At 38.6% G+C, this 72,089-nt stretch overlaps 1 non-coding gene across 1 annotated transcript; it reads left to right on the top strand.

Annotated features, from left to right (window-relative positions):
* The first annotated feature begins 41,251 nt into the window (after positions 1-41,251).
* On the top strand, positions 41,252-41,322 carry Trnag-gcc. The gene has a single exon. It is a non-coding gene; the product is annotated as a tRNA-Gly (tRNA).
* Positions 41,323-72,089: the final 30,767 nt, after the last annotated feature.

Below are 72,089 nucleotides of genomic sequence, written 5' to 3'. Positions count from 1 at the left end.
GCCGATCAACAGGATTCACGGTAGTCTCACTATTGATAGAGGAAAAGAGGATCAGAAAATAGAAAAAAATCAGACGACTACGCTTACGCGAATTTTTTAAAGTCGTAGAACAAATGTTGTTCAGAATGACCCCGTGAGTCACCCCCTTTCGGGTTAGTATACAGCCTTTGCAACACCATGTATAATCATTCAAAAAGTTTGGCGTTTTAAGCATGCATTTTGCCTATGGTTAATCCTGGTTTGCTGCGTTCTGCTGATGGCCGTTCAAAGGACACTCATAAAGGAATTCCTGGCCCTCCTTAGTCAAGTAATGGCCCTCTGATGTGTGCCCTACATATTTATAAATAAGTGGGCCGGCCTCAAACTACTTAGTAAATATGATAAAAGTCGCGTTGTGCCAGTGACTGTGACCTTTGTTTTATTTTGGACACAAGTGATGTCGACATGAGACATGCGACATGAGAGAGGAGGGTCAGCACATTCAGTAGGTTAGGTATGTATGTACATCGCAGTAAATAATTATGTAGCATACACCTGCGTAGTAAAACGTAGAGAAGTTCGTGTATACGATTAATATGGCCTATTTGTAAAAAAAATGCCTTAATTTTTTTATCTGGCTACGGTAACACTTAAAACAAAGTCATCTAAGAATGGAATCTAATCTAATATACCTATATTAATGGATGATGGACTTAATCATTGTAAATATTAGGTGTATTATATGCCTCAAATAGTGAAATGTCATCAAATAAGTAGGTTCATATAACACCGCACACTGTGGAAACACCCAATAACACAACTTCTGTTCGTGTTTGAGTACTCTCATGTAAGAACCCTTTTCCAATAATGTTAAACAAATGTATGCGGAAATTCGTATCAAAGTTTCTTGCGTCGTCACGAATAGGCAGCCGAAACCATTTTATAAAGATCCCTCCCAGTACTGATATTACTGAAAGTTCGCAGCAATTGGCGGCAACGGGTGGGTCCACATGTATTGGTTGCGAGTGTTTTTGGCTGTCTCGGCGTGACGCTAAATGTTCCATCATGAAACAAGTTCGCTTCTCGAAACTTCTTATGTGTAAGTACAAAGTACATACTTCACTGTTTACATTTATTGTTACACGAAGTTGTAATTGAAATGTATTTAACTCTGGGTTGTTTAACATAGCTTCATAGCTAGCGGTACACACTACACATATTTGAAACTTCCTGAAAGCCCTTGTATGAATGAATGAGTATTATATCCAGCATTATTATAATTTTGTTAATAACATTGACACTGAGATAAGACAACACGCTAAAGGCCCTTTTAGATTGTGACGTTGGAGTCATTATGTAGTTATTCAAACAGTCTCCGGTTACCGGCCGCGCTCCGGCGAGACGAAATAAGAATTAATTAATTACAAACGCAATACTGACGACGACGACGAGATGCAGATAATGAACCCCTATTAGTTTCTTCGCCTCCACGACACTAATATCTTCACTAATTAATAAGGTTTGTTAGAATATTTAATGTTGACTAATTTTGTTCATCGGGCTTACCACACGTGGAATCACTTCAATATAACTATATTGTTGGTTAGCTACCTAATAAGTTTCTTATCAGTTATACTATAATCTAATATTTATAAGAAAATATTGATATCATAATACCTAAACAATTTCATATCAATAGTTTTCTATTCCGAACACATCTCTGGCAATCCCATTTCCACATACAGTCGCGTCGAGACGTAACATTGGAAACGAGTGTTTAAGCGCGGTAACTGCCTGTCCGGGGCACGTCCGGGGCGCGGGCGGGGTGCGTCCGGGGCGCGGGCGGGGCCGGGGCACGCGTGCCAATGTCTTTATTATCTGTCGCGAGGTTTAGCGGCCACCTGTAGGGAATCAAATACCAGTCAAGGGGTTCAGGTAGAAAATGGATTCCGGTAAGCTGTAAGCCGGGACAGGCCTAGGAAAGGCAACAAAGTGTTCACGACTATAGATACCCTTTCTGTGTGAGGACAACCAGCGATAAGTACGGTTGGGTTTGTGTAAATAATTGAAACTTTTTCAGGTGAATTTCTGTTTCACTTAGACAAATTTGAAATGCATTTGAATTTTAAACACGCCATTGGGAGTTTCTCGTATTCCACGCTACCGTGCACCTACTGTTAAAAAATGCACACAGAAATTTACTGAATTTCCTTCAGTGATTGATATGTTATATGCAGAATGTAGAAAGCGATGAAGAGCGGTTATTGATTTTATCTTTGTGGCTGTCTACGACACGTGAGATATGTAACATTCGCATTTAAAAAGTACCTACTGTCTTATTTATATAGGTACAGTAATACAATAAAATAAGCATATTTTTCGATCGAAAATGGCTGTGAATAAATAGGAAGATTTACAACTTTATTAGAAAGCTCTTGTACCAGAAGTTAACACTCAACAGAAGCTCCATCACTCAAATGCCAATGCGGTAACGAGTTCTTGCCTACCCCTTCTCGTCAGATCACCGTATCCGACACAGTTCCGCCACTCGGCGAGTATCGACCGCCGCCGTGCTTCAGCCAAGCACCCACTACTAGCAACATTCCGAATGAAAGTTTAACCGTTCTCATGGGGGTCACTCTACATAAAACTAAGTTTCGGAGCGCCGCGTGCCGGTGATAAAGTGCAGGTGCGGGGGAGAGGAATGTCCAGCTAGATAGTTCTTATGTTTTGACTGCCCAGGTTGCACATGACGTATTAAGGAACATAAATCCGTAAAACCGGCAACTTTACGTCGAAAGCTTGTAAAGCTAGAGGGCCCTCCAGGTGTATGGGCTACAGGTGGGCAGCGCCGGGTGCTCCGGTCCGGGGGCACGCGGCGTCTCCGGAGCACCACTAGAGGGCAGAGAGGATACACGGGGCTGCGGGAAAATGTCGGCTTACAGAGGTCAAACTCGATAGGAGTGGTGGGTGCTTATACTAATGTTAAGTAATGTAGAGCCACAAAATGTTTTACTTTAAACAATTTGGCTATAAATGTAACAAGTAAGTACTCTGATTTACAGTAGATAAGAACACTATCGCATAACAAACTCATGAAACCCATTCTACTCTTTTACTCATATTTTGTTCTCATATCTGTATTTAACCAGGCAGAAGAGAATTTACCCGCAATAAATCTATGAATTATGACTATAATACGGTTCAAGAATTTCCACATAATAGTAAACAAAGGTTTTCAGGTCGTACGCAGTTTCCGGTGTGTTTCCCGCGGAAATTGTGCCGCCATTGTTGATGCCACAGTCACCGGCGGCGCCTTATTTGTATAGAAAGCGCAAAAAAGCGTACAATCTTATGTATGTAATGCCTGTTTAACTAAGTCTGTTTCCAATAATAACTTTTACCAAAAAATGCCAAGACCTAAGACTTACGAGCGCACAGACATACTAAACTCGTATAAAAGCATTAGTTCCATTATAACCCTCTACATGTACATTTGTGATCCTGAATAGGTATACAGTCTGCAGTCAGCGCCGACATGACCCTTGTTTGTCTCCAGACCACCGCCCGGCGCTACTCTGTGACCTGCTACCTATTCAGGCCCACTCAGCATTCAGTTACCATAGACGACAGAATCCTACCAGCATGCTCTACAGTCTACAGAATCGCTTTTGCTTTGTAATCGCTGGATGCTTCAGAATAGGGATCGATCGTCCGGGTCAGGTGACCCGCTACTATATTCACCGCATGTGGATATTCAGGAGATTCAGGATCACTTTGTTTTGCTTTAACATTGGACGCTAAAGCTTAGTGCCGGGCCTGAATTCTGTTAGGAGTGCAGCTGGCCGAATACAACACATTCTTTACTATGTAAAGATATTCGTTTCCTAATCAAAAACCGGATCAATATGTCATTGGTATGTCATGTAAAGGATACAAAAGCTAGGGCTTCTTAGTGTGAACTAATTCTGGAATATGATATTATTTACCTTTATAAATAAGCTATAATAACATAGCAAGGTTCGTTTGCCTAACACCCAAGAGACTTGTTTTGTAAATTACGCTCCAATACCTCAATAAACATAAAAGTCATCTTAAAATGTGCAAACGCCAGCACCTCTGTGTCGCTAGTCCCCGCGCCCCGGGGTGGGATCAAGGGCTCAGTCCCGGGTTCGAGGCTCGGCCGGGACACCTGAAGCCCGAGCATAAATCAGGCTCGCAACCCTTCCGTCCTTGTTTACTTGCAGTTGCGAATGCGGACGGAGGCTCAGTCTCTGTGTTGTTGTAGCCACTCTATTACTCTGATACTCAAAACAAACACTCGTTTGGATGCTTTCATAGACTAACTTCGTATCAATTATTGAACTTAGTATGTTATAGCTGTTTGTACATAATATTATGCTTTAAGATTAGAAATAGTAACTTTCTAAATACAGCTTTCAATTAAATACATGGTATTGTAACGAACCTTTCAAATTACAATTCCTGCTTGGTACCTATGTATCGTATCAAGTATGATTGACATTCGTATCTATGTTTTTGCTGTTGATATGTCCAAAACACATGAATAAATATAAAAGTTGTAGGTATACATATATTGTAACGCGCCACGTGCACTCGCAACAGACGGCCGGCGATTTTTCTATCCCAATGCGGACACAGTATTTCACCTGAGTACCTTAGATATTTCAGGAGTTCGAATTACATAACTCAGGCTGGGGGTCACTCTACAGGGTGTTACAAGATTGCTTATAAGAAGAAAACCGAAGTTTCGGATCGCTGCTGCGCGAGCCACGACTCTTATCTCGTTATAAACGTGCCGATTGCACGTCAGCTCTGGTTTGTTCGTTTTTCGTCAGCATAGAGTAACCCTCCAGGTCCGGCAGTGGGGCACGAGGGTGCCGGACAAATCCGTCAGCAGCTGACAAATAGGGGCCCGCGGGGGCGGCGTTACTCACGGGTCCGCAGGTATTTTTACGTGAAGTTACGGATTACAGCGTGATGCATGGCGGGTGGTGGAGAAATACTGAATCGGGTCACCAGAGGGTCGAGTGGTTTTTACAACGTTCCAGCAGAGCCAAGATACGCAATCGTACTGTAATAAATTTGTTCCGAGTTGGTTCCGATGGTCAAGTCAGAGTCTATTTTCGATCAAAACTTGTTTCACTTTGCTTTGCACTTGCCAATGTTATTCTTTTTATGATTGATAAATTGAACAGCAAAAGGGTCCAACCACAAAAACGAATTATAAAATTTCCTACGTATATTTTATTGTGTCATAGTTTAAACTTTTTTGTGGTTATGTAGCAAGACTATGCTGACTCGTAATATATTATTACATTATTAGGTATTACGAAATCAATGCCGACGTGGAATGGTGTCCCAATTACCATTTACAACATTCTTTCTGGTTACTCAATACAATAAAATAATTTATCTCAATTTATTTCCATCTTAAGACAATATAGCGTCGCGCGCTGACTTAAAATAATGGCCAAAAGGTCGTAAAGTACATTCTAAAACTATAAAGTTTTATTGACAAGTTTCGAAAATGTTACAATATTTATATTGTCTTACGTTAATGTTATTTGCGGTTTTTTAGTGTTCGATGTCTTTACAATGTTTATGTTACTTATAAATGGTATATCCAGGTCCAGTTAAATTTAAAGGTTACCATTTTTAACTAATACATTTTATCCGATTTAACGTGTTGATCGCAGCTATACTCGTATGTATATAATTACGTTTACCCATGTTTTATTACATTCTCATTTAAAAAATCATACATCTTTCAAAAAATACATATTTAAACTGCCACACGAGATGAGTCGGTGTCGATGTTTAAAGCGAGTCCGGAACTGACCGGATATAAGGTGAGCACATCCGGTGGCCGCCACTTCCGGTGGGCAGCCGCTTCCGGTGGCGGTCAGCTTCGCTTGTGAATAATCACTTCTTACCTGAAACCTGAATACTGTGGTGCTCGAGCTCTCTCGGCGCTGGCAGGTATTTCAGTGGGAACCCAGTGGATTATTAAATTATAACTTGACTTCACAAACTAAATAAGTTTATAGAATAACACGTTTTTAGATAACTGACGATAAAGATTTAGATTTAGGTAATTTATTTTAAAGTTTAACGAAATGTTGTACAGTTGTACACCTAAGTATGTTCATGTAGTGATTTTAAGATAGGTAGTAATCAATACATCGTTTTGGTCAGCAGTAGACAAATATTGCCTGGTGGTGATGATGAATAATTTTTGTATCTTCACCAATGGAAGAGTCTGACTTATCTCTTATTGAAGCAACTTTGAGCAGGAGACTCATAAAGCGGCTGAGAAATAATACCAATACTGGTCGCAGCACCTTCTTACTAATTACAAACAGAATATATTTTATAAAAAACAAGTTTTAAAATGCAAAGTGAACGCGTCAATAAAGCGATGATAAAATATCAAATTACGCCGTAAATTATTGAAACGGCGTCGGGAACGACCACGTCGGTTATATTGGGTTTAATTTATAATCGTGATTCGTGTCGCGATATGCAAAAAACTCTTGACGAATATTTAAGAACATTCACTGTGGATTTTATGAACAACTATCATGAGTGCATTAATGGTAAGTTTTATTTGATAATAACTTTATTAGTCAAGATTTTCAGTGGTTATACCCCTAGGTTAATGTTTAGGTATTACCTATGCTGATAGAGGCTAGACTATGTATCTAGTATTATTATGTACATGTTATTTTCACTATGCAGGAGTTTCTAGGTGAAGAAAGTAAAATTGAGGTAGTTCTCAGAAATAGATCTAGAACATTGATTTAGCGTAAAATAAAAGACCAGTGAAAAGAAATAAAATGACAAACTCATTTAGGCAGGACAATCATTCAAAATGAGTTCTGTGAAGTGAAGAGCGAGAGACAAATAAAATAAGGGACCGAGCGGCGACACAAGTGGACGAGTATTCTCTTTACTGTGCATTGTGTGTTTCCATTGTCTCTTACGGTGCCGTGCAGGCAACATGGTCGTCTTTTTATCAATTGTAATGTGTAGTAGTTACCCTATCTGCTTTGCCGAAGGACCCGGGATCGATCCCCGGCCCCGGCAGATAATTGTTTAAAGACAGATATTTGTACTTAGGTCTTGGGTGTTAAATCTGAATTATGTTCATAATAATGTATCTGTCTTGTGTACATATATCAGCTGCCCGATACCAATATCGCATGCTCTGCCTAGCTTGGCGTCGGATGGCCGTGTGTGAGATGTCCCCACATATTATTATTGTTTCTTATTTACCATCGTTCCTTCCCGTGATTGCAGGCCAGTGGGAACGAGCCGCGGCCAAGAAGCACTTAAGGCGCTACTCGATTTGATTGATTGTTAATTTTCCCGGGGTGCGTCATTAAGGCTACGCAAAAAAACCCGAAGTAGGCCGAAGAGACCCGACGTCCCCCGAACCTGGCCGAAGCACTTCAAACACTAAGGGCTCCCATTACTGCCGTTAAGGGCGGCTAAGGTCTTGTTTATATTAAAGGAACTCAATTCCAGAGGATTTCCTCTGATTTATATCTACGCTAGTTGAGTTAATGTACGGATTGCGCCTTCTCGTTTTGTTTTCTTTCATTTAGAAGCTAAAGTTTCCTGCCCAAGGGAGCTTTTTATATGTAGAACTGATTTGTTGGCGAATTAAAGGTCGTGTAGTCAGAGATGACTGTTAAAAGTAGCTCTGGAAAAAAAGAAGAATGCAACTCTATTTTGTATTTTATCTTTATTTTACTGATAAAAAATGTAAAACCATGCTCCACAAATATCTGAGCCAGAAAAAAACGGCAACAAATCACCTTGGCACTTGAGTATTTAAAAGCAAATGTTCGTCTAATTTTTTGTCCTCGACAAACTGCTGATAAAGGTCCATATTTTTTACCTTTTCCAGTTTTCAAGTGTCGTCACGTAGATGTATGTAGGTACGAATTGTGCCTATGTATGTTATTTATTTTAAAATTACATATTGCTGGTATACATGCACTGATAGTTGAAGGTATGTAACGTAACCAGTAACAAGTGGATAGCATCCTCAACTTGAACTCCTCACAAAGCGCCACAAGACGTGTCCTCGGCCTGTCTCACCACTATTCGATCCACGCTAGGTTTGCTTGATCTTGCATTTTTGACCAAGTTACAACTTACGAGAATCTTACCTTATTATAATCGAGAGAAGATTGAAACGGCCACACGCCAAGTAGAATAATTCAACTCGTTATATTATTATTTTATAAGTAAACAATTTCCACATATACTTCATTGGCCTTCGTCGAGAACAGACGTACATGGCAAATAAATAAATTAAATAATCGCTTGCAAAGTCGTGAACTAGATTTGTTAAATGTGTTAAAAAATAATGTCTCTTGACATAAGTGCACTATAGACAATAAAATGAGTGCGTCGACGCCTCGCAGCCCGCCGGCTGCGCCTGCAGCCGCGCCCTCCGCTCCGCAGCCAGTGACGAGTCCACGCAGGGAATGTGCCCAGATACTGTCCACTCCAGAGATCCAGGACTACATGAACAGGATTGACTGTTGTTTAAACGCTATCTGTGCTATTGCTACCGAGGGAAAACTAAATACTGACCAAAAAATCAGAATCCACAATTTATGCAGGAAAGTAGGAAGTGAGACCTCACATATAGCGGTTCTGTACCAGGCTTTGGGGCAGAACACTAGACAAGCCTATACCGCACTGGACGCAGTTCAAGATAAAAATAACTTGTCCCAAAAACTCGAAGACCTTAAGTGCATTATAAGTGAAGCCCCAAAAACTCATCCCGGAACCTCCACTTTCGCCGATATCCTGAAAAAAGGCTCATTGCCCCATATCCAGCCCAACCACTCAAGTTCCATAGCTATCTACCCTAGTGACAGAAATAAATCAAGTGAAGACACTAAATCTCTAGTCCAGACAATTATTAGCCCCAACGACATGAAGCTGCATGTCACGGGGTTACGAAAGACGAGAAATGGAGGTGTCATCATCAGCACTGACACGAAGGAGGATATCGAGAAGTTAAAACAGTCGAAGCAGTTGGAGACCTCTGGTCTTACCATCGATGAGCCCCATAAACGCAAACCCAGAGTTGCTATCATAGGAGTTCCTGTGAAGATGCAGGATTCAGACGTCTTCAACTACCTCTACCACCAAAACCTCGCCGACAAACTCCAGGATACTACACAAGAGTCCTTTATGAACAGCATTAAATTAAGCCATAAATCTGGTAAGAGAGATGCTAAGACCTGCAATTTTATCATCGAAGTTCCAGCACTGATACGCAACGCCCTCATATCCCAAGGAAGAGTATTTCTTAACTGGTCATCCTGCCCTGTAAAAGATTTCACAATTGTGACCAGGTGCTACAAGTGCCAGCAGTATGGCCACGCGGCCAAGTCGTGCCGGGAGACGGTCGCTACGTGCGGCCACTGCGGGGAGAGAGGCCACGTGCAGAGTGAATGCACCAAAAAAGCTGAGCCGCCAAAATGTGCTACCTGCCTCCACTTCAACAAGCCCTGCAATCACAAGACGGGGGATGCCGAATGCCCAGCTAAGGTTATAGCCCAAAAACGATACATTGCGTCAATTAATTATGAAGACGTCTGAAGGCGCCTCTTATTAAGTAGTCAAAATTTTAACTTATTCATGTGTAATATTATATACTGTCTTATATCTTAATTTAATGAACTAGATTATTTCTACATAGGTATTAGAACTCACGGAACTGTCCTACTAACGATAATTATTAACCCGTACCTAAGCTAATTTACTCATAAACAATTATTAAACTAAATCTAGACAGACTTGAGGAAGAATTTTATAATGTACCTACTTAATACCTATCGATCTTGACCCACTTTACTAATAAATGATGATACGGTCACCTCTGCACGTTGTACATATTATACAATTATTCAGCAAACAATTTTATTTCTACTTTGCACATTCTTTTTTTACATAACTTTGCCTTGTTTAAACTTATTTATAAGATGTTTAGTAACTTAGATTATTTAATTAGATGCTTAAGTTCTTCTATGTAAGATCTATTTAATCTGAAACACAGGAAAAACTCTGTTATTTCCTAGTTCAGAGCAGTATTTCACCTACCTTTAGCATTAAGATTTGACCTATTTTTAAAATACTACCTATAGTTTTCTGAATAAATATTATTCTTCTTCTTCTTCTATTCCCACAATAGCAGCATTATCTGTGTAGAGGTGTTATAGCGGAGCGCAATAAGCCGCACGTCGGGTTCAGTTTAATATGAACAGAGAGGAGTTTAACTTGCGGCTTTGTACCTCCATTGTAGAGGTAGGAGAGCGTGTGTCGGCCGCACTCACTCTTGCAGGCTTGGAGAATGTTTCATTGAGTCTACGTAATTTCTCAAGTGTTCATAAGTTTCATTCTGTGTTGTTGTTGACTGGGCTACATATTTTCTATGACATTATTAAACAATGCACAAAAATATGAATCAATGATGGTACGCAAATGATGTATGTGGCGCAAGCTAAAGCGATTGTTACCTAATTATATTTTTTCATATTAAGTATACTAGTTACTTATTACAAGAACTAGGCATAGGCAATCGTTATATTATGTTCAATGTTTAATATCTAGGTACATAGAAGCGTCCGGTCGTAAACTATAATACCTCAATAAAAGTCTACGCACGTAGCAGCAATCTAGACTTAGACCTGATAGAGTCTAGTCTACCTGCACTAAGTCTGTGGTCTAGAACACTGACACAGAGCCCGGGCACGAGTCCGCTATAGAAAATCTAACTTGCTTCCTCAAGTATTTAATTATTTCCTTATCCTTATTAAGTTCGACTATAATAAAATTGATGACGACATAACAATCAACATTGTTGGATTGTTAAATTGCCATACAATCATAGCAATCAGATTAAAAATATCAAGTTATGGTCATAGATGTAGCGGCAGAAATTTATTTACCTTAACCTCCCACAGAGAATCATTAGTATAGAATAGGCCACATCACAGGCCAAGCAATAGATCGAAACAAGTGGCGTGCGTTGGGTGAGGCCTATGTCCAGCAGTGGACTGCTATAGGCTGAAGAAGAAGATACGCTACTAGCAGCATCAAAAAATCCACCTTGCATTTATCTGCAATGCATTAGTAGAATCGATCAAGCGGCCACCCACCTCGCATGAAGACATCGCTGATAGGCGTAAGCCGGCGCCGGCGCAGCCTGCACGCATGCGCTATAGTGCACAAGTGCGCAGATTATGCGACAACCGCGCCAGATGCATGCAGATGAGGGGAAATTGGTTGTAGTAGTTTATAGCGGAGTAGTAGCGTGACTGGCGCAAACGCGGAAACTAGATAAAGTGATGATTGGTTATGGTTAAAAGCAGCTACTTAAGTACCTTAGTCTAGTTAGTTAGGTAGTTATTTTGTAACTGGACACTTAACTAAGTAACATTTGGAAAGATTAAATTTAGTATAAATATAAGTATTTGACTGAGATTTTTATGGTGGAGGTGCATGGATAGCTGAAATAACACAGAGTTCTGTTTCGTGACCTAGAATCTATAAATAAAATATTTTAACGCGAAGTCCCGCCGGCGAAAGCTAGTCAATTATAATGCTACAATTAAGCTCACTAAAATCATTATAAAAACTCTTTGAAAATAGATTAAAGGCCTATTTATATTTAAAGATTGTACAGACTTTAAAAAAACATCCCTGTGCTGCGCGCGCGCGCGACGACAGCTAAAAGCTCCCGAAGATCGATTTATGCCCGCGACGGCAGCGCCGCGGCGGCACTCGCGGGAACTACGCGCCGCGCCCGCTTCCGCTTCCTGCGCACACTGTTTGCTTTCCTTTCCGTAATCATGACGTAGATATGAACTGACTATGTCGGAATGGTTTTAATGATGTGTTCATTGGTTTTTAAATTTAACTATTGAATAAATATCGATGTGGTAATCCTGGATTTATCCATGGAAAACAGCCCAAAATAATTGTTATAAAGCCATAAAAAAAACTTTCTACCTTTATGATACTTAGATAAGGTCATGTAAAGTATAAAATTTCAACACGAAAAAGTAAAATTTAGCCAGGCAGCGACGCATTTACGGCGGACATAATTTAGTCAATCTAGCACTCTCCACAATCTAGAATGACAATAATTAAATTTGAGTGACCGTCACGACGGCGGCGCGCCCTGTCCCGGCCTCTCTGATTTACACATAAATTGAACTTTGGGCCTTTTGTGAGACTTCTCTTGTTTCTAGCAACTGGGAGCGGAGCGGCGTGGTTGCTGCACTACTTTTACTTTATGGACTTGCGAATCTTGTGTTCGAGTGCCGAAATAGTTAAAGAGAATTATGTTATCCATGTTGAATTCAAAAATATATTGGCTACTTATGATTATTTAGTTTCCTCTGTGAATTACATTCAATAAGATAACTTCCATTATGTGTATGCTAGCATTGTTAATTTGTTAAATAAACACGCATTTGTCCGATCAATGTTGGCATGTTAGTTCATTACACGGTAATTAAAATTAATACTCTACTCAGCATTGCATTGATTTCATAGTCAAAAACCTATAATTCAAATCTGATTTGCGCATCTCTGTGCCGTATCATAGCATTATCAGTCGCAGTAATTTGCCTGCTTCATAACAGCATTATTGGAAGCTGATACGGAATATTCACTTAGTTGTTTATCAATTCCGTTTTAATGACAAAATATGATAACTGAAATAACTAATGATGACACAAAACGAGAACATATACATATAGTCCTCATTTAGGTAATGAATTACATAGGTTCATTAATTTGACAAAATATTTATGTATTACTTCCCAAAAGCATAAGTAAAGTAAATAAGTATTTACGACCAACCGACCGTTTGTTGCAGGAAGAACAACATTGCGTATTCCCCGGGTGATAATTAACCCGTTTAAAACAAACTGGATGATAAATTTAATATAAGGCTTTGTTGTGAGCACAATAAATTGCGATTGTGTCAGTTGATAGCGACTATGTGTGAGGCATCATTAGAATTAAATCATATATTTAATAGGTACTTTTGGAAATAGCTTAGTTTATATTTTTCACTTACAATTAATACGTTGCAAGATTGTTAAGCAACGAAAAAGCTTACATTTTTAAATGCATGGCGAATTGCATTTGTGCAATCGCAGCACAAACTGTTCTAATACAAACTATACAAAGATTGAAAATTAAACATTCACACCAAAAAGATTACACTGCAGTTCTAGCCACAGCGCTACAGCTAAAGTTCCCGACACAACAAACTGAAATGAACTCCCACACTTACAATATCATTGTTTAGAATTAGGAAAGCTTTATCAATATAGTATGAGCCGGTCACTTCCCCCACGCCCGTAAATTCATAATGTTCCAATTTACAAAATGTCCGTGCATTTCTGAACACACTCAAAAACTTACCCTAATTTCCCTGTTTTAAAATCCTACTATATTGCCGAAGCAGAAGGTGCATCATTTTGTGTAGTAGATATTTTGTCCTAACTAATGATATGTGTCACGAAATAGTACAATCAGGCACAAACGCGGGCTCGATGGGAACGATACAGTCGTCAATAAAAGTGCTATCGACCGATAAATTGGCGGCGACATTATAGTACAAGCAAGGGGAAGCTTTATGGCTTGTTGTGAACGAATAAGAATTATGTTATTTTAATGTGATGTGCTGTTTATAGCTGCGACTGTGACGAGTAAACAACGGGGTGGACGGTAAGCACTAAAGTACCATTTTAGTGCAGTTGAAATACGCCGAGAAAGGCCTTTGCTTAACAGCAACCGATTGCTGATTGATTTTGAGATTCAAGTTATCTTCAATATTCCTGTACCAGTACCATAATCTAACGGTATAGATTCCAAAAGCTAAGAGCGGTGGTCACCACGGATCCTAGAACGGTGATTGCTCGTCCGTAAATAGCATTAGGACAATAATTGTACAGGGTGTTGTAGTGCCGCGCCGCCGCCGGGGCAGGCGGGCGGCCGGGGCAGGCGGGCGGCCGGGGCGGGGGCATATGCCGCACGACACCGGGTAGGGATGGGAAAATGGCGATAGGCAAGACTTCAAGTACAATTTTGTGCCTTCATAATCGCTGTATAGAAACCACATATTTTCAATTTGTAGTTGTCTGAAGTTATTCATGATGGAAAATTCAGAAATAGTTATTTTTTAATTAAGAATTTTAGATTTTGACACCTTTTAATAAATTTAATTATTTATTACAGAATCCGATAAGTATGTACACACACATGATAGTCCCATAATATGTTCACGCAAAGGCATACACGATAGTATAGTTACATAAGTACATAATTATTATATTTATATGCAGGGAAACATTTGATCAGTTTGATCTGTAGTTTCATGAAATTTGAATGTCTGCTGTTCATCGATAAAGCATTGTCCCCGTGCCTATAGTTCCCCCTTCAAGCGCGTCATTAAGGGTGATCCATCAAAATGTCGTGCGGGATTTGGGGTTCGCGGCGCCTGCGCGTCCCGGCATCGAACCCGCGACCGCCGCGCGGGCCACTGATTGATTGTCTTACACTCTCGGGGTAAGAAATTGTGCTCCACGTCGAGGCACGGCTCAGACGGATTACCCACTGATAGAATATGCAGCGAGGGCTCATTGCACGCGGGACCAAACGCTTCGCTAAGATTAAAAAGTGTTTTAAAACAGGAAAACAACTCGCCTTTAATAAAACTAAAAGAATTGCAGACAGGAAATTGCGAGCACAAGTTAGAGGCTTCTTAAAGCCTTTCCATGTTGGAATAAACATGGAGTTTGGCTTCTATTTCACTTAAGCTCAGTCGGAGCTCACTCGATCTCATTTGGTTCTTAGCAAAATAAACTACAACTCGGCGCTCGCCCAGTGTCGGTGCCAAACTCCGCAGCCAGAGACTACTGACAACTGCAACTCTAACGCAACGCAATAAGCGCTGCTTTCCCAACTACTTATTACTTGCAAAAACTGATTGGTGCAGCGAAGTAGAGCCGGAACAAAAGAGCATCAACACAAAACTGCTTCATTCGGTATCGAGACAAAGCACAAACGAACTACTTAAATGTTGAAACATCGGCCGCCATTTTCCAATTTTCCTGTGACAATGCGATTCGCTTTCGAATGCGACGGGGAACAAAAAGACAGTCATTAGTGACTTATTAAATTGATGGAACGAGCCTGCTGCATCGTCTGGGCTGCAGCGAGCAGGTTGTTACTATTCTTTCAAGTCTTTACAGTTTACGGCAAACAAGCGAAAAATGTTTCAGGACTTTTTTTTTGGAAACAGACATTGTTTTTCAACGACGAGCCACTGACGCATATATAATAATATAATTTAAAGAATTAAATAAATAATATAGGTAATAAAATGTTCTGTCAATTCGGAGGGCCTACTTCAGCTGCGTCGATATCTCTGGGTACCTCGCCACTGGCAGTAGGTGAGGATTTCCGATACCTCGGCTCCCTTCTACAGAGTGATGGAAGTATTGACAGGGATGTGACGAGACGAATGAATGCAGGATGGATGAAATGGAAACAACTCACCGGCACGACGTGTGATCGCAAGATGCCAATTAAGATCAAAGGCAAAATATATAAAAGCGTCATAAGGCCGGTGATGTTGTATGGGGCTGAGTGCTGGGCAACCAAAGTATGCGATGAGAAAAGGATGCATGTGACAGAGATGCGAATGTTGAGATGGATGTGTGGTGTTACAAGAAAAGATAGAATACGAAATGAGTATGTAAGGGGAAGTATGAAAGTGGCTCCTATAGTGGAAAAGATGAAAAGCCATCGTCTTTCTTGGTTTGGGCATGTAATGAGAAGAGAAGATGATTATGTGACAAAGAAAGTGTTGGAAATGAGACCCGAAGGAAGGCGCAAGAGAGGAAGACCAAGAAAGACGTGGCTTGATTGCGTGAAAGAAAATATGAGAGAGTGTGGAGTGAATGAGGAAATGACAGAGGATAGGGTAAAATGGCGTGACATGACCAACAAAGCCGACCCTAAATAAGGATAAGGCAAGGAAGAAGAAGAAGAAGAAGAATAAAATGTTCTGTACAGAACCTCTGAGTTTAACTGCAACCACTGTAAATGAACTGTGGAAGTGAAACTAAAACTCATATAAAATTTAATAACAAAACAAAATAGACAATAGAAATTCTAATTCAACTTCAAAGCAAAGGTTTATGTCATGGTTATTTTAATATCAAACACCTCTAATCAGGGAGTGAGCTATAATGAAGCGCTTATCACTTTCCTTTATGGAAAAATAATTGTATGGCCGGAACTTAATTGAAGAAAACACGCAGGTTTACCCCTATTCCTCCCACTCTCCCACTGTATGCCACATTCAGGAATAACGTTCTGCCATACCAAGATATTATGTGCACGAAACTTGTCTAGCTGGGGTCGACTCTGCTAGTGAACGATTATTGTGTGCCTCCGTACATTCTAAGCACTGGAGTTTTATAAGTTAATCCACATATTACAATACAATCATCTTTATTTGAACCAAAAACAGAAAAAAATACAAAAAAAGCATAAAAACAGTACAAAAAGGCGGCCTTATTGCTTATAGCAATCTCTACCAGACAATATTATGTAATATTAATATCAATTTGCAAAGTAACCTGCTGCAATAAACTTCTTATTCGATGTTTCACTTCTAATCCAGCGCCAGTGAGCTGACTTTAGAAACATACTGAGATGGAATAGATTATTTATTACTGGAATGGTGTCCCAGGCAGCGTGGGGCACATACAGGAGGCCTGCGTTGTTATTACGATAATAGTTCTAACTAACGGTGCTCTGTCATTTGGCGGGGAACCATGTCCAATTAAGTATTTACTTTGAACTATTCATGTCAAATGCCTAGTTTCGAACAGGGTAATGGAGGCCTTTGTGTAGGTTTGTGTGACATGGCGGCGCTAGGTTAAACTTATGAAATTGTTTTATTATCGATTGTATAGATCTGTATAATGCGCTACGGTCACTTCCGCTACGGCTTTGTGCTACGGGGCTACGAGCTACGCCGTTATTGCTACGAGCTACGCTGCTACGAGTTGCGTAGCACAGACAATACGTAAAATAAACATAAAATAAGTATAATAAAACCACAAGACAAAAATACTTCAGACCAAAAGTTCTATTTTTGTATTCATAATATTCGTGTGATTTTTCACTCGCGCCGGCGGAGACGCAAATGTAACCGCGTCAGACGTTTTATTATCGACTCACACACGCATTTTATTCGTGAGTGAATCGCTGAGACGCCGTCTTGTAATGTACGGAATGCGGGAGTTGAGTGAAACACACGAGTGACGTTTATAGACTGACTATATTCATAAGAGTACACACGTTAATAGGGATAACATACATTAATACGTAAGTATATGTAGGTATACATAGGTAATAGCTACAGGGGCACTACATCTCCCCTTTTAAAGAAAAAAAAAATGACAGTATACATTTTTTTTTCTTACAAGCTACCTAACAGATTACATAATTGTTATTAAGTATTAGAAACAAATCTCTTAGTACGATTTTTATGAACTATATCTTCTTTATTATTCTTTAAAATTTTAACATTGCAATCAAGGTCTTCTATGACAGTATATGGTCCAAGATATATTGGTTCTGTTTTATCTGTAGAGCTATTTCTAATTAGATTATCTGACCAAATGAAAGGTGTGTTTTTGCAACATAATTTATTTAGAGGTGAAGCAATGCTTGCAAATTGGGGAATAAATTTTCTATAGTAGTTAGTGAAAGCCACGAACCTTTTTGTTTCGTCAGCATTCTGTGGTCTGGGATAGTTAGCTAAAACTTTTGTTTTTTCAGGGTCTGGTTCTATGCCTTTTTCGGAAACTATATGCCCTAAGTATAGAATTTCTTTTTGAAGGAAGTTGCATTTTATTGGGTTTAATTTTAAGTTCACTTGTCGTAATCTACCAAAAATATCCAAAAGATTTCTATTATGGGAATGTAAATTTTGACCAAATACTACTAAATCATCTTGGTATACTAGACATTTATCAAAATTAAGGCCAGACATAGCTATTGTCATCATACGGCTGAAAGAATTCGGGCTAGACTTCAAACCCATAGGTATTCTAGTCATCTGATATTGATTTTTGTCGGTTGTGAATGCAGTGTACGGTCTACTGGATGGTTTTAAATCGCCTTGATAGAAACCCTGGTATAAATCTAGATGTGAAAAATATACTGCACCAGAAAGGGAATCTAAAATATCACTAATATGGGGGAGAGGGAATTTATCATCCTGTATATGATTATTTAGTTTTCGGTAATCAATAACAACACGCCATTTCTTTAGTCCCGTAACGGCATCTTGTTTTTTCGGTACCAATAATAGTGGACTATTCCAAGGACTTTTCGCCTCTTCTATAATACCATCCTTCAACATTGACTCTACTTGTTTGTTAATTTCTTCTTTCTGACTATGGGGTAATCGATAAGGCCTGGTATATACTGGACTAGTATCTGGTTTTATCTCAATTGAATGTTGATATACTGGGGTTGTACATAACTTGTCACCGGGTAAATGGAAAATGTCGGGAAAGGAGGATGGGCAAAAATATATGGGAGCTGGGACCACCCTCCAATAGCAATAAGACTAACATCGTTGGATAGGTCTTGTCAATAGGAATAACTTTTGCTTTGACAGCTTTGTTGTCACAGTTGTCCGTTCAGAGATATTTGACTTATAAGTTCCGATACTCGTCAGTTCATCTTACTGCTATTGGAGGCTGGACCACCCTCCAATAACAGTAAGACGTATGTCGTTGGATAGGTCTCGTCAATAAGAATAACTTTTGCTTTGACAGCTTTGTTGTCACAGTTGGTTACTGCTATTGGAGAGTGATCCAGCCTCCAATAGCAGTAAGATGAACTGACGAGTATCGGAACTTATAAGTCAAATATCTCTGAACGGACAACTGTGACAACAAAGCTGTCAAAGCAAAAGTTATTCTTATTGACGAGACCTATCCAACGACATACGTCTTACTGCTATTGGAGGGTGGTCCAGCCTCCAATAGCAGTAAGATGAACTGACGAGTATCGGAACTTATAAGTCAAATATCTCTGAACGGACAACTGTGACAACAAAGCTGTCAAAGCAAAAGTTATTCCTATTGACAAGACCTATCCAACGACATACGTTTTACTGCTATTGGAGGGTGGTCCAGCCTCCAATAGCAGTAAGATGAACTGACGAGTATCGGAACTTATAAGTCAAATATCTCTGAACGGACAACTGTGACAACAAAGCTGTCAAAGCAAAAGTTATTCCTATTGACGAGACCTATCCAACGACATACGTCTTACTGCTATTGGAGGGTGGTCCAGCCTCCAATAGCAGTAAGATGAACTGACGAGTATCGGAACTTATAAGTCAAATATCTCTGAACGGACAACTGTGACAACAAAGCTGTCAAAGCAAAAGTTATTCTTATTGACAAGACCTATCCAACGACATACGTCTTACTGCTATTGGAGGGTGGTCCAGCCTCCAATAGCAGTAAGATGAACTGACGAGTATCGGAACTTATAAGTCAAATATCTCTGAACGGACAACTGTGACAACAAAGCTGTCAAAGCAAAAGTTATTCTTATTGACGAGACCTATCCAACGACATACGTTTTACTGCTATTGGAGGGTGGTCCAGCCTCCAATAGCAGTAAGATGAACTGACGAGTATCGGAACTTATAAGTCAAATATCTCTGAACGGACAACTGTGACAACAAAGCTGTCAAAGCAAAAGTTATTCCTATTGACAAGACCTATCCAACGACATACGTCTTACTGCTATTGGAGGGTGGTCCAGCCTCCAATAGCAGTAAGATGAACTGACGAGTATCGGAACTTATAAGTCAAATATCTCTGAACGGACAACTGTGACAACAAAGCTGTCAAAGCAAAAGTTATTCTTATTGACGAGACCTATCCAACGACATACGTTTTACTGCTATTGGAGGGTGGTCCAGCCTCCAATAGCAGTAAGATGAACTGACGAGTATCGGAACTTATAAGTCAAATATCTCTGAACGGACAACTGTGACAACAAAGCTGTCAAAGCAAAAGTTATTCCTATTGACAAGACCTATCCAACGACATACGTCTTACTGCTATTGGAGGGTGGTCCAGCCTCCAATAGCAGTAAGATGAACTGACGAGTATCGGAACTTATAAGTCAAATATCTCTGAACGGACAACTGTGACAACAAAGCTGTCAAAGCAAAAGTTATTCCTATTGACAAGACCTATCCAACGACATACGTCTTACTGCTATTGGAGGGTGGTACAGCCTCCAATAGCAGTAAGATGAACTGACGAGTATCGGAACTTATAAGTCAAATATCTCTGAACGGACAACTGTGACAACAAAGCTGCCATAGCAAAAGTTATTCCTATTGACAAGACCTATCCAACGATGTTAGTCTTAATGCTATTGGAGGGTGGTCCCAATCTGCCCATTGTCCTTTAGCGCAAATATTTTCTATTGATTTTTGTTCCTCAATACCTAATCCTTTGAGATTTAGCATTGAAAATAACAATTTCACCCTATCCGAGTTAATGTTTGGTTTTGTAAAATGGCATATGTGATAATCATTTAATTTATTTAATTGTACCTGAATGTTACTCAATTTAACTTCTGTTTCTCTTGTATTTAATAAGCGAATTGGAATTTTATTATTTTCCGGAGTTACTAACGAATTTGCAATGTAAACACCATCGCATAACTCCTGAGATATAACAACACTTGGTTCATTCTTAATAGTGTCAATATAAAGAACATATTCGCACCGCGCCGGTATTGTAATATAAGAATTTGAATCTTCGTCCGAGTAATAAAATGGCATGTAAATAGGTTTTCCGCTGGCAAGTGTAAGTTTTAATGTATTTGTTTCGAAATTGAGAATGGCGTTGTATTTTCTTAAAAAATCCTGTCCTAGTATGCCATTATTTCCTCCTGGTATTTTATTCAACACATAAAATGTATGCCTAAACTTATTGTTCAAATTATTTAATTCGATATCCACTTGACCATCCGATTCGACTTTGCCCCCTATGCCGTTCACTGTAAGCTTCTCTTTAAGGAATGGAATGTGTAAACTACGAACGCAATCATACCTAATCGCCGATATGGATGCGCCTGTATCTATCAGCCATTCATATTTTATGTCACCGATATAGAAAATAATTTTATTTAGACCATTACACGAATTTATATATTTAGGGTCGAAAAAAATGATTTAACGTTTCGCTGACGTCACTTACTTCATTTTCACCATCATTTTCTTGTTCTACGCAGTTTATCTGTCTGCCGGTGTTCCTGTTAAAATTGGAAGAATGTCCATACATACCTCTATTACCGCGATACTGGTTCCCGCGACTTGGCTTAGAATCATGGAATGTTACCTGTGAACGCGGATATGCTTGATATCCTCGGTTGCGTCCTCCATACGCCTGAAAACGTCTATTCATCGAACGGCCACGTCCTCTGAACGGTCTGCGCTGTGGGCCGTTGTACCCCTGGTTCATGAATGTACGACTTCTACCCATACTTGAAATTTCAGCGGCGCCTGAAAAACCTGAAACATTTTCTTCTTGAGCCGCCTGTATCGCATCTGAAAGAGAATCAAAGTTACGGGCAGCTATTATAGTGCTCAGTCGCCCATTTCTTAAGCCGTCGGCAAATCTTTTGATCGCAGTTTTTTCATTTAGTGGTCGTAAAATATTGTAACTTTCTGTATTGCCTTGGGCCTGAGATATCGTCAACTCCACAAACAGTTCGGTTAGTTCTTTGCCATAGTCCTCGACAGACTTATCATTTTGCTGACACTGGTGGAGTCTGGATTGAAGTGCAGTATGACTCTGTCTCTCTGTCACTCTGAAGAGTAGTAACAGTGTCTAAACATGCATTAAATCTACAATAAATTTCATCTGCTTCTAATCTCTTTTTCGTAACAATAGGCTCTATCCTACGGCTAGGACCAATTTTAATAAGATATTTTCTCACTTCTTGTAACTCATTTAAAATAGTAGATAAAGTTGTTGCCATTACCCAAGCTTTACATAATTAATAATTATTTATTTTTCGTTATATATGCATTTAATTAACGATTAAGCATATTATAGGAAAATTATTATTCGATTAAACATTGAATAAAAATTGAATAAACATTGATTAATGAATTGATTACATGTACTAAAATAATACTTGAATTTATACTTATATGCTTCTACAAAATTGATTAAATGATTTAAAATGGCTAACACATTAATAATACATACGCATAAATACCTTATACCGTAAATCGTAAAAACCTTTTCCGATATTAACACTTTCTCGTATTTTATTTCACTTTTCACATTCCGTATTCACTGAAATTTTCACCATTATTTTTTTTTTACCATTAGGTATTATAACACTTTCTCACTTATACCATCGACGTATCGCCTGGTGGACTCTTCTTTGGTCCCCGGGCGTACTCCCGTAGAGCGAACTCGTTGAGCCTCCGGCCAATCAATCGGTTATGGAATTTTATGTGGGTTCCGCTCATCTGGCATAATCTTTATTGACCAAAACTCATTTCGCATAACTCGTATGGTCTAAACTTTTTTGGCCGAACCATCACTTTGCCAAGACTTATGTGGCATAAGGCTCGTTTCGTCTAAAACTCTTTAGGCACAATCTTTAAACACCTAAGTTTCGTTTGCTCAAATTTATGTTCGTCTATACCTATGTATAATCTTGTTTCTCCTAATGTTATCTTAATAAATAATATATTAAGTATGTAGTAAATGTACAAATTGTGGTATTTTTCTCCTACCTATATCCCGAAAATCACGATATTGTATGATCAAAAAATCGAAAGTTAACGACCAATATAATTATTACAAACCCCATGAGATCGAAACCTAAAAATAGGTGCGACGACGAGCAAAGCGAAGAGGAGCGTGTTAGGTGCACATGTTCATCAAAACCAAAGCGGAGCGCAGCGAAGCGAAGCGGAGCGTTTTCCAAACAGCGGAAACAATACTAGGCACCAGTTTGCGCTATGTAGGGAGACGCTCCGTCAAAGTTAAAGCCAAACGAATATTATTACTTTGTATAAACCTATGCCATAGCATTATTAGGCTATTCAAGATTTGGCCATACCATTATTAGGCTAAACAATGTTATGCGAAATAACTTTTTATTAAACGAGATTTATGCTATACGATTTTCGGCGTAACGAGACTTTGACCAAACGTTACTATGCAATACGAGATTAGGCAAAAAAAACTTATGCCAAAAAAGGTAGAACCACATACGGTACATAAATATCGCTACAGCCAACGATATCAGGATACACAGCACCAATAAAATAGTTTGTAAAAAACTGAAATTATACATCAGTTGATCCACACGCGCATTATTACTTCCAGCCGCTGCGTTTTGGGCAATTATAACTTCTTCTTCTTTAGTTTGCTTTCCACCCATTTTTGAGATTTTTCTGGACCGTTAATATAATAAAAATAGAGGCAATCTGCCTTGCAGTGCTCTGGAATGATCTCGATGTAATACATGATGATTAATTTCTCCGTGATTCGATTGCCATATACGAAATCTGGAATGCGGCCGATTAGTCACAGCAGCGCCGGGCGCACGCAGCCTTTTTTGGTCACAATTATGCAGCCGAACAATACACTCATTTAAATTATTTATAATTTCAACAGTTCTGGAGAATTCCTAATTAAAGTTCACACATCTTCACTTTTCAAACAGTTCGTCAATTTCGCCTACATTTTTTCTTCACGCGCGCTGGCAAGGTCGCCATGTAATGTACGGAATGCGGGAGTTGAGTGAAACACACGAGTGACGTTTATAGACTGACTATATTCATAAGAGTACACACGTTAATAGGGATAACATACATTAATACGTAAGTATATGTAGGTATACATAGGTAATAGCTACAGGGGCACTACAGTCTACCTACCGTAATACAGAAAGCAAGAATATTTATACTCGCTGGGTATTTGCGTATTTTCTTTGAAAATATGTATTATTTGTACTGAGCACGAAACAAAAAAGCTACAGCACAACACAGACAACAGGTATATTTACCACTAATAAATAGACTTTGTAAACATAAAACGATGTTATTTTTTAACTGTTGTATAACCAAGGACTATTTTTCCGTCATCAAAGAATCCAACATCAGCCTCAGCATCTGCTGAAATTTGAGTCTTGTATAAGTATACAATAACATATTTTATGTATATTCAGGCGGCACCAATACACCATTCATAATTCCTAGCTGGACATAGGGCTCCCCTGAAGCTAACCTCATCATTGTAATAATGGCACGTTAGAAATCTCTCTGTTAAAGATCTTAGAATCATTTACATAACTTAGGGAAAGTTTTGCTTTTACTACATGATCCTCATCCACCTAAGGGTCTATAGATCTTGTAAGAGCTTCTATAGATCTTGTACAAACACCCCTACGTACCACGTCTCTAGTATCCCGCAACATAACTAAAAATACCGAGTTACCGACTTCGCTACAAGAAGTCCCGTAAACAACGCCTCGTATAATTACTTATCCGAAACCACGACCCCCCCGCCCCCTCCCCCTCCCGCTACCCGCGGGGTAGTGATTTACGAACGGGAAGGGAAATTATTCACACCTCTGATTTACTACTGCTGCCCTGGTACTTTTACCTGCGTCGTGAGGGTGGAACGGTTACGCACTCACGTAACAGAGCAAAATGAAAGAAAATATGTGGGTATGTGATTCTTATAGATTACTAATAACAATATTAGTATTTGCAGCATGAGCTGACTAGATATTTTTTTATGAACAAAACGATATATTAAATAAAGCCTTAAATGAACACACGTGTCGTAGTCTCTATCGGATACATCTCTCCGCGCGCGTTCAGAATAAATCTTGCGCTATCAGCGAAGCCACGCCTTGCCTCGACTCCTTTACTTCTTTTATCTTCTGGAAACTCGCGTAATTATGCTAATTCTCGTAAACGATTACCGTTTAAGAGTCATGGAAAAGATTATAAAATAAGATTTTCCGTCTTTCAGACTTTCGGAACTGTGGCCTCAAAATAAATATACTGAGCTCGCTAAACTTACCTTTTACTCTACCAAAATGTTGTCGTATTATATTATAGTATATGCTAGGTACATACCTGAAACAAAGATAAAACACATTAGTAAAAACCCGATCCCCTTCTATTCACTATTCGTAAAACTGCCGAATTCGCCTTCTCGCATAGCTCTTATTTGCAGGAAAGAAATCGGCATTTACATAAACAGCCCTTTAGAGGACACTCGTGGTGATGCTAATGTGGAGATATGTGGAGATATGCGCAAGTTCTGCAGAATAAGGGCTCATATTTACGATATGTGAAGAATAGCGGGCGCTGTGTTGGCAATGGATTTATTCTCGGCGACTTCTGGCTGACTTGAGGATACATGATGTTAATGCCCGTTTTCACCAAGACATCCTAAATTTTAGGAAACTTTTAACTCATTTTAAAGATCTCCTAAGCGTAAAATGGTTTTCACCACTGACAAACTGTCACTTAAATCCGTTAGGGACTTCTTAAATTTAGGAGGTGGAATTTCGGCCTCTTAAAGTTAAGTGACAGTTTTTTTGTTTGCAAATATACTTCTAGCTACTCAAAATTAGATATATTGATGCTATTGAGGCTATAAAATTATTCACAGATGATTAACACAGTGTATTTGACCACGTAATTACGTGAAAGATGTTGAGAGACAGCATTTTACCAAAAGAATATATGAAGTAACTACTTGGATACTTGGACGTTTTACGAAGGTTCAAATTAACTAAAGAAAGTGTTCTATTCCTGCTTACTACTTAAATATTGAGTTCCGATTAATAATACCATTGTGATTTGAGTGAAAATATCTATTTGATCTAAATAAAAACATATTTTATTACACTAATCAACACTCTGTTCCACCAATGAATACTGATTCATGATATTGCTGATGCTAACGATATTGCACTATGCCACTTCTTCTTCTTCAAGTTCCGTCTCCTAACGGACCAGAGAAAAGCAAAGGTGGATTTCTTCAAAATAGTTTCATGAAAATAATTGTCCGCGTTTTCTCTTTTCCGCCATTGCTTCCTGCACTTTATTAAATTATACTTCTTCTCTTTTGGAAGGATAAAATACAATTTTTGTTTACTTATTTACAAACAAAACGTAATAAATAAGGTGATGTCAACAAATATTATACTTTTAAAAGCATAGACAATTGACAAACAGCCAATGTTGACAGAAAAATGAATGAATGAAATTGAATCGGTAAAAAACATCACTAGTATTTAGGTGACGGATTACTAGGAAGTTTCTAGCTTGGTGAAAATGAATTTACGTAGGGATTGGATTTAAGATGTCTCTTAGCTTAAGAAACTTTTAGTAATATGACTGTTTAGGATGTCTTGGTGAAAACGGGCATAAGTATGTTATAGGGAAATAAACCTAAACCATTTTGATTTGTAGAATCGTATCAAGTTTTTCAGGCCAGCTTTTACTCAAGTGAAAGTATCGTTATATAAAATTATAAGTAATCAATTAAATGTATCTGCATCATGTGTGGTTACAGCATCAAAATAACAGAGGTACTAATGCGACCATATAGATTTGATTAAATTGTTCACACCATTCAGACACACTAAAATCTAGGCTTTCAGATAGCCTTAACGTACGGCTTAACTCCTACTTAAAATTGTTCATGGATAAGCTTAAGCTCACATCTTTGGAAACTCTGAGTCGTTCTGAATAAGGGTCCCACGACCACGACGTCAAACGTTTTACAACATGTCGAGACGAGCAGCACAAGTACGCACTCATCGAGCAAACATCGCGGTCGCCGCCAATAAACATGAATATTATTTATACGACACGTTTTATTACCAGCCACAAGATTCGGAACAATACAGCCCTTTTTATACGATGTCATGTGAATATCTACAGTGGTTGTCGTGGTTAAACATGGAAAAAATTAGTCATTGACTTTTGTCTGTATATTATCTTAAATAAGTAGGCACTCGTTTTATATTATTAGTATTTGCAAATTTAAGTCTTTTTAGACCGGTAGGTACAATACCGGTTTCATAAGATATAGGTACTCAGCGAAGAATTTCATTGAACGATAGATGTGAAGTTCTAACAAAGCTACAAAGGCTTATTTTTATTTGTAGAATATCACAATATTCTATCCCTAGTTTATTTATTTATTAAAGCTTATATAGTTTTATAGCATCACACAGAAAATCATGCTACAAAGTAGTGCCAGCATTGGAACCATAAAATGTGTAGTATCACACCTCCTCACCGCAACAACAACGAGATTAGATAGCGGGATCGATGCGTCTGCCCCGAGGGACAGCGGCTCCCCGGCACATAAGGGGCCTTGCACACTTGCCATACCCATCAGAACAGGAGCTAGGAATGCCGCAAATATTGCCTCTGGTTGGCGGCCCCCAAACGGAAGGCGATCCCATGGATGCCCTGACCAAACATGGCGCCGAAATGTTTAAGGCGAGCTGGAGAGCGCCCATAAATACAGCCGAAGATCAGAATACGCGGAAGTGGCGGCCTTAGAGGAGGACCCTATGAATGTATATTTATATCTATCCTAGAGCGTGATATAGGTACGTATGCTTGCCAGTTTACCGTCCGGGTGAGTGAGCATGATCCTTTATACCCCAGACGCCAACACAAGTAGGAACATCGGATTCTGCATTGTGGCGGCGGCGGCGGCGGCGGCGGCGGCGGTGTCCAATTTAATTATAATAGGTGTCTTACCTGCAGCCCTCCAGAGACTAAAAACGAGGCTGCACTAAACGAAATTGATACGGTGCCATTTACAGTCTGTTTTTACAATTTATAACTTCACTTCTCATAAAGATTAATCTCAAGCCGGCTTAATGGTTGGAGTCGTCCAAACTACAATTAATAAAGTAGGTATGTACTAATTTTTAGTACGCCGTTTTTTGGGCCTATCAGGCGTTAATGCCAAGTGATTGATTGATTGATTATTTATTTATTCAGAACAAAATATATACAATTTGACTTAAAACTAAACACCGCCAAACTACAAGGTAGTTTATTTGCAGTACATGCTCTCTTTAACTAATTATTTTACTTACATGTGACTTATAACTAACATGCAACAGATAAATTTAATCAAACAATAAAAAATAAAAAATAAAGAACTATGGTAGGCGGGTATGGTGCCTGCATTCAGCACAATAGGTAGTATAGGTAGGTACATACATACACCACGCCCGTCCACTTTTACTCAGACCAATAGGTTACGCATTTAAGTGGGTATCTACAAGTTAGGTAGGTAACTATAATACATTATTCTGGTTTGCAAGTAAATAGTTATTGATCTTCAACTTAAAGACATTCTTAGAGAAAGATCCGTTTCTAATTTCATTTGGTAGGTTATTGAGAATTTTCGGTACAAGATATTTTCTAGTTCGTGAGCCATAGTAGTTACAAACTTTAGGTACAATCAGTTTCTTATTACGGACATTCCTAGTTTCTATGACATGCGTTAGTGGGTTTTTAAATTCTTCACTACTAAATTCTTCTAAAACAATGAGTGCCTTAACTTTGTCTTGTACAGGTAACATTTTACACAAACTATATAGCTTATTGTATTCTCCATGACATGCTTTCTTCGTTTTTTTATCCACTAATAGTTTCATACAACGTATCTGTAGGGAGTTAATCTGATCTAAATATGTTTGAAAAGTACATCCATAGCTACTTAACCCATAGGACAGTATTGAGTCTGCGAGTGCGTAGTAAACAGAGTACAATGTGGCTCTGTTTACTACACCTCGTAAGTGGTACATCTTACCAAGTGCTGACCTTAGTTTAGCGCAAACATTATTTATGTGTGTTTTCCACGACATGTTTTGGTCAATAGTTAGCCCGAGGTACTTAAACTTTTCTACAAATTCTATATCTGCGCAGTTACAGGCCGTTATAGATGTATCCATATGTATACTATCTGAGCACTTGCTATGTAAACAATCATAGCTGTGACCGACAACTCTTAGACTATTTAATTTAGGCTTATTGTATGGGGAGCATATATGCATACACTTTGTTTTAGTCATGTTTATGATAATGCCATTGTCGTGTGACCATTTTATGATATTTTCTAGGTCCTTTTGAATACATTTCTGTATAATTTGAAGGTCTTTATGCGCATATAGCAAACATGTATCGTCGGCATACATAAACATCTTACAGTTTTCGATTACATTGCTTAAGCTGTTAACGTGCATGATGTACCCAACGGGACCGTACACGGACCCGGTCGGTACACCATACCTAATGTTAGCCTCTGACCCCCTGGTGCCACTGATCACTGTTTGCATCCTTCTATTAGATAGATACGATTTTAGCCAGTTGTTTAATGGTCCTCTTATACCACATTCTTCCATTGCTTGTAACAGCTGATCGTGCCCCAGGGTGTCAAAGGCTTTTTTGAAGTCGACAAAGAGGGCAACGACCTGTTTACGCTCGTCCAAGCAATTGTTTACATAATCTGTGAACTGCTTAAGTGCTGGTGATGTGCTGCGACCCTGCCTAAAACCATGTTGACAATCCGGAATGATATTATGTTTATCTAAAAAGTTACTTATTTGTCTAATTATTATCATTTCCGTTATTTTATTAACAATAGACAGGATGGCGATGGGTCTATAGTTACCGTAGTCTAGGTGACTCCCTTGCTTATAGATAGGCCTTATAAGGGCACATTTATCTTATCTTATCAGTGCTCCTTTACCTAAAGCGGTAGGTAAGTACCTTACTTGGGCCAAGAAGATTACAATGGAAATGAATTATCCAAACGTTTAGGATTCGAGCGGTATTCATTCCTCAGCGTAACGCCTACTAGCGGGAATTTACCGGAAAACCTGAAATCGCTGAAATTCAGCATGACTAGCGACTTTCCGGTCATTAATAACGCGATAAGTACCTTTGTCGGTGGAGCAGACGCCATTTTTTCGCTTCGTGAAGAAATGAGGGTAAGCTCGTACATCATACGTTGAAATGTATGGACTTACACTCACTTTACATTTTCAAGAAATTCTGTCAGTACGATTAAAGCTTTACTATATCGCTATACTACTTATTTTTCTGTGGCTTTTTTTTATTGCAATAGCTTGCACCTACTTCTTTGCTCTTTCTATTTTGTAATTTCGTGCCTTATACTAATTTATAATTATGTTAAATAAATAAAACCTACACCTAGAATAGATAAGACACAATATTGTATACATAGTTGTTAAAGAGCTACAATGCTGCATGGAGCAACATGCCAGCGGAACCTGCGGGACCCTGCTGGGAGGAATCGGGAAGTTTGGTTTCCGTTCCACTATTCGACATTGAGAGCTCTCTACACGGAGCTACGTTGGTATTGGTTTTACAAGTTTGGTTCGGATCCGAATTCCGACTTCTTTTTACATTGTATTATTTTCATTTTACTAAGTAGGTACCACAAGGTATACATTGATTTTGTTCTTCATGCGAACGTTAGCGCATCAATAGAATTTACTTAAGTAACTTTTTACAAAGTGTAGGCCTAGTGCTTACAAACTTATCGTTATGTAAGTAACATAATATTTGCTGGCGCTGCTTCACCAATAGGTATAATCAACTGAAAATGACACCGGCGGCTGCAAGGGTTCCGTCTGTCGTTATGCTTTTCACGATTTGCTGTATGTACATTTATGTGACCAAAAAATACAGTAAGAAGTAGCAAAAAAATCAAAGAAAATAAATATGAATATTTGGAACTGGCACAAAGAGCGGCTCCATTTCCGCCGCTGAAAGAGACGAGCCTCGTGACGCCATGTTTATATTCTCTCTTTGTGCCTTCATTGTTACAAGGAGTTATTTTTTTAATATATCCATCGGGATTTTCGACAAAATTAAACGGGATGGTTCAGCGGAGAGGCATCAGTAAGTAAGAGAATTTTGCTTCAGAGATATTAAAATGTTCTTAACAGCGTGTCTACGGATATTAAAAGTTTTCCACTTCAGGAGCTCCTGAAAAAACAAAACACGATAAGCGCGAACCTTCCTATTGAAACAATAAATCAAAACAAAACCGACAAGATAAAGTCGCTGTAGCTGTAACGTTTTATAAATAATTACCAACATAAAGTGGGCCATTAAATATTAATTCCCTTTGAAGAAAAAAGTGACAAGTACATGATCTTAGTAGGTCAGAATACTGTATTTTTAGGAAATACCTATTTTTATTTATTCACAAAAAGGTATGATAATGATTATAACTTACAGATAATATAAACAAACTTTTTTATACATAAGACTTAAGAATATATAATTATTTATTCATGCAAGACCAAATTAAAATTAACAATTCCATATAAAAAAATCCACCACAGGTTTCGTCATTAAAATTACATAATTTCATCCGCGACATGCTTCGTCAAGATTTTTAGGTATTTGTTAAGAAAATAATAGTTTAGTGTTATATAGTAACAGCAATAACAATAACCATTTAATGAAAACCAGATCTTTCAAGCACAACTTAATTGACTTTTACACTTCCCAAGTGGTTAGAAAAGTAAGTGAGAGTTTCTCCTCTTAAGAAAACCTTTCTATTTCAAAGGCTCTGCTACTTATCCTCCACTCTAACTGATATTCATGGTCTCACAAAAAGTATTTATGATTTACTAGCTGTTCCCGCGCGCTTCGCTTCGCCTTAAAAAGTTTTCCCGTGGGAATTCCGAGATAAAAAGTAGCCTATGTTCTTTCCCAGGGTCTAGACCGTATGTATACCAAATTTCATTCAAATCCGTTCGGTAGTTTTGGCGTGAAAGAGTAACAGACAGACAGACAGACAGACAGACAGACAGACAGACAGACACAGTTACTTTCGCATTTATAATATTAGTTAGGATTACCGAACGCTTTTGTGAATTTTTTTTTTTTATCCCTTTTAGGATTTCTCGACGGGAAACAGTTTGGGGCAAGTTGAGGCGAAGTCGCCCATTTGATAACTTCAGTTGTAGCAACTAGCGAACAAGTTACAAATATGTTTTTGATGTTATTGAGGCTAGTTGTATGGACTGCTCAACTTTCACCATATTTTATATAGAGTTACAAAGTTCGTATTATTGACCCGACTACAAATCAACTGTTACTACTCAAACCGCTTCAGGATATTCCAATGAGTTCAATATTCCCAAAGTACTTCTTTTTTAATGATGCATTTCTTAACACAACTGGGTAAGGAAAACAGTATTGTTATTTATACTTATAAGTAAATATTGGGTAAAGTATAAGGTAGGTACTACATCGATAGAATTTGTAATTCTAATTCACGCTATTCACGCAGTAGGTACCTACCTAGTTAAATAAGAACAATAAAAAACTCTTCGAGTAAGATAATACAGATTTGATTTTCATCATTGACATATTATGCCTTAACTACTGATAAAATTCCAGCCAGTATTTGGTGATTGATGCGAGTTTCAAAATTGTGCACAAAAGATATTTCGCGCTCCAATCGCTTATTCGGTGAAACATCTGCGCTAATTCGCCGCCGCTCATTTTTCACGAAACTGTCAAAATTATAATCCAACCGCACAAATTTACCTCTACACTCTACATCACCCTTATTGTTGCAGTGTAAAGGTTGATTTTAATAAAAGTATGATAATATTATTCTGGTAGTGATGTGTATACTGTTGTATCGATTAATAAAAGTTCGTTAATCATCTGACAGATGGCGCGACGTCACGATCATTTGTGTCAACATGACGCACGACGCATGACGCGTCATCGGCTCGTGATCACTTGCGTTGCGTCAGCTCTGTGTCGGAACAACTATCAAAAACACAATGCCTGAATCCCGGACGTTAATTGTGACAAATATTACGAGTGCTCAAATATTTGCCGACGTTATGCCTCCCACAATATGGGCTGATTGTGCAAGCTTTCGAATCATTCATTTTCATATTTTTGCGTTTTATACGAGTTGTGCATATTCGTGCACTGCCTACCATTAGTACCATACTAAACGTTCTCAGGAATTTAGTTAATTAAGTTATAATTTTTATCTCACCAAACAGATTTAGGTAGGTACCAATCCCTTCGTTACGTGTGATGTAATGATACTGATGATCGACAATCAAGTCTTATAATTTATTGGCACTGTAATAAGTTTCCGTTACGGTCATATCAGCGGAATTTTCATCAGGGAATTTCCCGTGCCGACCCTACCTCAACGCCTGTCAAACTTTCCAGCTAAAGCCGAGAAAATTGCATCGCATTGCATATCAAAGGCAGCCCCCGCCCCCCGCGCCCCGCACCCCGCCCGCCCCCGGTCGTCACGACAAGAAACCCATAGTGAATCACACTTATTATAATATAAATCGAAATGTCCGTTCGTGAGTGACAGCGTACGTTCATGCCGGCAATTAAAAGGGGTGGATCAGTCCGATTCTGTATTATGCAGCGATCGGAAAACGATGCAAAAAAATTCGCAAACATATGAAACTATGTAAGTCAGCGTTAGGCTATTCAAATGTCTGTAATTACCACTTAAATTCATGATATAAAACATAGGTAAGTCGTCAAAACCCAGCCTATACTTAGGGTGCTTAGTGCTTACATAGAGAGACTGGGTTCCCTGTAGATACAGGGATATATACTGAAAGATAATCAGCAGGTTACCGGTACGGGTAGATACCCGTACCGGTAACCTGCTGATTATCTTTCAGCGAGTGCGCTAGAGCATTTTTCGGTTTTAAATAACTCAGTGACGCATGCCTAATCAAGTTACCGGTATGGGTAGATACGGGGAACCCGATTCTTTATGTAAGCAGCCTTAGAATGCATAACATTTTTATAAAATGAGTTTTACATAATTTTGGGCCCCGGATTTGGACGGAATAGAACTAACATCGCAGCGGCTCCCAGAATAGTCCCGCGGGGGTCGTCCATCACGCCGGATTAAAGGACGCCATTATTATTAGCAGCCGCCGCCGGTAACCGGTTTAAGCCGCTCCCAGCTCCATTGCATTTCGCCATTTACAGTGATTTTTGACTATTATTTTTATTAGTAACCTAAAAAGCTAGGACCCCAAGATTAATCTGACTAGAAAATTCTCTCATCACGGTGGTAAATCTTTGTCTAGCTCTAGTGTTTGTGACCGTCACGCTATGAAGAATATTAATCTTCGGCTTAGGCTTTCTCTTGGAGCTTTCCGTACTTCAAAGCCAATATAGGGTAACTACGTAATAAGCAGGCGGAAAGCTTAATAACAAATTATTTTCTCAAAAATCCTTCTTTTCGCAATATTCGGGGTAAATAATGCGATTTAGTTAAAGAAAGGACGCACAATCGTAGCAAATGTCCTGTGGATTTTGTTGAACCGCCCCGAGCGTGGGGCGCCCCAATCTTACTGTTTATCAAATTACTGGCGAGACGTGGCCCGAACAACCTACAGACGAGGCTGTGGTACAAATGTACACCTATTCATTGTAGGGGAAAACATATAAATAACTCATTTCTAATGTGCTAGATTGCCAATACAAATAGCATAATCTCATCTGTGGTAGATCATTATTTCCATGTCTTCGTGGATGCTGATGCAATGATGCTCAATGCAAAAGAAAATTTACTAATTTCCACATTCAAGTCAATACAACATTGAAACCAGCGACCCGCAGGCGGCAGCTAGTCGACGGAAGCATCGATAAAAGCGTTCGAAAAACGCGCAGAAAGATTCGCAAAGTTTGACCGAATTAGGATTCCACCCGCGGGCCAATCACGCGGCATTGTGCGGTGGAACCCTGTCCAATTAAATTACCCGCGGGTTCCGTACACGCAGTGAATGTAAATACGCGGCTCTCGGACACAGGATTTGTGGGACGTTTCATTAGGTGTCCTGTTGTCTCCTAATGGCTGCTTGAGTGCTCCGTAATGGAATAATATGGATTGTTACATGACGATCGTGACCGTATTACTACTAAGAAGGTGAACTTTTATTTTGCGCCTGCTCTACGTGGCTTCGTATTTATTGATGACAATAATACGTAGCCCCTAATTCAAAGGAGAGCGGGTGAGATCGATGTTCGTATTAATCATGTTTATTAATTATATTATCTAAAGCTAATTGAAATGCCGGTAGTAAAGCCGAGCGAAGTCTGTGGTTCCCACAATGGCATTGTTCTACTCGACAGCGTAAAGCGCTTAATTCGTGATTAACCGCTGCTTGTGCAGCGCTGTCGAATGGAGCTTATTACTATTATTGCTGTACATTCATCAGGTATGTATATCAGGTAATATCATAGTTCCAGGCTTACCTGTCCGGTAGGTTTATGATGATGGACCAGTAGGGTATGTATAATTATATGCTTCCTTTTAGTCTGGACAAATTAAAAAATTTGCGTGTTCACTGACACGAAAGGAGAAGAAGAATTATATATTATGCATGTATCCCAATGTATCTGTCGCAGTCAACTGGTTTAATCTCCTGTTTGATTGAACCACTAGCCCGTTCATTGGATGGCGCTGTTCAGTTGTATGACTAGGCCGAACGTTGATTGTACAAGCGTCACAAAACGTCCAACTAGTTAGCTGACTTAAAATCAGTCAGGTGATGAATAAAACAAATATGGCGTCTAACAGCTAACAGCTGACACAAAAAGCACCTATATTGTTAGTTTTTTGCAAATAAATTGGCTTTAAAGTGCGTTATTTGTGTTAAAATTGTGTGACAACATGGATTTACCTATTATTACGTCGCGGGCGGATAGTTTCAAAGAAAAAAAGTGGCGAAACTGGATAATTATGAACAACAATATGAAGGTACGTTTATTGTTATTGTTTAGTTAATTTGTGAGATAAGAGCTTTGTAACATAGTCTTTTTGTTGACTCTTGTCTGGTGATGTTCACCCTAACCAGACATTACAAAGTTGCTATACTATATCCCATTCAACGACTTCGCTGAATGATATTCAGTCAAGACGTCGAACGTTACAATCAACGACTTGACGAGTTGTCCTTTAGTCATACAACTGAATAGCGCCATCCAATGAACGGGCTAGTGGTTCAATCAAACAGGAGATTAAACCAGTTGCCTGCGACATATCCAATCCAAACAAAATAAATAAATGTCACAATAAAAATTAACATAACATTACGGAAAATCCGTTAAATAGGACAATAAATGGCGAACTTAACTTCTCATGCATCTTTTGAACAAAAAAGTGTCAAGTACAAGACTAAAATTAATACTGAAAAATTAAATCAAAGAGACACTCTTTGAGGATATAATGTGTAGAAGCTTTATAATATTGTAAAAGTTTTTTTTTAAATCAATGCCATATACTTCAGCTATTTTACCAACGTGCTATCTTCACCATGTAAGCTCTGCAACCTTATTATAAAACCTCAAAAGACGATTGGTGTAATCCGCGGGTTAATCGCCGAATGTCCTGCCCCTAGGTCAGCACATCCCGCCATCAGACCCCGCTAACGGTGCACTTTGACCTTAATAAGGGCGAGATGAGCACGTAAAACCTTTCGGCTCCACAAAATGCTCTATTTAATACTCTACGAGGCTTTGTCCCCGTCGGTACCGCGCGTCTCGGCCTCCACATCCATCTTGATAATCCAAGAGATTATTTTAACGGGCAAGCCTCACTTTGGGTCTTAACTCAGCGTTCTAATGTGGAACTTAGCCCGGACTTAAGTGTTTGCCGCTATTTGCTAAATGACCCTAAACCAGGATTTCGTCTAGATCCAGATTGTTAGGGTTCGAGTTAGTGCGCTAAACTGACCTAGTTGTAAAGCCTAGCGTTTGTAACAGATGCTACGTCTAGCAGGCTAGATCTTAGTAAGTAATTGAAATGTTAAAGTGGAGTAAGTCACATCACATTAGTAGGAATCTAATATGCATGACTTTCAGGCACATTTTAAATGGTTATGTAATTTCAGCTGCCTACTTGGAGTTAAGCCAAAGTTAAGTTTTGAAGGCTCTGTTCTAGAATGTAGAACACGTTTATTTCTCCTCTTTATACTTCATGTTCATGCTCTGAGTATACTTTACAGGAATTTGGGGTTCTTATGTACATACGTAGACCCTATATCTATGTGCATTGTGAATAACACTAATTCCAAAGCGATACTTGTGTAATAAAAATGACTCAACATACATATGACAGCTTGTTCAAAGATTACTACAGGAACAAGGGGCTTAATAGGTTATTATAACTGACCGAGCAGTATGCCTTCGAACGTACCCGACAGTCTGAACTATACTTACCTACGTGCAACGTGTAGTCTTGCATATCTTAAAATTAATCAATAACTTAATTAGGTATGATTTAAATGAGGTGTCTCACTGATAAACTGTCACCCCTATGACATGCGGCGGCGGTGGTGGTCCCAGCAGCGCGGAGGCTAATGAGCCGGCCGCGCGGAATGACAATGCGTGGTGGAACGTACGAGACATTGCGGACACGCACGTGCTGCGTACAACCACGGACGGTGCCGTGCCGTAGACAATGTTTGACCGGTCATAGATGAATAGTCTACGTAGATTATTTTAGCGTTACTTAATGATTAATTTATTCTGAAAGTACATTGACTTATAGTATAATATCTGTTCCCACGAGCTTCACTTTGCCTTAAAAAGTTTTCTCATGGTAATTCCGGGATTAAAAGTGGCCTATGTTCTTTCTCAGGGTCTAGATCATATACAAATCCGTCCAGTAGTTTTGTCGTGAAAGAGTAACACACAGACAGACAGACACATAATAAACTTAGGAAGTTAGAATCAGGATTAGGATTACCTACTCTTGTACAAGATAAACTGTAGGTACACCTACATACCTAATAATATTCTTATCATTATGAGGAAGCATATTGAGAAATAATACCTAATAAACTACAAAAATTGCTTTGAATATTAGTTAGAAGAAAGCTCTCTAGATAAACAAAGCTCTACCTGTAATTAAATTTTAATCGGCTCTGAATTTAATAAAATTTATTATTTTCAGAGGAACGATGTTTTCAACATTTAGTGGTACTACCTACTCATTTGTTTATTTAAAAAAACCGGCCAAGTGCGAGTCGGGCTCGCGCACAAAGGGTTCCGTAGCAGCAATTAAATCAACCTATCTCAAAAACTATAAGAGATACTTTGATCAAACCAAAAATCGTTGAAAGAGTTAATTAGCATGCATCACCTCAATTTTTTTTAGAATTTTATACCCCGTAGTTATAAAAATAGAGGGGGGGGGACATACTTTTTACGACTTTGAGAGCTGATATCTCAAAAACCGTTCACTTTAAGAAAAATGTTTTTTAGAAAACTTTATATCATTTTAAAAGACCTTTCCATTGATACCCCACACGGGTATGTACATCGAAAAAAAAAATTTCATCCCTCAGTTACATGTATGGGGGGCCCCACCCCCAATTTTTTTTTTTACTATTTAGTGTCATATTTTTGTAGCGGTTCATACAACACATATTCCCATCAAATTTCATCACTGTAGTACTTATAGTTTCCGAGTAAATCGGCTGTGACAGACGGACAGACGGACAGACGGACAGACGGACATGACGAAACTATAAGGGTTCCGTTTTTGCCATTTTGGCTACGGAACCCTAAAAAGGCAGCGAGACTTAGGTTGAATTTAAGTAATATTAAAATTGCATCCTTTACAATATACTTACATGCTGAAACTTGAAACTAAAATAATTAAAATTCCTGATTGCCAATACATAAAAAAACATTCTAAATAGGTACATATTAGTTTGTGTCTTTTCCAAAAGAGCATTCAAATAATGTACAGTTAGAGTAAAAAAGCGCTTACTCACCTGACGAGCACTTGTGTGCGCGCTAGTCCGGCAGCAGCAACGTTCCATAAATATTTAGACGCGCACCATCACCGCGCGAATGTACTAACAACCCATCAACAAACAATATTAAACCATATCAACTGCTCGAGAGAGTCCGTTTCCGTCCAGCGAGCGGCTGTTAGTCCATCGACAACTTTATGTAGTTTTTAAACTGTTCCACGTTCAGAACTACCGTTTAAAAAGTTTTATATTTACACCGTTACATTGAGTTTTATTGCTATTTTAAAACTATTTTTAACCGACTTCAAAAAAAGGAGGAGGTTCTCAATTCGTCGGGATCTTTTTTTTTTTTTTTTTTTTTTTATATTTTTTTTTATGTATGTTCACCGATTACTCCGCCGTTTATGAACCGATTTTGAAAATTCTTTTTTTGTTGTATTGGGTTGAGCTTCCAGGTGGTCCCATTTTTTTTTTCAGAATTTTATCTCACCCCCAAGGGTGGGTAAAGGGGTAAAAACAGGGTATGAATTTCAATTTTGGGCACATATTAACCGATTCTAATGAAATTAAGAACGTAAATATAGTTCTTATAACAAAATAAAATAATAATTAAAAAAATTAAAAAACCGACTTCAAAAAACCACTAAAATGTAAGAAATAATTTAAGGTTTACACAAATTCTACTCGTATGAGACAGTACAAATATACCTAAGCAGGAACTGTTCTTTTTTGATGTTGGTGCGGTGACAAAGTAATCTGAAGAAATATGGCACCAACTTCAAAAAAGAACAGTTCCTGCTTAGGTATATTTGTACTGTCTCATACGAGTAGAATTTGTGTAAACCTTAAATTATTTCTTACATTTTAGTGGTTTTTTGAAGTCGGTTTTTTAATTTTTTTAATTATTATTTTTATAGGCGAAAATTAATACTTATTTTAGATAAGCGATTTTATACTAGGATTATTATATTATTATAGAGTTAAATTGGTAACAGGGATTATTACTACCGTATTATAAGCTGAGATTAGATTTAATCTTGTTACTTTCAAGCAATACTTTTACGAGTACAACGCTCTAAACTTCCTACAATAAATTACAACAAGACCTTAATAACTAGTTAATACAAACTTCAAGTTTTAATTTTAGTAATCGCTAACTTTGCCAACTATAAAAAGTACGCGCAGTAAAACTCGACGCGTATCGATAAAGTCCGTTTACGTCGCTCACTCAATAAAATTCACCAAGGAGTCTTTAGTCTTTGCACATTTCCGCCAAATCGATTTAAAAACAGAACGAGCATCTCGGAACAAGGACTTCGACTCGGCGTTCGAGATTTGAATTTCCCGCGCTCTGGGCGGGCGGCTCGCGTGGCGCGGGGCGGGCGAATGGCGGGAAATCCACGCGACTTCGCCTTTATGGCGGCCTCTATAGCAATAGTTCCACGTATAGTTTGTTTGTTGCTAGATTCAAGTGTTTTGTAGTTGCCTTTGTAAACACAGAGGACTTTGGTAGTGAAGGGTACGTTAGAGATCTTATCTAAGAAGTACATACTCAGCTAGAAGTGAATTTTATTTAGTAAGTACCTACTTGATATGCACAAAGGAAAAGCCAGAAATAATACGCAAACAGCTAATTACATTTTACTGATCCTACTAATGTTTGAAAGTTAGGCAGTAGGACACATGTTAGGTACCTACCATACCACCGAACTGGTCCATCCATAGTGATAGTGATAACTGATAAATCAGAAACCGTAAATATTTGTTTATGAGAAATTGGCACTTAGTGCACTTAGTGCCAATTTCTCCATTCTCGGTTAGAGCATAACCAGCGAGTAGTGGTTAACTTTTGACACATCTGTCATGAATTTTATATGGAGATGACGTTTAATTTATAAATCAATCCCTGTCGGTTAGATAAGTCGACAATGGAGAAATTGGCACTAAGTTAGATATGACAAGGTAATAGTATTTTATATACAGCTGCACGAGCAGTTAACCTTATTGTATAGTTGTATCTGATGACATTGTATAGGTGGCCGGTAGACACTAGACTAGACACTAGACTTCACTAGACTCGCACAAGTCGCACAGGACCGGAAGAGATGGCCTGATAGGGAAGAGGCTTATACCCAGCAGTGGACAGATAGGGGCTGATAATGATGATGATGATGATAGTTGTATCTAAACACAAGGACTTACTACCAGTAGTTATGTTTTGCACATTCATCCATCAGCATCGGTGGTTCAGTGGTAGAATGCTCGCCTGCCACGCGGGCGGCCCGGGTTCGATTCCCGGCCGATGCAATCTCTTTTGAAATTTTTACTTAGATATTTTTTCTGTTTTAATCATTTATTTATTTTTTTCAAATATTATTCCATTAACCAACATAAGTTCATAAATTTTCCGTAAGGTGGCGCCAGCACACGCACTAAGTGGCATTTAATTAAAAATATGTCAAGCTTCCCTCGCGCGACCACAGGGAGGGATTAGGGAGGGAGCCCCCGCCCCGCGCACCGCGCCGCCCCCGCACCGCACGGAATATCGCGTTTAGATGCTACTTCAACCAATAATGCCATCGCGCTTCTAACATTTAATACTGATGGTGTGTAACTCTACACTTTTGTGAGAAGAAAATTGTTTTCAAAGAAAGTGAGATGTAGGGTAACGTAACGTACCTAGGGACATTTTCGACTACCCCAACTTTGAATGAAGCTATCGCAGCGTACAACTAAGATATTAATGTGAAATTTTCTTTATTCGGTAGGATATATAATCTATTATCACTAGTATTTGTGCTAAAGCTTTAGTGTGGCCAGATTTTATTAAATTAAGATAAAAGTAAAAATGCTTGTTTTGACCCAAGGTACGTTACACGTTTGTACCTTGGGACACTGTTTCCTATAGCTTTGTACTATGGAAAATGCAAACTTCTAAATAACGCCTTATATCTCTGTTCTTATTGATTTACTGCATCTCTCTTCTGTCTAGTTTCACTCTGGCACTAATAAGAACAGAGATATAAGGCGTTATTTAGATGTTTGCATTTTCCATAGTACAAAGCCATAGGAAACAGTGTCCCAAGGTACAAATTTAATCGTGTCCCAAGGTACAAAAAAGCAATATTTAACCAAAATTTAAATATCTTTATTTTTAATTAATAGGAATCTTTCAGATAATTACCATGTCATAAAATTAAATAACTGAAAAGTTATACGTGACATCCATGTCTTTATTTTGAGCATGCCTCAATGAGATAAAGCAACACAAAAAACTATACAAAAGCTACTTTTGACTCCAAAAAACTTCATATTGTCTTCACCACACACTCGATGCTGGTATGATCACGAGACTCACTAGTTTTGCCAAGCGAGTAAAATACTATGCCTAGGGTAGAATTTTAATGTGTTTATTTAGCCGGTTTTTAAAATACAATCAATGTCCCGAGGTACAAGCGTCCCAAGGTACGTTACGTTACCCTACCTACTTAGTAATAGTTTTCAAATACTTAATATACTTGTAAAAATTCTTCTTCCTTATAGAAAGTTATAGAAGCAAGATGAATAGCTATTAGTTGTAATTTAAATGTATAAAATTGAAAACAATTGAAAACATGATCCATGTAAAAGTTATAAACTTAATTTAAATTGGTGTTAAAATTTTGCAAACTGCAATTAATTTACTTCTGACTCCGCACAACACCGCTACTGACCAACTAATAATAGAGTTCAGATTTCAGAAGTGCTGTGCAAACGTTTTGTCCCAACAGCGGGCAACTTATCATTGTTATCATAATTATAAGTAGGTATAATGCACTCAAAGCAATAGAGGCCGGAACGAAATTATAGTGTAAGGTAAGACCTTGTTGCAGTTTTAATTGCCTTCTAAATATATAAAAAATTAGCAAGTAACTATTATCTACTTATGCAACTAATGAATCTAAACGATACGATTACACTCACGAGCAATGAAAAAGTTCCAGTGGCATATGGAATGTGAATATAAGTGGAACTTTTTCATTGCACGTGAATGCAAATTATTAACACACGGTAAGGCTACTATGGGCATAGTGATAATGTCACAAAACAGGTACAAAAATGTATCCACCCCGCATCTCCCCGAGATGTAGCTAGATAGCCGTTAATCTCCACATAGCGGCATATTGTTCCTCGCTGGCAGATACCCAACGACTCGCCCCACAGGAGCCGACCCGACTCATAATGGCCTTTATTTAACCTTTATTGCTAACTTTAATAACAAATTAATGTGCAAGATACGAGCAGGAAATAGTGCAACTGCAGTGCGGAGAAACACACAATGTGGAAACTAAACTAGATATTTTTGTTATGAACTGCATTTAAAGTTATTAAATTTAAATGTAGCCAACTTTCTGAGGTCACTTTGGTTTTATTAAGTTATGTTACATCGCTCCACTTTTAACCGCTCAAACCAAAAAACGGCAACCCGCAAAGCGTATTCGTATACATTGCAGAGCCAACCACATTATTATCCAAACAGCTGCACAGAAACATCACGACTGCAAACACCACACAGCGTAAAATTCACCGAATGTTCAAAATCAAATCAGCTGCCATGTTGTGTGAAAAACAGTATACGACACCAGAGGGCATTGTGTCCATCAAATGCACATAAAGCAATCCTGTTATTAAGTAACGATTGTGATGGAAATCGGCCGGTGGGGGCGGGGTGCGGGGGGTGGCTTACTGCCGCGATAACATCGAGTATGACATAGAGGGGCGGTAAGGGACGAGGCCGATCGGGATCGCAAGTTAGGCCCTGGCCTGGGATATCTGGAATATGATAGATGGAAGTCTCCTACCCTCCAATCCTTCAATTATTCTCTAAAATTACTATTAATATGATTTTTAACAGCAGTTTATAACAAAAATATCCACGGACTAAGGGTGACTTGCACCAAACAATAATTAAACTATTAATTTATTAATACTTTAGATTCAGTTTCATTTAAATGTTTGGTGCAATTTCCTTAGCATAATTTCCACAAGTTAAGCAATGCATTGTATGTTTATCTGCAATGCAGTTCCACTATTTTCCGGGAGCACACCAAGCAACGACTTAATATCTCTAATAACAGGGTTCAAACAAGGGTCCTAACGCATCCCATAATAGTCTCCTGCAATAGTTGGGGCGGCGGAGGCGCGTGCGACAGCTCGCGAGCTCGGGCTGCCGTTAGGGCGGCTAATTGTTTTATGAACTCTAAATTTGAGTCATAAAAATACTATGTCTTTGTTAGATCGCCTGTAATCGCCGACACTGGGGCTGTTGATAGACTTGTTAGGGATTATGTCGAGTGCAGCGCTTTATGGAGTGGGCCACAAGAGGATAATTTCATTTCATGTTCGTAAATGCATCGTAAATAAGTTCGTGATTGTGGGTCGGTATCACTTATCAATTTGTAGATATCATCTTTATTATTTTCTTCATTTCATCTTTCTTCTTTACCAACACCTGACTTCCCGTCATTTAATATTCGTCAATTCTCCGATTGTGATGTTGAGAAGAATATTCTTTCTATTACTTCCAACGCGGTTGGGAGTGACAGCTTGAGTCGAAATATGATAGTCCCTATACTTGATATTATCCTTCCCATCATCACGCATATCCTGAACTCCTCTATTCACTCTAGCACTTTTCCCTCCCTTTGGAAAGAAGCCCAAATTATCCCCCTTCCTAAAAAACATAATCCTTCATCTTTCTCGGACTATCGACCTATCTCCATCCTTCCTTTCCTCTCCAAAGTCCTTGAACGTCTTGTCCATCACCAATTAACTGGTTTTCTTATTCGAAACAACCTTATGAATCCCTTTCAGTCCGGCTTCCGCCCTGGCCACAGCACGGTCACTGCTCTTGTGAAAATCACTGATGACATTCGCCAGGGTATGGAAAATGGAAAACTGACTATCCTATCCCTTCTTGATTTCAGCAATGCTTTTAATACTGTCAATTTCGACATCTTGCTTGGAATTCTTCGTTCTCTCAACATATCTCCAACGGTAATTGACTGGTTTCATAGTTACTTGCATGGGCGCCAGCAACGCATCCGTATAGAGGATTCATACTCTAAATGGTGCAGTACCTCAGCTGGTGTACCGCAAGGTGGCGTGTTGTCCCCTCTCCTATTTGCTATCTTTATCAATAGTATCTCTGATAATCTATCTTCTTCCTACCACCTTTACGCTGATGATCTCCAAATCTATACACATGCAGTTCCTTCCGACTTACCTCAGGCAATTTCAGAGACGAACATTGATCTGAATAACATATCAGATTGGAGTAAACGATTTGGACTTAGGGTTAATCCGTCTAAAACACAGGTTATCATAATAGGCAGCTCTAGACTGTTGTGCAATGTGGATTTTCCGAACCTTCCTTCAGTACTTTTTGAAAATATTAAGATTCCATATGCAAGTACAGTAAAGAACCTGGGAGTCTTCATTGATAAATACTTGTCTTGGGGACCTCAACTAGAATCAGTCAGCCGAAAAGTGTTTGGCTCTGCTGCTTCACTTAGGAGATTGCGTAATTTCCTTCCAACATCCACTAAGATTGCGCTTTCGCAATCTCTATTATTACCAATTCTTGACTATGCCGACGCCAGCTATCTCGATCTCACCCAGGAGCAACTTAACAAGCTTGAGAGACTTCAAAACTTCTGCATACGGTTTATATTCGGTTTACGTAAATATGACCATGTCTCCGAATTTCGCTCTAAACTCAAGTGGCTTCCTATTCGCCTTCGACGGAATACGCATATACTATCACTACTTTACAACATACTGTTTAACCCAGCATCTCCTCCCTACTTAAAAGAGCGTTTCAAGTTTCGGCACTGTTCGCATGACCGTACACTTCGCTCTGCACAGAACTTGCGTCTGCAAGTTCCGCTGCACAAAACTGACTTTTACGGCGATTCCTTCACAGTGACGGCCGTACTGCTCTGGAATGCTCTTCCTGAGGAAATAAGACGTGCACCTTCTGTGGCTTCCTTCAAAGAAGGGGTCAAAAGGCACTACCTAAAGTCTCTGCCTTAGTTGAATATATTATTGCTGTATATCATGTATCATTCTGTGTAGGTATATGTATATAGTATTATATGGGTATATATATATTGTATTTATTTTGTTGCTTTATTTGTTTATTTAGTATATGTAGTGTTTATGTAGTGTATTATACTCTTGCACCACAACTACCTCTAATCCTATTTTTTAATTTATATAACTCTCTTCCATCCAAAGGTTGTCTGGTAGAGATTGCTATAAGCAATAAGGCCGCCTTTTTGTACTGTTGTTATTTTTAAGTTTTATTTTGTATTGATTCTGTTTTTTTTGGTGCAAATAAAGAGGATTGTATTGTATTGTATTGTATTGTATTTTACTGCTAGTTTCAAAGGGTAGAAGGAGCCTCCTACTCTAGCGAGTTTAGTGACGTATAAACTGTATGCACTATCATTTCTATATATTATAGCTGTAGGTATCTAACTACCTAGCTAATCACCTATAGCCGGCGGCGGTTTGTGTAGCTAATGCGTAACACAGCGCGTACCAGTGTAGCGCGTTGTAACGTTGTAATGTTACGTGGTGTAACGTTATCGCTTGCCACGCCGTCCGTCACGCAGATACCAACCGGAAGTGCGGAGCGCCGGAAGCTGCGGATGTGCGATCGTCATCACGTGATAACAGCCAGTGTTGTCTATGGTGTAACAGAACATTTCATCGATTGCAAAGTCGTTGGATTTTGTATACTGCTCGCTTGCGTCACACTTTTTGTAGGACAGATAGTCAAGCCGACTTATTTCCTTCCTTTGTTCTTTGTTTTCTTGGCCAACTTTATGTAGGACATGTGTGTTATAATATACTATTGCGGTCACCCATATATTATCGGATGTGGGTGAAAAATTCTACATAGCCCAAGATTTCAATTTTAAGAAATGAAAATTCCTCAGTTTATTTATGTACCTTGACATACAAGCGTAAAGCGGATATACCAGTAGTCGTAATTCGTCATAACTGAATTTATCCACAGTCGAAAGTCTTAAATCACTCAACATGTAAAAGAGCACCTAAATCCTCATATTTGTCTCGCCCCCACTCGCGTCTCGTCTCCTGTAATCCTCCCGCCACGAGACACGCTGGGAGCGGCGCCAGCTGTCGCGGTCGTGATGATGCACCACCAGGAGGTGGCATGCAACCTGTGTGTTTCATGCAACGAGATAGAGTCGTGGATAGTGCGGCAGGGCTTCTAATGTTACCCTTCTTTGACGGGAGCTTTTGCCTGCAGGGGCGACGATCTTTAGGATGACGTTTGGATTTACTGCTGTTTGGTTTATACACTCGCGAGCAATGAAAAGGTTCTTGAGATAAAATCATAAAGGTATGGATTACTTTATATGAGATCCCTAACATTGTTCCGCGATTTTGAATAGCGGTAGCTTGGTTACATCGCCTCGCCTCTGACTAATTTAACGGGAATCGTGCCGAGAGCAACGAATAAAAAAGTTTTGAAAATAAGCAAAACATGCACGTTGCAATTATACTTGCCTACTGGTAATGTTAATTATTACTAAATGATGTGTTAGTAAACAACCTGAAGATACAGCCTCATGAAGCGAAACGTTCCCTTGTTAGTGGAGCCGCGCGGGGATTACCCTCAAGGATTACGATTAGCTGTTTCATGCTCGCACAGGGGTACTAGTTATTATTCTTTAAAAAAGATTCTTTATTTATTTATTTAAAAAAAAAAGATGTCCCCACATATTTATTCTGTGGCACAGGACAGCCCCGGGAATAATATTTAGTTTTGGTATTTAGAATTATGTCAACAGAATTAACCATATGGTATGTTCTCACAAAACCTTTCACATGTTAAATGTGAATCTGCGAGAATAAGCCATATAGCTCATTAAAAAATATAAATTTTTTGTTTTTGTACACTAAAATCATTTGCAATTCAGTCTAAACCAGAACGAAGATGATTCTTTTCTTTTCTAATATTACGAGTATATAACTGTGGATAGACAGTTTTTCCCATAGAGTAACTCTTTTCCCTCACACTTAAGTAAGTATGTAAGTATATTTTATGTATTTCTATTAATTTAATTATCTAGTGACTATATTTAGTTTTTCCTGTTTAATTTTTTTTTTTTTGCACCTTTCTACTTGTTTTCTTGTACCTCCTGTAGGTTGGCTGGTAGAAAATGCTTTTAGCATTAAGTCCACCTTTTGTACACTTATGTTATATTTGTGCAATAAAGTATTAAGTAAGTTAAGTAAAAGTGAATAAAAAATTATTAGATCCTAGTAGTGTCACTGTTATCGCAAGTTTCTCTACCATATCATGAGCCCCCAGTCTCCGTCACTCTGGTAAACCGGGCGGCGTGTGAGCGGGCATGCTCCGCAAACATTCGCCTGCACCGCCCGCCCTCGCCGCCCGCCCTGCGTCGCCCGCGCCGCCTAAGCGCATTAATAAAGATTTTTAATCGACAACTAAAATGAAGGAGGGTTCTTGCTTCTTTAAATCGTTAGTGCAATAACATATATTCATAATTTGCCGCTGAAATAAATTATTTTTTATGTTTTTGTTGTCAGGGTGTAAGTGTCAATGATAGTTGATTTAAGTAGGTACCTACCATAGATAAAAGTTCTAGTTATCACTGTTCAAAGATTAGACAGTTTTTTTTTGAGATTGGACGAAATAGAATATCAGTCATAAACTTATTTAATAACCCAGTACCTCCTATGCATAGAGAAAAAATAAACAATTGTGAAAAGAGTGGCATCTCGAGGAGTTTTTTGTCATACTCTATACGTCATAAACGTCATAATACGTGAAAAGCGCCATCTCTTTATATTTCTCAGCCTCATTGTACATACATACAGGGTGCCCTGTTGGGACACCCTGTATATATAGATATTGTTATCACAAGTTAATAGCCGGATCTCCACCAAACGATCCAATGCGATCCGATCGCCCGATCCAAGAAGTTTAGTTTGTAAGATTCCTTGGATCGCACGATCGGATCGCGTTGGATCGTCTGGTGGGGATCCGGCTATTAACTTCAATCTATAAGAGACATATTTGCCATAACGTAGTTACACCACACAACAGTTATTACATTAAAATTTATTATCTAAATCTAAGTTCAATCTATTTATGTACCTACCTACATGCAACAATAAATTAAAAACAAATTATTATATAATTCTTTATTACCTCGCATATAGGTAACAATGTTTCAGTTCAGTTTTGTTCATGTCACTTGTAAAATAATATGCGAGTGGGTATGTGTATTCCTTTTTATTCCTTTCACCATGAAAACCAATTCATGTTTTGCTAGTTTATGTTTCCCAAGAGAAGCAAATCTTGTCACTTGTGGTGATAAAGTCATTTCGTCCAATAGTGCATCATTTATCCTCGCGAGGCAAATCTTTGACGACATTTATCAGTTTGGTACACATAGTAGGTATTTTAATCTTCAGCGGATATGAAGATGTCGATCGCTCTTTGCCAGTGCCGCCATTTCAGCTCGGTTCCCGTGGAACCACATGGAACCTGGATCCATATGTAATCTGTCAGGTCACAAGAATTTCATAAAAACCCTTTTTGCGGATAAAGATGCTTTTTCTTGACACACCATGTTTATTTTTATTTGTAGGTATATAAAATTTATAAATAACGATATACCGAGAGTATAGGCTTTTATTACAAAAATGTTATTTGCGAGACATTGTAAGACAACTGAACTGACACTGACACGCAATTTTTTCATAATAGCCATAGATCATGACAATGTTAACATTCAAATACTACTTATCTATGTGTCTTGTTATTGTTCTATGGTCTTGTTCACAACGCCATCTTACATCTTTTTTGGTAGTAAGAGTAATATAAAGAGATGGCGCAACCTTCTACTAAAAGTTCAGCCATTAAGGCACTGAGCCCCCCCTGCTCCTATGCTAAGCTAAAATATATAATAAAATAACAGTCAATCCTTTTAAAAAACAATATTCTAATCTACAATTTAACGAGAATATTGTCAGTCCCACGTATTAAACCATTAACAGCTCGTTTTATCGCAATAATCATAGGAACAGTCTATAAAACTGAACAACGGCAATTATTGAGTTCATAAAATAGTGAGTCGCGTAACGTGCGGATATTTCAACCCCATAAAAGTTTTTTATTATAGTTGTTGTGAGCTACGAAGACCCGATTACCTACATGATAAAAATAAGTTAAAACCTTTTCGGACCTAGGTACTTATAGTATTTAAATATTTTATTAGTTAAATAATCATTTAGGAATCACACTAATCAACATTTCATTTAAACACAGTGTTGACAGTTTACCTAATACAGTGAACACAAAAAAGTTGTTTTTATTCCAATCGCAAAAAAATACCTTATGACGTCCAGTCATCATGAAACTTACCGTAAGGAAATAAATAAGTAATAAAGTAGGACATTTTACGGCAGTCGCGTGTCGCTGACCGTGTCGTGCGGCGCTGACGGTACCGTATGCATTGCATACCGTAGTAGCTTGTCGACACACTCACGGGAAATATAATGGGGACATTCAGGATGTTATGAATACCTACGTCATTGCAAAGTTTATTGTTTCAAAAGATCAAGGTTTATTAACCGCAACCGCATATCCGCATTTTATACCAACATTGTAAATAAAGCAGAACACCGTATGATAAATAGGGACGACACGAATCGAATATACTACAGCTGATTTAATTTTGTTTTGTTTTTTTTTTTCTTTTTTTTTTATTTATTCAACAAAAACTTACGACTATTTTTAACAATTTGTTTCGCCAAACTGGTAACAGTTTGTTGGCGGTACGCTCTTATCATTAAATTATATAAACCTATAATATATGCATGCAAGTGTACTACTACTAGCTGGGTAGTTAATCTTTGGAAGGGTGTGCGATGTCCCCTTTTCAGTAGATCAGACAGTCTCACCGCCACTGGGGTTATTGTGGCGGTTTCTGTAGCCAATTTATAAAGTAAAGAAGAACTTGGTGCTATATATTTCGAGCTTTTGATCGAAAAACTTCCGCAGTCATCTCTCACTACCCCTTATAGGATTTCCGTGATAGTGTTGCGCTATCATAATGCGCGAGTTTTTCCTCCGAATAACAACAAACAGCCTGCGAGCGCGTGTGGAGCCTCCGAGCTGCGTGTTGCGCCTCGTTATGAACCGCTTCAGAATAATGCAAAAATACATTTCATTTCATTTCACGTGGAAATGAATTCATTTGTTCAGTTACATCGTTACTTCGCGTTATTTCACCGACTGTGATTTCAGTTCTGTAAAGCTTCAGTTTTGAAAAGGTGCTCGAAATGGTGCTAACAATTTCTATTGAAGCCGCGGCGGCGGCCGTCCAACTTACGTGTTATTTATGTGATTATACGCTTTCACTGCGTAGTTATTTGTTTCTGACTGTGTAAGCGCATGAAGCTATATGTATAAAGCTTGGAACTTTTCCCTACATAATTTTCTTGTCTGAACATTTTTATCACAGACCTATCTGTAACCAAACTAATCCTTGCACATGCCTCCTTGCTACACCTTAATCTATCGCCACAAATTTTATGCGCGGGGGCGGGGGTGTAATCTGCAGCACAAAGAAGGGTTCTCGGTGATCCCGGCTGATTGATCACAGCTGCGGGCGCGCCCGATACTGGATGGGTTACTCTATACTCACGAAAAACAAATGAACGAGAGCTGTCGTGCTATCGGCACGTTTAGCAACGAGATAGAGTCGTGGCTCGCGTGGCAGCGTTCTGAAAATTATTTTTTCGTTATATAGAGTAAACTCCCTGAGCGCACAGGGGTCATTCTAGCTCCCGAGAAACGAAGCTTTCTATCTAGCTATCTGTGACGTACCCATAGCATGAATCTTTCAGGCTCTCGTATATTTTCGATAAAGATAGAGTACTCCCCCCTCCATTGAAGCAGCTTACTAATGGTGGGCGCCGGCTGCGGTCGGCCGGGAATCATTTGTCTCATTACGAGGTAGGACTGCGCTATCTGGTGCCTACTTGGTCAGGATGTGCGATTCGAGTTGGTATCTAATACTTTCATTGCCAAGTCTACTAAGAAATCCACGTTAATGTAAAAACTGTATGTAAGTATAGTAGGTATAGAGGTTGTACGTAATTGATTTGAAACGTTCCAAACTATTCTGACTTCGCGGTGAAAAACTTAAGTTCACCAGATACAAGGTTTGTCACCGACACGCGAAGAGTTGAAAGTTATCATGAACTGTCTCACGATTAATATGGGACGAAACTGCTCCGATTGCTGTACACAGGGTGTTGCAAAAAGGGTATATTAAGCCAAAAGGGGGTGTTTTTCCATAGAAACTTTATTGGTCACGTAACTATAAAAATAAACAAAACAACGCATAAGTACTTATTTCAAAAACTCGTATACTACAAAATTTGTTCAAAATGACCCTTGATGAGTTTGGAAACACCCTGTATAAGCTCAAGTCTGCCATGCAGCGGTGAGCCGCCATCAGCCGGCGTTTTGCCGCGTCATTGAGCGAGCTCGTATCCAGCACAGATGTAGATCCACATACATACCTCTCCAAACATAGTCACATACATCTGTGGTATCGAGGACTGCGATTTTGCGAATACGATTCCGAATTACCGAACGCAATCAGCGCGCCACCGCGGACCAATCACACGCGACCGACGTGACATGTAGGTACGTACTACTGGGTACTAACTATTGAGTATCGGTACGTGTGTATGCATGTAATGTGCGGAATGTTAGTACTTAGTTATGTATACCTAGTATCTAGAGGACAATTTACAGGTAAATTCACATTATAAGGGTCACAGATGATTTGCTGAATTGCTACTATATCATTCAGTGTATTTACCTTATTCTACCCAGTTAGCCTTGATTAAATTGTGAATAATTTAAAAGTCTTCCTTCAACTTTCTGCCATCTTTAATAACTATCTATCGATGTCAAGTAGTAGCTTTCATAATTATGATTTGAACGTATACTATACCGATAAGTCACCGTTTATAAATATGTATAATTTTGACTATAAAACCTAGTGTCGCAATAGAAAGGCCCCATCAGATCGGCGAGTAATTTAGCGCTGCAGCGCTGCAGCGGCCACGCAAGCAGCGCTCGACCGCGTGAACCAATCAGCCGCCGCCGCCGCCGCCGCCGCCGCCGCGACACTAGACGTGCACTCTAAACTACATTTATTTAACACCGACCTATCAATGCGAAAGTTTGTAAGTATGGATGGGTGCAAACACATTTTTACAGTCGTGACAGAACAACCCCGACCGAGGTTAACTATTCAGCTAGACTAACATCGATACAACGCCGTAAACACATTTAAAAATCAATTTCAAAGTGCAAACCGTCTCGTCTACGTCAATATTCCGTTACGAAATATCTGTTGACACCCTCTTCAACCGGGGCTATTTGCAGACCACTCCACAACCACATTAAATTCACGACCATCGAGCCAAAAACTTCCCTTCCCCGGCATCTACAGGGTGTTAGATTAATTCCAACCGGTTGAGGTGCAGTGTTTACTATCGGCTACCTTATTCTCTCATATCTACTCCTATCGCGATCACTTTAAACTTAAATCGCTGTAAACATTTACGATTCTGAAACACTCTTCAGTTTCACAGCCTGTGCCATGGAATCTTATCTTTATCCATGAAGATAATCTCGTATATTGCATATCCTTCGAATCATCTCGCCGTGTTTTACTCAGATTGTGATAGACATAGTGACATTTACCGTAAATATAAAGCCATGCCGCGGAAACGACATAATGGGATCGCAATTGATGTTCTTATTTCAGAATGAGCGCGCGGGTGCGCTTGTAACTCGATCAAACACTCGCCGATATTATTATTTGGCTTCGATTTGGTTTTGGCTCGTCTGTCGGTCTGTCAGTGCGCCGCCGCCGCCGCCCTCAGGTGACTCCTGCAGGCTCCATGACAGCACTTTATTGTGATTTATAGGGAACCGATTCTGTTTTCGTTAAATTGTGGGATTGATTATAAGTTTATTTACCTACTATCTTACTTTCTGATGTTGAAGACCTACATTAAACCTAGTTTATTGCTCAAAGACAGCGTAACGGTTTTAGATTTGGCTCACGAATAGCATAGATTGCGGTGGATTCGTTTACAACCGATGTCAATCGCTGGCCATTAGCTAAAATGAGATGAAAGGAACAATAAAGCAAGGATTCCGTTTTAACCACAGAGTTTTAACCATCTACCGACCCTGACATAAAACTTTACAAAAATTAATTACAGCCAAGGTAAGTTTCTATTCGTATCTACTAACGATCTAGTCGTTGATCTACTCATTCATAATTATGTATGGACTTACATTAGTAGTTAAGTTCAGTTACAGCGAAGCATTTCCGTTTTATTTATGGAATCATAAAAAACCGCCATTGCAATACCAAGCATAAAGTACCACTGCACTGCCACTGTATAAGTAGGTACCCAGATGGGTAAAAAAATCAAATAAGCAATATCGGTAGAGTGATTTCTGTCGCGACGAGTGTGCAATGAGTCGCGCAGCGCTATGGCGTTCAACGCGCGCTGAACGAGTGTCGAGCGCTGCGAGTCAGCGCTTCGATGCGAATACTAGAAATATGCATAAGTTATGTTGAGTAAGGACCTTCTAGTTGCCCTAGCGCTATAAATTGCATATTTTACCTACTTATAAGCAGAGAGAGCCATGAACTGCCAGTCATTGGCTTGCGGGTTCGGACTTACCGACTTCAGGAGGCTTCAGAAGCTTCAGGCTTTACACTGGAACAAGACAAAAGTTGCATTAAGCACTAAACTTTTCCAAACAAACAAAAAAACTGGTGCATTGTGTAAGAAATAGCTGTGACTGTAAATGAAATGACCAGATAAGGCTGCATGAGGGCTAACTACTGCCGCATAAAACAATCAATCCGTAGGCCATTTCCAGTGCAAATGAAATTAACGTCTAGATTCCAGGTAAGTACTATGTATCCAGATACACTTTTTAAAAAGACGCTCTTTAGGTATATTTTCTATATTTATTGGCGCATGGCGGCGCTATTTACCCTCCATAACAGCCTTAACGCAGTGTAGTCTGTTGAATGCGAGGGATTATCCCTACAGAGCCTGCACAAGGCGGGTCGCGCTGTTCTCATGCAAATCACTTGTAGTGCCAACTCGGACGAATCCTTCATGAAAATTCAGTGCATTATACGACTTGTGCTTGCAACTTTTCTTGACGCTTTCAACTACGTACCAAGAGGTTACAACTTCAAATATTAATAAAGCTAAACCAAATAGGTAAGTACTGCAACTCTATAATACATCCGTGGCAAAACTATTTCATCCCTCAATGCAGTTCAGAATAAAATAAAAGTAAAGAAAATCTTACAGAGCTCATAATTTCATGAAATACAGAAAGAAAACTTGCTCCCATTAATAATGTAGCATTTAGGTACTCTGTTTGCATATCAGTTTATTGAAATAAAATATTAACCTCTGACTACCCCTTATTTAAAAAATTAATATATGCATTTATGCAAGCAAGGTTTGTTATGTAATTTGACAGCAGGTAAAAGACAAAGCAATCTCCTGAGGATATTTCGAGTACCTAAGGACTCTAGTGTCATCACGAGAAATTCAAATAAAATAAAAAAGAGTGTGTGAAAGCTCTAAACCACTACGAATTTTTAGCAATACAATTATACAGAAATACGAGAGTTTCTACCTAAAAATGGAATACAAAAGCTTTGAAAAAGTGAATTATCAAAACAAACCCTTCATTCCGGGGACTTTCATGCACAGTTACCAAATGCATTAGCGCCCGTGCGGGGGTGAGGGGTGCGGGGTGCGGGGTAGGGGGGTAACTTCGTTACTGGATGCATGGACACAGCAGAAGGTCCATTCACTAATGCTGGATACCACATCGAGTCACTACGGTTGTTTTTCCATTCTTATAATTTACAAATTATTTTTACAAATAATCGTCAACGGTTGAACCTAGAATCTCCTTTACAAATATTTCTAAAGGTACTTTCCCTTTCGCTTTAAAATCACTACGCTGCACACATTATAAACATACTAGTTAAATCTGTAACACCTCAGTTACATTTAGGCAATGGCTAGATATTTTTTCAGTTCTTTTCCGTGATGTCCAAAGACAGAACCAGGATGAGTGGACTCAACACTCTCAACAGGGCCTTTCTCAGGAACAATAGAAGCTAAATAAAAATAAATATAACTGTTATGTACTAGTTCCTCTGTGCGCCCGCGGTGCGTCCGCGTAACTCGATTCCGTCGTTTTATCGACTCCAAATTGCTTTGCACTCCGACGTCTATTACTTACTATTGAAATTAAATTGTTCATCGGAATCTGTTCCCAGTCTACCCCACTCCACCTCGAGTGCAAAGTGCTTAAAAGAATTAAAAGAACTGAAGCAATTTCATAAACATTATTGCGCTCGCAATTGAAAGTTAATGATATTTCTAACGTGGGTGGAGTGGAGATGCATTGTTTTGTTTAGGTTATCTCCAACCCACCAAAGCGTGGAGGTTATGGCTATTACTCTCCATTTAGGAGGAGGCTCATGTTCTGCTAGGCTGTGAGTTCTGTTTACTTAATAATTACACATTTTTTTGCCGAATTTAATTACCTTACGAAAATAACCTTAAAATAAACCACCCGTGTCAAAGAGAGGAGCCGTCAAATTAAGTGAGGTCAGACGACCCCACGTCCATATCCTTTATGACAAGATGTCGGTCGCCGTCACGATAAAAAAGCCCTAATTACAAAACATCAGCACGGAAACGTCTGAAAAGGGTTAAGTACAAAGTTAAATACCCCCGCACCGGACCGGGCCAAATGGACTCTAATTGTTAATAATTATATTACTGACATGCAGACGAACAAGGACAGATCTATACGTAGTATATTGGCGGAGACAGAGAAGGGAAATGAGGGTGCCGGACGGAAATTTTAGTATGAAAAGGCTGTTGGGAAAATTCTTCTCGTCATGACGGTAATTATTGTTTTGTGACGGTGGAGGGAGGCGGAACACAATGGTATCGGGGTTAGTCAAATGTGTATGGTTAAATTACAAGTCAAGGTAACGAAGGAAAAAATACACTAACACACACACAATTTAAAAGCCCTTTATGCACACTGCACAGTTTTGCAATGCAACAAACTAGTCATTAGTGGCCACTGTAATGCCGAGGGATCTATTGGTAAAACGTTTAAATACTGAACTTTAATACAATCTGAAAAGTTGAGTTGGAGTAAACTAATAAATATGTTCTATGATACGTAAGTATCTAATAAATATGTTCTATCAAAAAGTTTACATCTGACCCTAAGACGGATGTAAAACTACACACACACAGTGTAACTTTAATAAGTGTACAGTATATCTATCTATAAAAATACACACATTCATACAGCATTAAAATCGAAAAGGTTTCAAGTAATATCACGGATGACGAAGCCGTCACTCTCACTCGCAACAGTCTCGGGTCAATATTTGAGGGTCTGACACACTCGCTCCAATGCACTCGAACCCGGACCAAAGGAAATAAAAAAATATGTCGTTACTTTATTGACTATCCGGGTGAAAAATGGCTTAAACCTTTTGGGACCTCACCAGAACCACTGGTTACGAAGAAAAAAAATACGGATAAGAAACGAAATGAATGTAAAATGTTTTACACAGCACTATCGTATAAACAACAAGCTGAAAAAACTAAAGGATTCCAACACAAAGTCGCTTGAAAAACTCCTTTACTCTATCCAACCAGTACTTACATTAAAATAAAAGCAAATGGCATAAATTCGTTAACACTGTGCTACTGAGAGCCGATGCTTGGAGTGCGCCGATAATCGAATTCCGAACATCTCCCGCCGCCGCCGCCGCCGCCGCGCCCACTGGCCATAGAGATTGTACTAGCGCTGTGTTCCTATTTCAAAAACTTTACTTTTTCAAACTCTGGTCTAGAATTTATAGTTCATTGTTTTAAGGCAGTATTTTTAGATGAGTAGCAAAATATAGGGTTTCTAAGGACTTACATGGCAATGCCATATAAAGAGGAAGTAGCTAAAAGACCTCCAGGTCTACTTGCAGTAAAATGACTTTAGTACCTATTGAAGGTAATCCTTCTGCGTGTGACGTCGCCGTATGAGTCGATCATTGGATTATGAAATAATTAGTCCGAATACGTGACTCCCTCTGACTGATAACCTGATAAGTCCTCACCTTATGTTCATACTCGTAGCACTCTACCGTGAAATATTCAACTTTCGACCTTCCTATAGTTTATACCACTGGCTTGTAACACGGCAAGCCACGGGGCGCCGCGGAGCTCGGAACAAGGAACACGCTTACACTCGCGACTCACTGCGCCGAGAAATTGGTGTATTCGGAGAAAAATACCCCAAACACTGGCAGGTGGACCCGTACTGGAGAAGAGCTGGTTTTTAGCTAGAAAAATATTTACAAGGAAGATTTGGGTGTACAAAAAGACTTAGGAAGGCCCAAGTGACGTATTCATGGCGTTATGCACCGCAATAGTTAAACAAATATACATAGATTACTTATTATATAGAAGTGAATTACATAAGACAACTACTTAACTTCCTGAAAGTGCGAAAATATAAATAAAAGCTTGCGAAATACGTACGAGGCTAGATTTTTTTCGCATTGAAATAACCCATCTCTTTTTTAGGGTTCCGTAGCCAAAATGGCAAAAACGGAACCCTTATAGTTTCGTCATGTCCGTCTGTCCGTCTGTCCGTCTGTCACAGCCGATTTACTCGGAAACTATAAGTACTACAGTGATGAAATTTGATGGGAATATGTGTTGTATGAACCGCTACAAAAATATGACACTAAATAGTAAAAAAAAGAATTGGGGGTGGGGCCCCCCATACATGTAACTGAGGGATGAAATTTTTTTTTTCGATGTACATACCCGTGTGGGGTATCAATGGAAAGGTCTTTTAAAATGATATAAAGTTTTCTAAAAAACATTTTTCTTAAAGTGAACGGTTTTTGAGATATCAGCTCTCAAAGTCGTAAAAAGTATGTCCCCCCCCCTCTATTTTTATAACTACGGGGTATAAAATTCTAAAAAAAATAGAGGTGATGCATGCTAATTAACTCTTTCAACGATTTTTGGTTTGATCAAAGTATCTCTTATAGTTTTTGAGATAGGTTGATTTAACTGTAATTTTGCTGCTACGGAACCCTTTGTGCGCGAGCCCGACTCGCACTTGGCCGGTTTTTTTATTTTTGTGTTCCAAATCTATAAGCAGTAGGTCGGTCGTAAGGATACTGAATTATCTGCTGAATAAGAGTATCCGCAGTTGTGAATGTTTCAGTGTTTGCTTCCGCCGATATGTTTGTGTACCGGGTCATTGAACTGTTACATAATCGGACATTTATTATAGCGTGAGTGGACCTTCGTCAAGCTTACAGCGTATTTTTTTACAATGGATGGTTATTTAACTGTACCCAAACCTGGCTGGTACTAGTAATTATTCTGTGCCCAAACACAGTACCAAAAATGGGGCGTATAAAACAAATCTAAATAGATTTTATCTCTCAATAATTTTCGCTGAATTTATAAAATGAAGAACAAACTAGGTTCATCATACTTAATATTGAAGTCACACAAGATATCCAAATTCACCCACATACAGCATACACCCATGTCAGTAGGCAGTATAACACAAAGTTGTTCAGTTTGTCTCCCAAAACCACCACCATTCGGCTTTACACCTACACCTATATACTTTTTAAAACACCCTGTAGGTATATGGCAAACGCAATTTCAAGTGGAAAATCTGTCCGATAGTAGTTATTTACCCTCCATGCGGACGCGCCGCTCAAATATTAAATCTCATAAGAGGACGCCCTCCGGCCAGTGTAATATGACTGTGGCCGGGGCCGAGGCTGCTACTTGGAGATGGGTTCAGTGATGTGCTGTATCGTAGCGGAAGAAGCTGAAAGTGAGAAATTAAGCGTGTTTGAGGACATTTTTTTTAATTAATTGATTTTGACTATTATACTCAATTGCACAAAGTAATTTAAAGCTATATGTCGGCATTAAATCTATATAATGCCTTTTTCTACATTTTCTGTATACTATCCAAGCACGATAGCAATACATTTAAGGAAAACATTTTATTTAAAGTAAAACTTAGTGTAAGACTCTGAATTTCAGTTGATAATCGCGTAAGTACTTCAGCAGTCAATGTAGTGCGGTAGGTAAGGTAGTGAGGGTAGTAACAACTTCACCATTCAGTCGGCGACGACATAGCGAATGAATTAATTAAATTATGATAAAGTATAGATACACCATGCACACCAATATAGTTGATATACACACCAGCATCGTGAACCGCTGCGTAGTGGAATAAGGACTGACTATAAAACAGTGTAAAAGCCATGCGATATAAATGTACCATTTTATATTTGTTCGAGTGAATTTTTCAGGGAGCTTTTACGATAGTGTGGAGTTGGCGTGACGTAGGACGAGGCGTCTCCTTGTCTGCTTTCAAGATATTATAGTATTGGAGCTAAAGTACTTACCTTTAAATAATTTAACAGTCGGCAAGTATAAATTTAATATCCGCCTTAGTAATAACTAATATAATACCTATCTTTCTGTAAACCGAATTATATTCACTTCGTTAATACCGCATCTTGAGAACGTCTCAAGAAAATATAATAAGCTTTACAATCAGGCAATCCTACTGATCCTTTCAGCGCGGCATTACCAATGAAATCGTAGAAACGTGGCCGACGGCAGCCAATCTGTAGAGCCTTCTGAATGCAAGATTAAATGCTGTCCAGTATTAAATCTGTGGCACAAAGCGGTGGGATTGGCGCGGCGCTGGAGTCACTCTATATGACGAAAAACGAAGTTTCGGAGATCTGCTGCGCGAGCCGCGACTTAATCTCGATGTATTAAACGTGCTGATTACACGACAGCTCTCGTTCGTTCTTCGTCAATATAGACTAACCCTCCTGCTCGCTTGTTCCGAGCCCTGGGCTACTGGCTGGAAAGAAAAAAAAATTGAATCGCGCCAATCGCGTCGCTCGGCCGCGTCTGTCAATAGCTTTGTTTCTAAACGCATGGAGGAGCGCGCCACTTTGCTGTTTGCTATTCCCACTTTTTCACTTCCAACCAAGTGCGTATTTGAGTGAAGTATTTTTTTGCTAAGCTGAAAATATGATGTAGTATTTTCGCCTCACTCTATAACAAAGTTTTCCTCAAACTTCGTAACTTAAACGGTCTTCAAAAGTTTTCCCTTCGATTTAACTTGGTGGAAAATGTCGTGAAAACCTAATAGTTAAGCGTCCAGGCTTAAATACTAGTCTATAATTCTTTGTTCGAGAAGTCGTTCAGTCGTTAAAATATGAATCTGCAGTTCGGAATACTTTCAATAAATAGTTGTCGATAGCGAGTTCTAAAATGTCGTTCTATTCAAAATGGCGTCGGTGCAGGAACGTTCTACAACTTGGCGGAGCCGATCGGAAACTTTTCCATATCAATAGGTTCTTCGTTGGACTGATTTCTGATTTAATACGCGCATAAAATTGTTGTGAAGATATTTTTCTGCAGTTTATTTTCACTACCAAGGTATGTCTACGTACCAACTTCTGTGGAAAAGAGTACTTTGGTAGATAAACTAGTATTTAGTACTCAGTCCAACGTTGATCAAGATATTGCTATACAGTAATGTGTGTACAACCACACATCAGTTCGCCCCAGCGGCCGCGAGCAGTTGAACCCGACACCCGCCGCCATCTCATCATCACAAACACTTTCCTTTTTATATAAATTGAGTGTTGCCAGGTCTACATCACACCTTTTTAGGCTCTTTTTTTTCTTAGACCGCATCGGATATTATTTGTAAACTACAGCAAATAACCAACGATCTCGATATAATATTAGTACCATCGTAAGTATTATATCACAAAAAAACGTTATGCTTTTTGAAAACAAGCTTTTTTAGGCAAAAATTGGAACAAAATTAAGTTTATTCAGCGTAAATTTCCGAGCTTACATCAATTTTTCCTGCTCGCAGGCTCTAGAATCTGCGAAGTGGGGTAATACCGTGTAGTACCTGGCAACACGGCCCATCTCGGTATGACACTCGAGCCGACACCTCGCACTATAGAGCCTTCTAACGGAACGTCGCGGGGAAAACTTACTACGTATTTATGGGCCGTAAAAAATGTAAATGACAATGTTGGTTTTATGCTATGTAAGATGTAGTTTAAAATTTTATATGTTGTAAAATAAAATTTACTCTACAAAGCATGTCTCTGTTACAAAGGTATGGTCTTATAATTTTAATGGTCTTGTATATTGTAGTTTAAACCTTACGGTTCATTTCATTCACACCGCATCCATTTTATCGTATTATGTTTTTATTTAGCAATGGCGTATAGAGTCATGTGAAAGTGTTCACACAGATAACTTACATAATTTCGAATCCGGATCCAACTAACAAAAGGTTTAACTTAATTTACACTAAGCTATTCACTAAGCTTATGACTCGTCAGTGATATTTTGAAACCTACTTTATTTTAAGGTAGGTGTGTAACTGGTATATTTGAGTAAAGTATTCCGTACACGACTGTACCTGTAACAAGTATCCATCACAGATATTGGTGATACCCGCCGCAGCTGTGCGCTGAGTGCTCCGGGAGGTAACTACATGTGGAGAACACTTGTTTTTATAGCATCAAAAAATGTTGAGAGTTTATTCTGGTTTTTACACCATCGATAAACACTGGGGATTAATTGAGTTTCTCATTCAACGTGACATCAAATAACACTTATTGTGAGGTTTTCATAAAATACAACTTCACTCTATTAAGGTAAATGTCCCTGTAGTTGATAGGGTCCCAGTAATTGATAGTTTCAACTTTATGGTTATATTCTTTTGTTTATTCAATAGAATACCGTAACTAATTAATATATTCAGGTGAAGGTACAATAAGTTGGTTGAACAATAAGTTAATATTTGAACTTTGAAGTCTGTCAAATTGACAACCAAAGTGTCAGTATTCTGCACCGATTTAATTTGACGTTTAATTTTTTTTCGCGCGCAGCCGTTTGCATTAAAGCGTTTACTTGTGTTTCGTTAATTAAATAACACAACAACAATATTGTAGTTGATTTATGGCGTTTTACGGGTAAGTATTGTTTTCATTACCTTTGAATATAAATTTACTTCGCTGGTTCATGCTTCTTTTACCATTTTTTATTAAATTTACTTGTTTGTGACGAGTATCATCTACTAGGACAAGAAAAAACAAATACTTAATTGATAACCCTATCAAATAACGTTAATGCGTAAAATATTTTATGAAGACGTGTAAAATATCTAAAAATAAAATAAACTTTATTTCGAGTAAAGCAGTAAATACAAAACCTGGTTTTATGTATGAAAACTACTTTACTTTTGCTATGACAGATTTTTAATACTTTGTATTTTTTTATGACTTCATATCAATTACTGGAACACAGAATGTAAAACTACTTTGTCAATTACTGGGCGAAGTCAAAAATTTCCTATCAATTATAGGTACATTTTTAGACTGTTTGAATTTTCTCGGTAAATAGTAAAAAACGTTTAATTAGATACTTGATTGTAAGGAAATCATTTAGATAGATTTTCCATAATTCATTACTTAGTTACCGCCTGATTTCGTAATAAAAGTTTTTCTTTAACAACGTTTTTGTTATTGCCACTATCGTGTCAACTACTGGGACATTTACCTTACAGGTACAATAAAAATGGTCTCGGCATTAAAATCAGAGGTAAGGTACCTACATAATATTAACATTTGTGGACATTCATTGCAAGTTACGTAAGCATTGTTTATGAACTATTTATTATAAAATCCCTATAGTAGTAAAACAAGGATTTGAAACGAACTCCACACTTTACATGCAGTGCGGCCGGCCTTCAGCGCGCTACGCAGGCCTACGCCATTTCGTAGCCGCTACTCGGGGACCGCTACGACGCGCTACGCCGCCGCTACACGCAATTGACGTTCAAGTTTACATAAACATGTTTAAAATCAACACTGTGGTTGTTTTTTTGCTTTGTTTTTACACCTTTTCAATACAAAAGGAATTTAAAGCAGAATTTCCCACTTTATGAGTATAACCGCCGTGGTAAACAATCGTTCAAGCTTATAAAACTCACATTTTATTTCTTTTTGGGGGTGTACACATAATATTACGACTGTAGTTTCAGATTATCAGAAATTTTAACAAAGGGCTCCAGACACCACCTTCTCCATTCGTACTCATATACCTACCCCTAGTAATTATGTACTTGTGTAATTCTGTTTTAATTTCGTCCCCACTTGGAGCAATCATAGCCGTAGCGGAGCCACGTGCCTTATCACATCATCAGCTCTGCACCAGCCACGTTATCGTGACCCCCGTGCTCCCTCTCCAAGTCCCTCCCGTGGTACTGCCGCGGGGGGCGGGGGAGGTCTCGCTATGCTGGCCGTGTCGCCAGCACTGCTGGTACTTATTAACACTTATACTCGGCTTTGAACTGGCGAGTGTCGTTGTCTTGAGAATTTTGATTATTGTTGGTATAGACTTTTTGAAGAAGTAATTGGTGGAAGAATAATTGTGAAATTATTTATAGTTTGTTAAATATGTTATTTATGATGAGCCTAAATGAAGTTAAGGGATTTGACTGCATTATACATCAGAGTTTGCACTAAGATATTATAAGTAATAATTTTTATGTATATTATAGGTACAATCTAGAATCTAGACTGAAGCAACCTGTTCCATCCGTCTCACATAAATTGAGATACCTATGCTGGAATCAATGACTAATGTAGCGGCTAGGCACTGCCTCTTCATATTTAGAAGATTATAGAATATTTGTAAAATAATAATTGTTGCAGGAAAATTTCCTATGAAAATTAATTTCCATTCTCTGACCGCAGTAACGTGACAACATCATTCATGAAACCGCAACTCTTTTTTCCGTCGCGCACATTTCCCCGCGACAAGAATGTGTTTTAATATTTGACATTTTTCAGCAGAAACAAAGCGGCGGAACCCTTTCAGTCGCCACTGAAATGTTACGCAGAAAGTCCGCATTATAATAGGATTGAAGCGCGTAGTCGTCTTCGCAAAACCGCATGAAAAGAAATGTAACGTGGCGCAAAAACAACCGTGACTTGTGGCTCGATGCGGCAGAGGGTGTCCCGGCCGGAGGGGCCAGGGCCTGCCACTGTTGCAGATTTACTGAATAGTTTCATGACTCAACGAATAATTTAGCTCCAGTTTGAGTTGGAGGAAGGCTGGAGTAAATTATAAGGAATTAATAGGCGCACTTGGTAGTCCAAGCGAAACTGAAAGAGCTCAAGGAGCCATCCTAAATTTCAGTTTTGTAACCAATAATATTCAGAAAAATGTAATTAAATATAATATTATTTCAATTGTAAAAAAACATAAAAACATAGCACAAAACCGATCCAGTTGCAAAGGGGCGTGAGACAGGGAGATGTTATTTCTCCGAAACTGTTCACCTGTGCACTGGAAGATGTTTTTAAGCTTGTAGAGTGGAAAAGACTGGGCATTAACGTCAATGGCGAATATATCTCTCATCTACGATTTGCTGATGACATAGTTATTATGGCGGAAACGCTGGAGGAGTTGGGCGAAATGCTCACAGACCTCAATGATGCCTCTAAACAAGTTGGGCTGAAAATGAACATGGACAAGACAAAGGTCATGTCGAACGAAAATGTTTCATCATCGCCCGTAACTGTAGGAGGTGTCACCATCGAAGTTGTTGATCAGTATCCCTACCTAGGACAAGTGATCCGATTAGGTAAATCCAACTTCGATAAAGAGGTAGCTCGTAGAATCCAACTCGGATGGGCAGCGTTCGGGAAATTACGACACATCTTCACTGAAAACATACCTCAGTGTCTGAAAACAAAAGTTTTCAATCAGTGCGTGTTGCCAGTGATGACTTACGGAGCCGAGACGTGGTGCTTCACCAAAGGGCTTATCCACAAGCTCAGAGTTGCTCAGCGTGCTATGGAAAGGGCTATGTTAGGCGTGTCCCTGCGAGATAGGATTCGTAATGAAGAAATCCGCAGGAGAACTAAAGTTACCGACATAGCCAAAAGGATTAGCACGCTGAAATGGCAATGGGCTGGCCACGTAGCCCGCAGAGCCGACGACCGCTGGAGTAGAAAGGTTCTGGAGTGGAGACCCCGTGTCGGCAAACGGCGTGTCGGTCGCCCCCCAACCCGTTGGTCTGATGATCTGCGGAAGGTAACGGGAAGCCGCTGGATGCAGATGGCGGGTGACCGTTTGGGGTGGCGATCGTTAGGAGAGGCCTATGTCCAACAGTGGACTACGGAAGGCTGAGAGAGAGAGAGAGAGAGAAAAAGAGGAATAAGAATAGGGAGATTTTTCATTAAAATAACAAAAACTCTATTATAAAGTTCTGTCCTCATTATAATATTGTAGAAAGCATTTTTACTGAACCCCATTAAATCAGGGAGTCGCTGAAATTACTCGTCGCCACTCCGGAGGTCAAAGTAGTTGCATATTTAACACGCGCCATCATAAGTGTGCACCTTGAAACACCTCTATGTCCTTGTCTTAAAGCCTAGTTTGCATGCCGCTAGTTGCGGTGTAAAGTGGTCGGGTCACACAGCGGAAGCTCTGTCCATCGGTCAGCAATAAGAGGAGAGTCAGAAGGCGCCATCTGTCGTGCGACTACAACTTTCTACTTCCGGTTAAATTATAATCACAATACTGCGCATTAGCATGTTTTTTTAATATATTTTTTCACGAGGAATATGCAGCAGCATTTTACATTTTTGTTATATGATTTTTAATCGTGTTCCTTGTTATACGCGCTGAATAAAGTTTTGTTATGAGACTGACAAAACTTTAAGAAAAGATTAACCTTAGAGCAATCTAAAACAAGGTACACAAAATAAATACTCAACTAAAATAGTGATAATGTTACCTAACGGCTGTTCTAGTAAAGTGTTAAATTTGAAAAAAAAACACCGCAGGATAGCAAGCAAACATTGTTTTAGGTTTGTCAGTAGCTCACAAAGATATTTGCTACTCAATTCGTTCGCTTCGCTAGCTGCGCTTTCTATAACGACAAAATGTGCACAATGCTGGTAGAGTCGACGTCAAAACAACAATTTGTATTATTAGTACTTATTATTATTTTATAACTTACTACAATACATACTGCACATCGTGTATCGCAAGCCTGAGACCTATAATAAGTACCTATATTTAAATGAGATTACATACAAATGACTGTATAATGATGAAGTAAGTAGAGATCCGCACAAATAGAAACGCCACGCATTATGTAAATCAGCTGAGCAGCGGTGTTGGTGTTAGGGAAACTTTGAATTTTTTAATTTCTCCAAAAAAATATGAAACGAGTTGAAAAGACACCCCCGGGGCCTGTAGACGGCAACTTCGGCAAACGTTGTTGCGAGTTATAATAACTCCTTTTGAAGAATTATTTGAAATGTAGCTTTTAATAAAGCAAACGAAACAATTGGCGGGTTTTTATCCGTAGGTAAAAAAGTGCTTAATTACGTAAGTATTAATTAAATATTAAACTATAACCGTAGTATATTCTTAAAAAGTGGTTGGAAACTATAATTCCTAGTGAGGAAATACATCTTAAAAGTTTCTAATTACCAACACTTCAAAGGTAAAAAATAATCATTTCACTTCACTTTATTCAGATTCAAACTTTTTATTTATGCTTAACTTTAATTTAGTAGCAATTTCATGCGACGCACGAATTTCCAAAATTGGTAGAACAAAAGTTAGATAGATAGATAGATAGATAATTCTTTATTGCACACAAACACAGAAATTACACGAGGAAATACACAACATAGATGGTACAATTGGCGGCCTTATTACTAAGAGTAATTTCTTACAGACTAAGTTGAATACTACTAGAAGAATACTAAAAGTTGTATAGACTGATCCTCCGAGTCACCCTTCTTTGGTTTACTATATCAGTTTTGCAACAACTGTACATTTCATAGAGATATTATTAGTAGCATTTACTCGTACTTTTCCTATTTCATGACCTAAACCAATAGATACCTAATACTAACAAATTATGGTGAATGAGGGTCAACTCAAAGAAGCAAGGTTGCAAATTACAATTTACACTTAATAAGATTTTAAACTTTAGGTTCTCTTCCTTGAATCAAAGCCAAAACAAAACTACCAGCGCATAAATATTACAGCGACTTTTAAGATGGCGGCGCCACGATTGCTAATTAACTTGGAAAAGTTTAACAAGAAGCCACTCCAGCCTGCAACCTTTATCACCAGATTACTCCACTAACAAAACAAAACATTTTAACAACAAAACTCTATAGCCATTAGCTCCCATTACAATTTCCAATACAAAATAATTAGCAGAACGTAATATAATGGGCCAAATTTGAATTTACAAAGAGATCCCGTAACTCAGTTAAGGCGCCCCTGTCCCGTAGGTAATTATGGGAATTATTGGTGGACGCCACTCGGGATTTCACAGATTTGTACGCAAAAGTGCAGCATAAAATAACCGTAAGTATTTGTTTGTTTGTTTTTTTTCAATTAGTTCTTAAAACATTTTTTTTTAAAGTAACGTTTCATTTAGAATCAAAGCAGACATTTGTACTCAGTGTATTTAAAATTAGAGTGCTTCGAATTAACCGTGTGTAGGTATTATTTAAATAATTATCATGTCTTATCATCTACGTTACATGCAATTGTGTAACGATTATACCAAAAACCTCCCTACTCTCTGCTCTTGCTATAAGCGAAAAAACTAGGGAAAGCTCCGTGTTTAGTTGTCTTTCGTCAAGTCCCTTCCACACAAGTTAGATTTCCTCAGAGACCTCCGGGCGAGGCGCTTACTCCGAATACACGACTTTGAAGCTTTGGCGGTACCTACTTCAATACTATCCTAAATGGTTCATGACGAATAGCGACCTTGGTAAATTGTATCTGCATTTACCAACACTTGACTATGTGTTATTAATGTTTTTAGGTATGTCTTTTTGAAATAATATGACTAGGCAATGCAGCAAAGAGTATTTAATATTTTGCTGCAATTGAAATTAAATGAGTAAGTTTGTGATCGCACCGTGGGTGCACCCGCCTGCCCGCGGGGGACACGGGAGTTATCCAGCATTTCACGCTTTACTATTCAGCTCCATTTTGTCACTTTTTGTGCATAAACTATGCTTTACTGACTAGTTGGACGCGCTGGGAAATTAGGTTTTTGCTCACTGAATAATATAGTCTGACGCGACGAACACTTTATGTATAAAAGAGAAGATTAATGAATAAGTAGTTACGGTCTTATTTAACATACTGCATGTTATACAGAGGGGAATTTGTTCGTGAATGTTAAAAACATTCTATACTTACAGATGAATTGGGAAACTGATCCTTTTTTAGAATTTGTTAAAAAAATGCAATTCAATGTACCTAACCTACATACCTTGCGCTGCCTTCAAATTGTTGTATCAATTAAGGGCCCGTACAGGGTGACGTGCCGCGCCAATTTTGGGTTTTCAATGCTCTTCACACAGCACACGCAGTGACACGCACACATGTAAGTTTGCACAGTGGGTCGATAAACTTTTACTCGCCAACTTTATTGACAATTATGTTCAAGTACATTTTGGGTGATTTTAGGGTAAGTAAGTATAATTCTTACTTACACTGGTAGGCACCAGGAAAGAGTAGAAATTAATAGGGGTGCCACTTTACTCTATACTCGGAACCCGATTAGCTTTCTCAAACAAATGTGGTATTTACTTGTAGAAAGGTAACTACAAGTATTAAAGTGTAGATAATAAGTTTCGGGCATCCTCCAGCCAACTGAACCCCGACGACAAAGCAAAGTAAATACATAGTGTCGCAAAAGGGCTATACTAAGCCAAAAGGGGATGACTCAAGGGGTCATTCTGAACAACTTTTGTTCTACGAGATTTGCAAATTCGCGAAAAAAAATATTCGTTTTCCATGGTAAAAAGTCACATGTCCAACAAAGTTTCTATGAAAAAGGTTTTTTTTTGTTAATTTCCAAAACTCGTAGAGCAAAAGTTCAGAATGACCCCCTGTCTTACTCCTTTTTACCCTACTGCCGAAGGAGGAGGGTAATGTTTTTTGATTGTATGTATGTATATATGTATGTTTGTCTGTTTCTTTGTTCCCTCCTGTAGCCTAAACGGCTTGATAGATTTTGATGTATGAGGTATTGTTAGAAGCGTATTGATGGCGCGATGGCTATAGGCTATGTGACGTTCCATTAAAATGTACATAGCGCCCTCTTGAGGACATAACGTGATGATCGAAAAAATAATAATTCAACTTTGCCGTGTAAGGTATCAAATGAAAGGACTTGATTTTCACATTACAAAAATATGCATATTGAAGGTATTTAAATAACAACACCAAAATTATTGAAATAAAAAATGATCATGAACTACCTACCGACGTAAAATTTCATAAAATAAAAACAACTAAAAAGTTACAAATAAAAAAATACAATTATAAAAAACTAAAAACCTGACTGTACGCTAAAAACATGAAAACGAGTCCCAATGTTAATGGAAAGTATCGCAGGCGGGGACCAACTTGACCGCCACTCAAGGCCGTTTTGTAAGTAACATTCAGCTAAATGGTGAACCCTCTGCTGGTATAATTTGTTTACATACCGCTTTTTCAATACCTGTAAGTACGGTGGCCTGCGCCTAAAAGTATACAGGCGGAGATTTTAAAATAGCGATCTCAAGCTCACATGCTGCTCAAGCACATCCACATAAACACCATTGCTACACACATCACTCACAACACGTCCCCGGATTTATAACAGATGTAGCAGGTCCCTTCATCATCAGGGATCGCTATTTTAAAAACTCCGCCTGTATACTTTTAGGCGCAGGCCACCGTACATTTTTTGGCAGCATAATATTTTTACTTAATTTTAGGGTTTCGAACGTCAAAAGAAAAAAAGCAACCGTTATAGGATCTCTTTGTTGTCCGTCTGTCTGACTGACTGTCTGTCACCGCCCTTTTTCTCAGAAACGGGTAAAGATATCAAGCTTATATTTCGCATAGATGGGGAGTACCCCAAAAAAAATATTATGGTACTCCCTGTCCCACACAAGTAAATTGGGGCTTATATTTTTTCCAGTTATTTTGATGTGTATCCTTTTTTTTTCTTTGTTGTTTTGTATAAGTATGTGTTTCTTTTCTTTAAATCTGTATTTTTTTTGTTGTTGCTGTCTATGTGTCGAAAAAATGTATCTTTATCTTCAAATCACGCCATCTATCGTTTGTTTTTTTTGTGGCTACTGTCTATAGAAGAAATTCCGTCATTGACAATTTTACGTTACGAATTTATTTTCTATTTATTTTATTTTTATTTTTATATTTTCGTGGAGAATCAACAGCATTTTGTTAATAAATAATTATTACTTATGAACACATAACAACTTGATGCCATTAACAGAATGAACTTAGTAAACCCAGTAAACCTAACACACCCAGAGGAAAAACAAAATCTCTTTCTCTCTCTCTGAAAAACATACTTAATAGCCCAAACTCGATGCTTTTAGCTATTAACATCTTTGAAATAAAATTGAGCCACCACCGTGTTACTGCCCTCATCAGATCCTCACGAGACCATACCTCAACCAGCACCAAGAGACTGTATTTTTGATCCCTAACCTAATGTTCGTGCGTCTTGTCATCACTTAGATCCATTCGCTATATTCCTGCTCCTCATCAGACCTTTACGAGACTGTAATATCACGAGAATATTGCACACTATCTAATTTAATTTAATGTATTGAATATACTGGAAGAATTATGCTTCCTCAATTTCAAATCAAATTATGTTGGTGTCATAAAAGTTG

This window comes from Plutella xylostella, chromosome 29 (genome assembly GCF_932276165.1).
Source record: "Plutella xylostella chromosome 29, ilPluXylo3.1, whole genome shotgun sequence".
Taxonomy (NCBI): domain Eukaryota; kingdom Metazoa; phylum Arthropoda; class Insecta; order Lepidoptera; family Plutellidae; genus Plutella; species Plutella xylostella.
Note: the sequence above shows the minus strand (reverse complement) of the source record. Positions and strands in the feature narration are given on the sequence as shown.